Here is a 72,089-nt window from a genome sequence, read left to right as displayed (position 1 = left end):
CCAAATTAAATTACCATTTTCAAAATTCAAACCTTCCGTTTCATCCTTAAAAAGAAGCTATACCGTTGCATCAATCACTTCATAGCTGCATGCATCTTGTCGGCCGCATTGATTATCGTTCCTCACCCTTGGGATTATATCTCTCGTATGATCGCCCTTAGTGGAAAAAGAAATCCTCAACACAACTCTGTTCTCTGTCAACCATCTCTCAAATACCTCTGCCTAGGGTTTTACCTCACCCTTTCTTCCAAAAATCTAACAGATATGGCCGATGCAGTGAGAAACATAATGATCAAGTTGGGAAGGAAGAATCACTCACCAGAAAGTGCTCGGAAGCATGTGAATACTCTTCTCCAACTAGCGATGAAGAAGAAGCTCAAATTGGACCTTGTTCTTCGAGATGAAATCCATGTCATGGTGATATATGACTATCCTGAGTTCTATGAAAACTGGTCAGACGAGGATACAATCACTCTTTTAGTGATGGCTTCTGAAGCAGATAATGACATAAGCCCAGCCTCTATTGACGAACCAGAAGACGGAAATTGTGCAGGGGCATTCCTCAAATACTTTGCACAAAGGGCTCTGGAATGAGAGGAAATCTCTCAAAGACGGGCAGAAACACATCCTTTATATCTTCAAGCAGCCCAGGAGGAAGCTCAGCGATAGATGAACAGAGTTTCTACGAAACAGGTCAAACACTTCTGACACTCCTATTGAAATTTATCCTGATAAGCCTTCTGAGTTGTTATCTGTTGATGTTGAGTCTGATCTACCTACTGAGAAGTCTGATATTAGTCCAGAATCTCCAGAACTCTTATTGCCTGTTAAGCCTAATGTATTTGTTGTTCCACCCCAGTTGTCCACTTGAAACTACTGAGTCTGTAAAACCTGTTATTGTGGGTGAATCTGAGGAAATTGTTCCCAAGTCTGATGATATTGATAAGTCAAATCTAGATGCTTTACCCTCTGATGTTGATCGTCTTGTGGTTCCTGCTGACCCTGAATCCACTATATCTAATAAGCCTTCTGTTGAGAAGTGCTCGAGTGACAATCTTCAAAAGGAGTCTGTTGTTTCTCTATCTGAACAGTAAGAAAGCCCTCGCCCTTAGGAGTCAGTTGATGGTGTCCCTGTCTATACATCTTCCAGTCTGGCTGAGAGCCTAGATCACATTCGCCACTTTGCGGGATTACCCTCTGCTTCAGTACATGAGCCGTACAAAATAATACATCCAAAGCATGATCCTTCTATTCCAACAGACAGTGATGATGAAAGAATTCTGGTTGAAGTCTATGGTTCAAAGGATCCATCCTCTGATCCAACTGAGACTCTATCTGTAGCCGAGACAGCACACCCAGATTCCACATGCTTCAAAATCAGAGAAATCACCAAGCTTCTAGCATTCTCTACTGTCCATGAGTCTGTGACCAGCAATTCTGTATCTCCTAGTCCTACAAAGAGCTCACATGTCAGAGAAAGGCGAAAGTCCAAAAGGAAAGGCGTTTCAGATAAAGTTGCTGTGGATGCTGGTGATGAGCCTATAGAGTCCACTCAACCTGAGAAGAAAATAAGGTCGGCTGATTCTGAGAAAGCTGAAAGTGATCCGCCAATCAGACAAGTTTTTAAGACTCTGAGGTCTTCTGTTAAAAGTAAAGCTCCTACGGTTGTCCCATCAATAACAAGCAGAAAGATGAAAGTTGCTTCAAAGCCAAGAGGGAGGAGTGTTAGTTGAGATGTTTCATCTTTAGTTGAGTTGTTTTGCCAAATAATAGTCAAAGGGGGAGTTTGTTAGTGTTTTGTTTCTGTAAGAAAAACCCCAACATATAATTAGCAATATTATTATGGCAAATTAAGATAGGGTTTAGCTTGGTGTCTGTTTGTCCTTGAAGAAGACTGACTGATTAGTACAATCAACAGACGCACTGGTAGATCAAGCCACTGAAGATCTGATAAAGGAAAGTTTTCTAAAAAGCTGGGACGCGGTTATGAGATGACAGTTTTGGAAAGAATATCAGCGGCTCAGCGTGAAAGGTATGGACCAAATCTTAAAGATTTCTTTCTTCACAAAAAGTCCTACCATCTACAATCAGAGATATATTTCGATAGTGTCCAAATCAAAGAAGTATATATATATCCTTGCTAGCTCAGAAGTTAGGGTTGCACCGATTGAAGCCGCAACACTCTATACTAAACAAAATACACATCTCTGGTTGTCATGCCTCTTCTCAAGACAATAAGTTCTTGGTGATTATGAAGAAGAACTTGAGAAGTATCAACGTTGCTTAAACGATAGAACGCGAAGATCACTCAGTTGTGGGAACAACGTGGGACTGCGTCATTGAAGTGGACTGCATCAGAGTTAGCTCTCCAATTGAAGTGATTTCATTGGACTTCTGCATGTGTGGCTCTCCGACTTCAACAATCCACTAAACCTTTGTAGACTAGGTACTGACCTTGTGTGGGGCACTTGGGTGAGATTGTTTTTTCTCTACCTTTGTACATTGGATTATGAGTTAGTGGACTGGACGCCTCGGTGATCGTCCCCCAAATGTAGATACACACTGTATCGAACTGGATAAACAAACATATGTGTTGATTTACTTTATGTCTTAGTCTTCCACTTTTCAATTTATCTGCTATTCTATCCGGATGATTGATCAATCGAGAATCTGAGTCAGTCAGTCCAGTATTCAGTTGCAAGAAACTAAATCAATATCCATATTAAGAGAATATGTAAAATTACATTTTGCTTTTAAAAAAAGAGTTATACGAACTTTAAATATTTGGAAATAATATTTAATTAAATAAAATCATTTTGGAAGTGTTTACAAATATATTGTAAAATTGATTGAATAAAATTAATTTTTAAAAATATTTAATTAAATAAAATAAATGGCATATTCATTAGTTTATGATGTTTGTAAAGTCAACTTATTACCACATTGACAGTAACAAATTAGGATGAAATCACTGTAATAATATCGTTGCCTTAATGAACTACAAAATTAGGAATACAGTGATTTCGTTGAAATTTTATCAAAAAAAATAATTAAAATTTCGTAAATATAAAAATATTTCGCTCTTCAATTATGAATTTTTTCAAAAAATAAACATAAAATATATAACACCAGGACTATGTGGTCTAATGATACTCGGGTTGGACTTCCATTTGGAAGATTGTGACTTCAAGCCTCAGTGGAGGCGTTATTGGCTCTTTGTGTTTCAGTAGGTTGAGAAAGTATATGAACAGATACTACAATGTAATAGAGCTAGTAGCATTCAAAAAACATAAAATATATAACAGGTCAACACACTTTGTATTAAAATGATCAAAATGTCTTTCTATTTAACGAAATTTCAATGATTTTATTCATAGAGGACCAAAATTGGTAATGTCACAATAATACTAAGACCAGAAGGGGATGTTCTAATAAAAAAGGGAGTTAATTTCACTTTTGATCCCATGATTATTGGAGTGTTATCAATTTCAGTCCACGACTTTCAAAACTAACAATTTAGTACCATAACTATTCAATTTGTATCAATTTTAGTCAATCCAGTCAAATTGTTGGCCAATTGTCATCGAAATTTTTTAATTCAGTGTTAAAATGGAAGCTAATTTGTGAACTATTGTTTGAATTAATACTAAGGCAAGTGGGATGTGGATAAAAATCGGCGACAATTGGCTAACAATTGACTGAACATTTGGCCGTACTAACTAAAATTGATAAAAATTGAATAGTTAGGGTACTAAATTGTTAATTTTGAAAGTTGTGGACTGAAATTGACAACACCCCAATAATCATAAGACCAAAAGTGAAATTAACTCATAAAAAAGGACTAAAAGTGAACTGTTGCCTATAAATGTAGGACAAAAAATGAAATTAACTCTTATACATAAACTTGAAGGATTTTTGTTTGTTTTTCCACTACGAACTATTTATAGTTTTGTATTGGGAATCTTCTTGGCGCCATTGTGCTGAAACTGTATTAATAGATGAATTTTCTGGTTAATTGTTGTGCCATATGCTTGTATTTAGCAAAAAATGCATTTGCTTAATGCTCATTTGACAGAACTTCTAATACAGGACTATTTTTTGTCAAAAATAAAAGTGAAGGTATTTGTTTTTGTCCAATTGAAAGTTCAGGAGTAAATAAAATATTAGCCCAATAGTCATATGACCAATATTATTGTGTGGAGCATGGTCTACACAAGTTGTGTGGACCATGGTCTACACAAGTTGTGTAGACCATATTTTATATACTGTAAAATAATGTACATTCAATACAAAAATAATGTACATTCACTACAAAAATAATGTACATTTAATATATTAAAAATGTACTTTTTGTTATGGTCCACACAATAATTTGCCTCAGATGACCATGTGTGGTATTAACTCTTATTATTATTATAAAATAAGTTTCTAATATACAACAAATATAGTCCAAGAAAATAAATTAGATATTACAAAAATAGGTTATTCGTTATTAAAAACATGAGAATAGCCTAATACTAGATCCCTTTTGAAATGACTATTCTCGAAAATATTATTTCCTAAAATAAAAAGACTTGTCAAATAATGTAATATATCCATTCTCGAAATTGTTATTACATTTTCAATCCATAGCATAAACCAATATGCTGTAATAATTGAGTTGAGGGATCAAATATGCTCTTACACATTAATAATTATACAAGGTCAATTACCAAGCTAGTCATAAGAATAAACCGAGTAGCTAATTTTCAATTTACATACAATCTTAATAAGAGCCAATAATGTTAGGCCCCTAACGGGAACTAAAAAAATTGTAGTATACCAATAAGTTATAAAAGATTGTACTTTGGATTCTTCTTATTGTGCAATGTCAAATTAAATTCCTAATATATCCTCATTCTTTTTAATTTTACCAATTTAAAACTGTTAAATTAAACAGCTTCGGTTAACTTGATGTGACGGTAACAATTTTGTAGTTTAGGTGAAATTGGATGGCAGTTGTCTTCTTCAAAGAAATAGGGCAGCAAAATTAAATCAAGATAGTTATGGGCGTACGTGTTCAATCCAATGCTTTGGGAAAGGTTGATAGATGATTTAGTTTAAACAAAATGGGTAATTATTCTTAGGTAAGAGGAATACTGAAACATTGATGCTGCACGTGGCTTGGAAGTGAAAGAGATCATGGATCTTTTCACTTCACATGCTGGACAATAGATTTAAAGAAGGGTAATGCCTTCTTAAGCTTGATGGCCAATAGATTTCCTGAAATCTCAATTAATTAAATGCTAAGTTGCATTGAATTTGATTTTCATCTTCGAACCGTGCAATTGGGGCTGCAGAAAAGAGTGGCGACATGGATGATGATATGACTAATCTGTGTTTGGAATAAGCAGCAGAAGAAGAGAGAGGAGCATCATTGCCATGAGTTTCTTATTCAGCTTGGTGTTTCCATAGTTCTTGATATATTATAAATAAATCTCACAAATTAGGATTTTACTTGTAGAATGTCTCTCAATATAAGTAATAAATGACTCAACTATAAATAAATCTCACAAATTAAAACATAATAAAACAATGCTAATCTAAAAAAACATAATATGTATAAACTGGACAAGAAAATTACTGATGGAAGTGGATGTCTTGTTGCATCCGTGTATGGGAATTGAAATGTGCTGAACAATTATTAATCAACGGAATTGAAATGTGCTGAACAATTATTAATCTTAATCAGCAAACAAGTTATGCAATTGGAACAACAGGTAGTGCCACTCTTCCAACCACAACCACTCATGTTTTACATTATAATTTATCTATTTCTAATTTCTTTATATTTTATTAAAATATAAGCACCAAGACTATTTATTTATTTATTTTTTTATTAATTTTGCATTTTTCGCTCTCATATATATTATATGAATACTTTAACCTTAAAACACTAATTTAAAAATACACATTGGACATTAATATAATTGCGCAAAGCGCGTGTTATAACTAGTCTTTATATAAAAGGGGAGGTGAGGAGAGTAGCAAATGTGATGGTAAAAATATAATAATGCAGTAATAATAAAAACGTGAATAATATAATTAAAAACGTGAATAATATAATGATCATAGAGATGATAAAGTTGATCAGGAGTATGTAGTGATAGATAAGATCTTGCCAATCAATTAGGCATAAAACCATTGTATCTATAAAATTTTCTACGCTATGATCATCCACGGTAAATCAACTACTTCACACAACTACAAGATAGAAAGACAATATTTTAAACTAAATATCCATATATATATATATATATATATATATATATATATATATATATATATAATATGCATGCATGAATGTAACTTGTATTAAATCAATTGATATGATGAAGCAAAATGGAGTACAAAAAAATTGTATAGCATTAGTATTATAGAGTTAATTCTATTTTTTGTTCTACATTTATAGGTGACAATCCACTTTTGAACATCATCTTTGGTCCTAATCTTTTTGTGGTATGACCATTTTTTGTCCTCCGTCAATAAAATCGTTGAAATGCCATTAAATACAAAAATCTGTTTCGGTTTTTTTTAATATAAAAATTAAAGTGGGCTCACCCATTATATTTTTATGTAATTTTTTTGAAAAAATATATAATTGAAGACAAAAATGCCCTTGTATTTAACGTCATTTACACTGTTTTGTTGATAGAGGTCCAAAAATTGTCATACCACAATAATACTAGAACCAAATGAGATGTTCTGAAAAAAAAAAAAAAAAGGAAAAAAAAAAACTAAAAATGGACTGGTACTTATAAATCTAAAACCAAAAGTGGAATTAACTATATTATACATATATCTAATTAATGAATTGTCTATCATACATACATATTTGTGGCTATGCTAATAAGGCTAAGGACAGATAACATAATCACCAGGAAAATTATTGTTCTGCACGAAATGATCCGTCTTGTAGTCATGGCAAGGAGATGGACCGGACGGCGGAACCGGCCCTCTCGGGAGCCTAGCGGCGAACAATCTCCCGAAATCTTTATTGTTCATCAACCGCGAACATGCAGCCTTGGAAGCCATTGTTGTGACCAAAATAGAGACAACAAAAGCAGCCATGAAAACTCTCTGAGTTAAGGTTGCCATTTTTCTTGAAAAAGAATGTATGGAAGAAGGGCATGGACTTGAATCATATATTGTGGAGGAGAGTGAGAGAACAATTAGAATGAATGAGTTGAAATTTATTTTATTTCAAAGATGAAGAAAACGGTGAAGTTAACTAAATTTGGGCAGCCATTATTGCTTTGTTGGAAGACTTTGAAATAGTGATCCATTGAGAGGGTGGGAAGTCATGGGGTTGAATCATGCAACGGCAGCCATTTTAGAAGCTGGACAAAAGCAATTATTAAATATAAGGTCTCATCTTTTTTACATAGAATAGTGTTTAATAGTCACCAAGTCAATAGTGTCATATAATGAATTATATTAATCATTATTATATTCCAATCTCTTAATACAGTATGATTTGAAAATTATTACATAAAAGTGAGATTTGTCTCATGCATACTCTTAAGTACTATGGGTGGTTGTGTAGTGGTAGTAGTGGTCGTGTTAGTGGTGGTCGCCGGTAGTGGTGTGGTGGTGATTGTACCGTGGTTGTAGTGGTTTGGTGGTGGTACTGGTAACAATAATTTGAAAAGTAGCTTGAAAATAGATGGAAGAAAAGATAAATACCGAAAAATATTTCCGAAAATGTCTTTCTACTACTAAAAAATCTAGGAAGGTATTTTCTGCCAAATTAGACATTTTTTTCATTGATTAGAATGAATATTTTTGTTTGACCTTATTTTTCTTGAATATCAAATATGGAGAAATCCAGAAAATAACTTTAATTTCTCCAAGTTTCAAAAGAGACCGTAAGTGAAGGTTTGTTGAACATGTAGGTTATAGAAAATAGGATATAAGGAGTACTATTTTGTTTTTGTTAATTATGTATTTCTTTTTAGAATACTTTGTTTAATAAATTGTGAATTTTCAGTTGGACGGAATCAGCATGTCACAAACGTGACATTTGTAGCGCTAAAATCTTGAATAATTTGGCTGGCTGGACGGCTAAATATCTACGCCGTCCCGTTCCATCTTTGGCCTTGACTGCTTTATTCCTTAAATAAAAATCAAAAATAACTCATGATACTTAATTATTAGGTGTGCCGTATTAATAATATTTTTTGTCGTATGTATATGACATTGTGGCATTGCCTTATATTTTGAGAAGGAAATTATTATACCTGAGCAATTTATCTTTTTAAAATATTATTGTCATTTCACACACTTTTCTTTCCCAAAGGTTAAATCTCCAACCCTAAGGGCCCCCCACATCCCAGCGCGACAAAGCATTTGGGAGAATGTAAATCACGGTAACTCAATGGTTCAACAGACATGACTAAATGTCGGTGCACACAAGGAATCTGCCCACTTTGGACATAATTCACACACTGTCGCCACTGAGGTTCGAACGTTGGTCTCTTCTCCCACACACTTTTCTAGAATACCTTTTGTTGGTTTCAAACAAGTTGGGGGGTGTTTGGTTGGCATGAATTGCAATTCAATGAAATGATAAACTACATTGTTTGGTTGGAGGGAATTGCAATTCACTCAATTCATTGAATTGTAATTCATAAGTCCTCCTACGAATTGCAATTCAATGAATTCATCCATACAATGAAAAGGGAAAAGGAAGGAAATTACATATTTGTCCTTGAATATTATTATTATTATTATTATTATTACATAAGAGTATTTTAGTCTTTATATCACTTCTCTCATTTCCATTATTCCTCCCTACCAAACAATGTAATTGTAATTCCTACTTTATTCTCACCTTATTCTTTTCTCACCGAATTACAATTCCTTTCCTCCTTAATTTCTTCATTCCAACCAAACGCAGTGGCGGAGCCACATTGGGGGCAGTGGGGTCAGCTGCCCCCCCCCCCCCCCCCCCCCCCCCACCTCTTTCCTTTAATATATATACACATGTATAAGTCACTAAGTAGTTTAGTTGCTCAGGTGGTTGAGCTTTGAATTTGACATTAAATAAATGTCATGGGTTCAAACCCTATCTTCAACAATTTTGTATATTGTGTGTCTATTTTAGCTTCTTTTATTTATTTAAACCATTCTCACCCTTCAATAAATTAAGAATTTTGTATACTATTTTTGTGTGTATATTTTAGCTTCATTTCTTTATTTAAACCCTTCTCACCCTTCAATAAATTAAATATTTCTTAAGTCTATTTTTTTTATGTGAATCATTTAGTTAATATAGTCAACAAATTTATATTATACTCCATCGTATTCAAATTAAATTAGAAAAGTTTAAGTTGATCTAATTAAAAGGAAATTAAAATTAAAGTATTTATGAATATAATGTATTTTCTATTCAAACTATTTTATCTAATCGATTATGTTTCATATTTTGTTATAAATATTTTTATAACATTTCAATGTGTTTTTTAAATTTCACCCTACCTAAGTATAGTTTTGGCTCCGACCTTAACTATTATGTAATCTATCATAAATATTGTATTATAATTTATAATGCATTTGAACCATATTATAGGTGTTTGATATTTTATCATTGACAATTCTAAAATCATTTCAAGTACACCCCCACTCACGTCATTTTCTAGCTCCGCCACTGACCAAACGCCTTATAATTGGAATTACTTGTCTTGTATTGTCATTTTAAAGACACATCTTAAGATTTTGAAAATTGTTTGTGAAACGGGTACATGTGTATTTGATATGAACCGATATGGAAACACAACTTAACTTTTCTTCCATTATGTCTTTCTCTAACTTATAATAACCTCCATGAAGCAATCAATGCTTGTAAATATTTTTAGATTGTAATTCTTGACGTTGTGCCATTAATTCTTACATTAAAAAAATTATTAATCTAAAACAAAATTAATATACTTGATTCAATAATTGATTGATACACATTCACTTTAATTTATTATCTAAAGTTACCCTATTTCTAAAAAAAAAAAAAAAAAAATCCTATTTCTCTATGTCGAGAAATGAGTATTTATCACACAGGATCATCTTACTTTTATGAACTCAATTTTGATTTAAAATCTCTCCCCCAAGTACCCACATAACTCAACTAACATTTTCTTATCTCGGATGTGTTGGGATGTCAAATATATTATAATGTAATGTAATATGCAAACACATGTATTTAGTTAATTAGCAAATAATACATTGATGTGTGTATTGAAATATAAATTGCAAATAAATACACCAAGCTATAAGGTATCCTGCCAAATAAGATCCACAGTTTGTTCTGGAACATCATTCCATGTATATGTCTATCAAGTTGCTTACTTTGTTGTGTCCCATACAAGTGAGATAGCTCAAAATTTCACTCTTACTTTCCACAATTGCTTGATTGTCTACAAAATCAACCACCTTCCTCCCTGTTTTAGAACAAGCACGATTAAGATCTGTTACGAAATATTGCCACGAAAATCATATTTCTAGAAAATTAACAAACACAAAAATGAAATGTTAAAGGTAAGTTTGAGTCGTGTAATACCCACACTATCCTTAAAGCCGTAATTGCTAGCTACTTCCCTTTGGTGCCAAAAGCGTTGTAACTTATGTTTCCAGGATAAAACAAGTTTCGCCTCTATGTTTGAGCACTCAAACAAAAGAGCTTGTCGAACTAGAACTTGGCTTAGCTTAGAACACATATATAAATGGGTCTACTTTGAGAATTAATTTCTCATTCACCCATTATCCGTTTTGAGCGTACAATATATAGATATCTTCGTCTAACTACGAAGAACATGTATCCACTTTGATCCGACCCAAATCGAAAGTGGACTCCACATATATTTATACCACAAAATTGTCACTTACAATGTCATTTTAGCTATTTTTCAAACAATCCCCCACAAGAATGAAAAATTGATTTTCCGGGCTGTTTAAACGAAACGACTATATTCAACGGTCGATCCCTGCATAGGATAGGTAGGTCTTACCCTTTGAACCTTCCCTTGTGAAGATATGTTTACTCTACTAGTTGTCCGGTAGAACGCGATGTCTTTGAACCGTACTGTTGTTTGTGTAAACGATGACATATTCCACATAGGAGCCTTCCAACCAAGTTCTATTCTCATGAGTGTGCACATTTTAGTTATGGGTCACCGTTCCTGGTTCTGCAAGAGTTTCTAAAGAATAGAGCCCAATTAATTCTCCTTTGAAGCAACCTCACTTCTCTCTCACATAGGTGATTCTTTTCCGAGTATCCTACATATTCACGCATGTCAACCGACAATTCGAATCATTAAAGCATCAATGTGTTAACCTCGTGCGGGAGTCACTGTTCTAACAAGGAAGAGTACGACGTCCAAAATCCTACAATGACATGCTTCGTTCCATAATTTAGTTGTCCCATTGAACCTAGGTGCTGGCTAAGTTGGGTATCCACTATAGAACTTTATTCTAAAGGATTTAGATTCATTCTTCGTGTCAACTTCTCGATCAACTCTCTATTTAACCCTTTGGTTAACAGATTCGCTACGTTGTCTTTTGACTTCACATAGTGACACCAATTGTGAGAAGTTATTTAATGGTATTATATCTACGACATATATTTCTAGACTTACCATTATACATATTACTCCGTACTCTACCAATTGTGGCTCGACTATAGCAATGCACACATATTGGAGGCACCAGTTTTTCCCAATTAGGAATATCCTCGAGAAAATGGCATAGCTATTCAGCCTCTTTGCAACATTTGTCTAAGGCTATCAGCTCAGATTTCATCGTGGATCTGGTTATCACAATTTATTTCAGGTCCACAAAACGGCTGCACCTGCTAACGTATACAATAGCCACTCGTGGACTTAGAGTCCTGAATATCAAATATCTAATTACTGTCGCTATAACTTTCAAGTATAGTAGGATACCTTGTATATAGTGCAGTCCAAGGTCACGAGTACCCATTAGGTATCTTAACCCTCACAATTGCATTCCAGTGCATATCACTAGGGTTACTCGTATATCTACTGAGTTTGCTAACTGCAAAGACAATGTCTAGTATATAGTAAAACTCATTAGATACATTAAACTACCAATAATCTAAGCATATTCTATTTGAGAAATACATTCTTCGTGATTTTTGAATAGTAAAATGTTTGTATCAAATGTTGTCCTAGCCACTTGATTATCATCCTTGTTGAAGTTTTCAAGGATTTTTTTTTAATTTATCAACATTGTGAGATTGGTTCAACTCAAGACCTTCTAGTCTAATTATCTTAACCTCGAAGATTAGATCTGTCAATCTCATATCCTTCATGTCAAATCTCGAATTTAACACGACTTGATCATTCGGTCGTTACTACCAACAATGGGTATATCATATACGTTTAAACAGAGGATGACATAGTCGTCTATCGTTTCCTTAACGTAGACACATTTGTCACTCTCGTTTATTTTAAACTCATTGGTTAACATTAAATGGTCAAATTTCCCGTGCCATTGTTTAAGCATTTGTTTTAAACTATATAGCAATTTAACCGATTTACACACTTACTTTTCTTGGTTTGGGACCACAAACCCTTCGGGTTGTTCCATATAGATTTCTTCATCTAACTCGCCATTTAAGAAAGTGGTTTTCACATCCAATTGATGAACTTCCAAGTTTTGCAATGCCGCTATGGCAAGTATCATCCTAATGAAAATTTATTCTCGTCACAGGAGAATATGTGTCAAAGTAATCAAGTCCATAGCGTTGCTTGTAACCTTTAATTACAAGCCTAACCTTATACTTCTCAATGGAACCATCGGATTTCATCTTCCTTTTAAAGACCCACTTGGATCATAAGGGTTTACTACCCGGAGGAAAATCAGCAAGTTCCCAAGTGTGATCCTATAAAATAGAATCCACTTCATTTTTAATAGCATATTTCTACATTGGTCTTTCTACATACGTTCGAGGCTCATTTTCTAACAAACATGTTAGAAAATCCAGTTCATTTTTTTTTTAATAAACAAGTTTGAGTACTAGAATCATACTCTAACAAGTCAGTTTGAAAACCAGGACCAAATGATTTTTCAACTCTAGCCTGTTTACTACGTCTAGGCTTGAGCTCGGGTTCTTTTTTAGATTCCCCACTATCATTATCCATAGCAACGTCAAGCGTCCATTTTGACGTATTAGGTCCACGCTAGACCTACAAGAAAATACATTTTTAAAGAATGATGCATTCTCTGATTCTATTATTGTGTTCTTATGTACGTCCAGATTATGGGACTCGTGTACTAAGAATCAGTACACACTATTGTTATGTGCATAGCGAATAAAGACACGCTACATTATGCTTAATTCCCAGTGGGTCACCCATCTTGTGACTGTTGTAAGTCAAGCACGCTTAACCATAGAGTTCTTTGGTTATCTGGTAGCCATATCCTACTTAAAATCAACTGGTGATAAAGTAGGTGGACGTTAACCATTAACCACATCCCTCTATGGTAAGCCACAACGCTATGCCTCGAATCGAGCAGGGGTTGAACTCGGCCAACCCGGCCGACAACCAACAATCTCCCTCCAGCACCTGCCGTAACTTTTGAACACCAAGCCCAGTTTTGCAGCATACCTGGCTCGGTTCTTAGCCTCTACACGCGTCATCCCCCTCTTGGGACTGGACTTGGCCCGACCTACGCCCACATCCCATCTAGATTGGACTTGGAATTCGCCTCGCCATCGATTCAAACTCGTGACCTCGGCTCTAATACCAATTGATGGATCTCAGCGCTTCATTATGCTTACTTCCTAGTGGGTCACCCATCATGTGACTACTGTAAGTCAAGCACGCTTAACCACAGAGTTTTTTGCTATTTGGTCTTCATATCCTACTTAAAACCAATTGGTGATAAGTAGATGTACATTAACCATTTACCCACATCCCTCCATGGTAAGCCACAACGTTACGTCTCGAATCGAGTAGGGGCTCAACTCCGCCAACCCGGCCGACGTCTAACATATTCCTACCATTCCATAGCTCATAAGGAGTCTTATCCAACTTCTTGCGGGGTACTTTATTTAAAAGGTAATTACTTGTCAAAATCACATCACCCCACATATTTTGAGGTAGGCGCAAACTTATAAGCATCGCATTCATCATATCTTTCAATGTGCGATTCTTGCATTCGGGAACACCGTTCCATTTAGGTGCGTAAGGTGTCGTGCGCTCGTGTATGATACAAACACTAGCGCAGAAGTCACCTATAGGTGTTTTGTACTCACCACCTCTATCGCTTCTAACCTCCTTAATTTTACGATTAAGTTGGTTTTTAACTTCATTCTTATAAAGAATGAACTTTTCTAAGGCATCATCTTTGCTTTTCAGTAAATACACATAGCAATAATGTGTTCTATCATCGATAAACGTGATAAAATATTTATTAGAGTTAATACCACAAATGGTCCTCTGACTATTGGGGTAATACTCCTTTTAGTCCTTGACTTTCAATTCGACCAAAACACATACCTCGACTTTCATTTTTTACCACAAATAGTCCCCCGTTAGTCTTTTTGTTAAGTGAGTGTTAAATTTAAGGGTATTATCGTTAAATCAAATAAAAAATAAAATAGTTAACAACAAGTCCATTTGAAATACCATTCTTGATGCTGCAATTCAGAAATGCAAACAAGCAAATCAGAACCAAGATAATATTGTAGGGAAAATAAAAATAGACTTATCAGGGAATTGAAAGACACCATGCGGAACCCCAAAAGGTTTGAGACATTCAATAACAATTGCTAAAGCAGGTCACTGAGTATCTCTCAAGTATTTGGTCACCTACACTGGACAACAAAGCAAACTCGGAAAAAATTGCAAATAAATAAAATGAATGATTAAATAAAAAGAACAATGAAGAGGAGATTGAAAACATTTGCAGCTCTATACCATTTCATGTCCACAAATTCTTAATGGGAGTGAAACTTGGGCTTTCTAGAAAGCTTGAAATGGTTTCATGTTAACCTGTCCATTTGAGCCATATGCCCTGTATAAAAGAGCCCCTTTCTCATAATTTCCATTTGCATTTTCGAATTGCAGCATCAAGAAATGTAGCTCAAATGGACTTGTTGCTAAATATTTTATTTTTTCTTTGATTTGAAGATAATACCCTTAAATTTAACACTCACTTAACAGAACGACTAACGGAGCACTATTTGTGGTCAAAAATAAAAGTCGAGGTATGTGTTTTGGTCGAATTGAAAGTTGATGACTAAAAAGAGTACTACCCCAATAGTCAGATGACCATTTGTGGTATTAACTCTATTTATTACTACATCTTGTCTGTATCAATTTAAAATCGCACAAATCACTATGGATTAATTCAAGTGGTTCAATTTGCCTTTCAATCGATTTGAAAGGTGCCTTAATTAGTTTTGCTTCAACATAAATTTCACACTTGTAATTTGTGTTAGTTTGGAATGTAGGAATATGGCTCAAGCTAATTAATCTACAAATAGAATTAAAATTAACATGACCTACTCTACCATGCCATAAATTGGAAGTTTCAAACAAGTGAACAAAATTAAGTTTGCTTTTTATTGATAGTGGCAGTCATTACATTGAGCTTAAATTGCCCATCAGTTACATATCCCTTTCCTACAAACAAGCCTAACTTAGACAATACAACTTTATCTTACTCGAATACCATCTTGAACCCATGCTTGTTCAACAGCGATCCAGACACCATATTCTTCCGCAACTCCAAAACCTATTGCATGTTGTTCAACGTCAGTTCTTTATCGGAATTCATCTTCATAACCACCTTGCCCACGCCCTCCACAACGATTGACCAGAGTTTCCCATCCACACCTTCTCGCTCTCAACGGTCTGGAATGTGCTAAACAGCTCACGATTGCAACATAGATGCCTTGTTGCACTGGTGTTGATGAACTACTCGCGCTGGTTGGAACCCATGAGGTTCACCTTAGTTACCATGGTTGAAAGGTTGATTTCAGCCTCCTTCTGACTGCTTTCCCCAACAAAGTTGGATTTAAAACTCTTGTTCTTCTTCCTTGGTCCTTTAGTGTTTTTAGTGTTTTCTAAGGTGTCTTTTTCTAAAGATGAAATCTTTATGGTCTTTTGGTGTGTTCTTGAAGTTGGTGTTGAAGGAGAGCCTTGTTAGAAGCTTGTAAGGTGTAATAAGTGAAGGTTTAAGCTACAAGAGGTAACCCATACTTTACAAAATCTATTTTCTTACATATATATGTGATGATTTCTTGACTTCTACATGTGATTTTTGCTATGAAATGTGAGTGTTGATGCATTGTCTTGTGAAAATGCATATCTAGAGCTTGTTATTAGGGTTCTTGTATGTCATTGTTTGGCTATTCCTTTGATTCAAGTCATATTGTTGTATTTTGTGAGATTTTGGGTGTTTTGGACTTGAATTTGGACTTGGTGTTGAAAATCCTCGAACGGATCATTTTTGGTACAGTTGTATACCCGCGGGCGGAACGGCGGGTAGGGGTCCACCCGCCACACCACCCACGGGGTACGTGTGTTGTGGGAAGGTGGTTCCCGCAGGCGGAACCACAGGTGCGGGGTCCACCCGTGGCCCCACCCGCGGGGTACACAATGTTGGTTGTTGGGGATTTGTTCCCCGTGATTCTTTTGGCTCGGTAAATGATGTTTTGACTTCTCGATGTTCTTTTGTTGAACTATTTGAGTGTCTTCTTGATGTTTCGTACGTCTAGAACTATGTGGTAGGATTTCATGTAGGTTTTGGTGTCTTGAATCGTGCTAAGTGTTCAACCTTGTGTTTCGTTGAACCATGATGAGTCTTGTGTGTTCTTCAGAACTATGTTTTGTTTACCCGTTTGATAAGCATGCTAGTTCGGTGTTGAAATGCTAGCATGTGTGGTTTGCTCTTTCCTATTGTGGATGATGACTTGTGTTGATCATCGTTGTTGTCGGATTGTGATCCTTTCCTTGTTGAGTATGGTTTCATATCTTTGTTATGATCCATTGATTGATTCCTATGATGGTGTTGTGTGTGTGGTTGTACCTGGATTGCACGATTAATAGTATGGGACATTAGTCACCAAGGTACGATGTGATTATTGAGTTTGTGACCTGTGTGTCAGGTTCACATGTTTTGGGAGGGCTTCGGTCGTGTGTTGTGATTGGTACCCTCGTGTACTATGAATTGGTGGAAATTGTTGACGGTCGTTGGCGGATGGGAACGACGGTTCCCGGAGAGATAAGGTTGGACTTGGATGTACAGGGGTCCTGGAGGTAATGGTTGGAACTAGCTATAAGGTTGAGGGTAGCCATAAGGTTGGAACTGGGCATAAGGAAGGATTATTGAATTCGTGATGTGTGACGTCACGAAGGCATGTGTTGCCAATGTGTGTTTCTCTATTCGTGACGAGTGATGTCACGAAGGCATGTGTTGCCGATGTATGCTTCTTTATTCTCTTTTGTTGAGCATGTCGGTTAGTATTCTACTGGGTGATGGTAGATTACGCCTTGAGCCTTACTTGTGTTGTCGTTGTCACGTCTTGATGTGTTTTGGGATGTGTTTCCCCTTATCCTTGTTGTGAGTAATATAGAGTCTTGCAGTTGACTTCTATCTTGGGCTTTGAACTGATATATACAGTATTCCGTTTTGAAAATGATTTTGTATATACTATCTATGTATGATACTTAACGCGTATGAATGGGTTACCAGCATTATTCGCTGACCGGGCGTCGTCCCATTTATTTATGTGCTTTTCAGGTCCCGAGTAGTCGGCGAGCGCGTTAGAGATGGCTAGTTTAGTCTCCCAGACCGTTTTAGTTGTGTTTTGGGCCTGTGTGCCCCTTATGCTAGACTTATTAGATTGTTGTTGTTGGTTTTTGCTTGTGCGTTCACATTAGCGTGGACGTGGCATAACACTCTCCGTTTTCTGGCTTTATATATATAGACTTCCGCTGTGCTTTGCTTATGTTTTGTGGTTAGATTATCTTGCTTATTTAAGTTTAAATTGGCATGAAAATCGGGGGTGTTACACTTTTGCTATGTAGATTTTTCGATATACATCGTATAGCGCATCACACAACCCTTTGAGTATATAGTTTTTGCAAAGGAAGTCAGAATGCTTCTAAGCATCCACCGCACTCACGGATTATACATCCTATTCCTTTACCTTAGGAACCCTCTCGATCAAGAACTTTGCCAAGTTGAGAGTTGCCAAGTAAAATACCATCTTTTGCTGCTATTTGTTGAAGTTCGATCCATTGAACTTTTCTGACTTTTCAGTCAAGCCACTTGGCACCGAAATTGGTACTTGCATCGTAGGGATATATCCCTCTGTGCTCCCACTGATCTGTGAACCAACGTTCACCGGTGTTTGGGAATGAGCAACATTATTGCCGTTGCCACCATTGTTGTTACCAACATTTTCATCCCATTGTTGTTGATTGGCAATACGAGGTTCTTCAAATTTTTTTTTTTTAGAGAAAATCAAGGAAAATATGGTTTTACAGGCTTAAAAAATGAGAGGTTAATGGTAAGCTTAAGTCATGTGATACCAATATTATCCTTAAAACCTTATTTTCTACCTCCCTTTGGTACTAGGAGCGTTGTAGCCTAGGTTTCCCAAGATAAAACAAGTTTTGATTTTATGTTTGAGCACTCAAACAAAAAAGCCTGGCAAACTAGAGCTTGGTATAGAACACAGAAAGAAAAAGGAAGAGGAGTAGGGTTTCGAGAGAGAAAGGTTGCATTTTTTTAGTGTGTAAAATTAGGGGTGTGCAATTAGTTAACCGTTCGGTTAACGGAATCATTTTAACCAAACTGTTTTTTTCAAAATTTTTAAAGGTTTAACCATTCACTGAACTGAACTTTGTATTACCGAATTAATCGAACTGAAGTTTTTTTTGGTTAATCGGTCGGTTAACCGATGTTTTTTAAGGTAAAGTTTTAAAATTTTAAAATAATACCTATAATAATAAATCCATAACAAATTATACAAACACAACACCATAACAACACTACAAAAGCACAAATTATAAAGTCCAAACATCCATATATATATATATATATATATATATATATATATATATATATATATATATATATATATATATATATATATATATATATATATATATATATATATACATACATATATATGGTAGGGTTCCAGTGAGAACATGTGCTTAGGTGAGAGCATGAGAAAACATCATGTGCATCCATCTAATATTTTTTAATAGTATAGATTAGATTATGTGTGCGCGAACGCGCATTAAATGTGTGCAAACACACTTAATCGCGTTTGCACACATTTAATATGCGTTCGCACACACTTAATCTAATCTAGAGCATTAAAAAATATTAGATGGATGCACATAATTTGTTCTCACGTTCTCACCTAAGCAAGTGTTCTCATTGGAACCATATATATATATATATATATATATATATATATATATATATATATATATATATATATATATATATATATAGGGTGAATCAACGATTTGGTCCCTCACTTATTCGCGACTTGTCAATGTTTCCCCTGAATCACGTATTCATCGATTTAGTCCCCGAAAATAATTGTTTTTCGTCAAATCAGTCCCTATGGCCGTATTCCGTCAAGTCTCAGGCGAGAACTCCGATTTGCCCTGGGCATTTTGGTATTTTCACGCCTTCTTCTTCATTCCATCGTCGCCGACGTCAGCTTCACCTCCGATGATGAGTTGTTGACCCCAAACGTCACTCTCCGGCGAGTCATCCAGTCGTGGTGCCGGTTTGCTGCTTCGCCGGGAGGGATCAACTACCAGGGACCCACCACTACCGTCTCTGCCTTGCCGGGAAAAGGGGAGGTCGACGCCGCCATGTCTTGAGCAAGGGTCGCCGGAAAAACGAAGCTAAGCTTGCCACGCCGCCGCCGATCTATTTGCTTCGCTGGAAAAAAAAGAGGGGCGGAGGTCGCTGCTCCGATCTGCTGCTTCCGCCTCTTCGTGATTCCACCAGAGAGAGGGAGGGGAGATGTAGGTCCATTGACCTTGTCTCGCCGTCGGATGTTGTTGAAGCCGTACGTGAGTTAGCCAAGAGAAGAAGGGAGAGAGACGAGGTAGATAGGGATTTGTTTGGTTGTTGCTCAGCTTTTACCGAGAGAGAAGAGAGACGGAGCTAGCCGCCGCCTGTCGCCGCGATCTGCCGGGGGATCGCCGGCGCTCGCCGTCGGAGGAGAGGAACGAGAGAGAGAGCTAAGATGGAGAGATACGGTAGAAAAGGGTTGTTTGCTGAGATTCTCAAATTGCATGCTAAGGAATGGAAGAATTCTCCTTGTTTACCATTGGATTTGATTCATAACACCATAGGTGTTAATTAGGCAAGCCATTGGAGGTGCAGCTGACGTCGGCGGAAGAGATGGAGCTCCCTCCGGCGAGCTTGAGCTTCTCTGGCGAGTTTGGTCAGAGTTAATGAAGAAGAAGGCGTGAAAAGACCAAAATGCCCGGGGCAAATCGGAGCTCTCGCCTGAGACTTGACAGAATACGGCCATAGGGACTGATTTGACGAAAAACAATTATTTTCGGGGACTAAATCGATGAATACGTGATTCAGGGGCAACATTGACAAGTCGCGAATAAGTGAGGGACCAAATCGTTGATTCACCCTATATATATATATATATATATATATATATATATATATATATATATATATATGAGATCTTGACTATGATCAAAGGATTGTCGAGAGGAAGCAAATAGCATTATGTTGTGAAAGGGTTCGTGTCACTATGGCTGTGCAACCGGTTAACTGGATCGTTTTAAAACTTTAACCGTTAATCGAATCGAACTTTGTATTATTAAATTAATCGAACAGAATTTTTTTCAGTTAATCGGTTGCTTCACCGAATTTTTTTAAACAAAAATTTTAAATCTTAAAAATAATACCTATAATAATAAATCTAATTAAAATAATACATATAATATTAATTAAATCCATAAGAAAATATACAAAAATAATACCATAATAACATTATATTACAAATATATCGGGATTTTACCTATTAGATTATATATTTATTTATTTATATACACATTTAAAATTTCGGTTAACCGTTCGGTTAATTTGATTAAACGACAGTTTTGAACCGAATTAACCGTTAACCAAAATTTTAAAAAACCTTTAATCATTAACCGAATAAAAAAAAAAATCGGTTAAAAAACAACTAACCGAACTTTGTCAGTTCGATCAGTTAACCAAAAATTTACTGAAGTTTGCACACCCTTACGTGTCACTTGTACTTGTGTAATCAAAATACATAGTGAAATCCCTCATTGAGTTAACAAGAAAAGTAGTGTAAGAAAATTAACGAACCAAACCAAGCTAAAAACAAACTTGGCAAGTCAAAGAATTCCACTGTAAAACTAGCAAATTTACAAAAGTTCAATGTTTTAAAAGGTCAATGTTATTGACTTCCAGAAGTTGTAGCTTTGAAAGCTCATCAATGAAACGCTTGTTCGTTTGTTCAAAAAAAAAATAAAAATTATTCAACCTCACTCGCACCCCTTTCTCCCTAGAATTTTACTTCCTCGAGACCAAAATCAATTCTTAGCTTGATTGCCTCAATTCATATACTTCAACATATGAGTATCATTGTCAATAACTTAATTTTTATTTCCTCTTGAAATAAGCATCAACTCAAGATTATTAATACATAGTGTTATCAGATATAGGAATTTCAAAGTATGCACCACATCATTCTAAGTGAAGTTCCCATAATAGTATCTTGATTCTTACTTAATACATTGTCTTGACAGATATAGGAATTCTGACATTATGCACTCCATCATTCCAAGTTAAGCTCCCAAAATAGTATCCGGTGTTGGAGGGATAGCTCGTGGAAATTTTTACACTGAAGGAGATCTTCCTGACATTGGGACTAAAGTTTAATGTACTTGGCGTTACGGCTACTGCTATTCCCTTTGGAGGTTCAACCATAACTTTGTATAAAGAGTTTACAGGTCCAACATTTGTCACGGTTCTAGTGAGAGTGATTGATCCCCTTAGATTTGGTATGGTTATCGAAGGAAAATTCACATCAAAAATGGAAAGCCCATTATTGCAAGATATGTTTTGTCCTGCAAGTCCAGTAATGACGCTGCTGTCATATCCCATGGCACATAGAGACTGAAGATAATCTGTTGTGCTCATGTCGTAGATGAGGCCAGGATATCTTGCTTTGTTGGGGTTTATGATCCCTCCCCCATGGTCAAATGCATCTGCCAACTTACTAATTGTCTCTCCTTCATTGAATATAGGTTGTCCAGATGATGGGTCACTTGTCCATGCTGCAAATTAAACATATAATACATATATATTTGAAAGTATTTTAAAAAATGGGAATAGGATTACCATTTACTTATGAAAATGTAAGAATTGTACAAAACAAACCTGTTGTGACAATTGCGGATTTTATAGCTGCTGGAGACCAATTTGGGTTAGCAGCTTTGAGTAGTGCTACTATTCCTGCCACATGTGGTGTTGCCATAGATGTTCCACTGATCATCTTATATGTACTTACTGGGATAGCAGGATTTTTAGGAACATATGCTGCTAATATATTTGTTCCTGGTGCAGCAATATCTGGCTGCAAATTGTTGTAATATCAAAAGGTTATACCAATGTTGAGCATTTATGTCCTGAAAACTTGAACTTCAATTCCTTGAGTTAGCAAAATACTACATATCGAAATCATACCTTAAGTATAGCCGGGGCTATAGTATAAGGGCCACGCGATGAGTACTTGGCTATGACACTTGAGATTGGTTTACCAATTTGAGTTTTGGATGGACTTAGCTGCACCTTTGGGTATCTGAACTTATGGTTTCATTATTAGTCACTTAAATATGCAAGCTAAGGCACAATTTTATTGCAATTATAAAAGGATTTTTGTTACTAAATGTGCATATATACCTTCTAGATGTGATATAAAAGAGTATTTTAGTTCCAATCTCGTAATCAACTTGAACACTAGGAAAGTAATCATCATATACATCTAGTAATGTATATGGCTTTTGTGACACAATAATTCCAACACCATCAACTTCACTCACAATACCCCGAGCTTGCACTACAATACTTGCTACATCACGATCTGAGCGATGCGTTCCAGTAAAACACAACACCACTTTTCCAGTTATCCATGTATCATTTGTAGATAGGCTTTCACAATGCCTACACAATACAAAAAAAAAAAAAAAAAAAAAAAAAAAAAAAAAAAAATTACATAATATTCAAGTAGGCTAGCAATATATATAGTGCAGTACTAGGAATTGAAGTATCATACCTAGGGGCAGCAACCAAGTCGACAATGCCTGTGTCTTTCCCTATGAACAATGATTGACCCTACATATATAAAGCAATCTTTGTATTATTACTATGGTACGGTGTAAATTAAAATAGTAGAGTTTTTGTAATTGAATGAGAACCATATTGCTGACGGGCAAACTACACAATCAGGCATGCATATATTTAGGTGGTCGGAAATTTCATAATTTCCAGCAGTGACGGATCCTTATCTACATATATAATATATATTTACCATGAAGGTTTGACCATTTCCAAGTGTGATTGGGGTAGGGAATGCTCTATCAGGTGTATTAGCAGCAACGGTTATTATCCAGGGCTCCCCATTACACACAGTTTGAGCAGCAGGCCCATCGTTCCCTCCTGCAGCAACCACAGTGATTCCTTGTTCAACAGCGTGAAAAGAACCTAAGCTGGTTGCACCATCTTGAGGGTGCAGTTCAGTATATAAAGGCACCTCAGGCCCAAATGATGCAGATATCATATCAACTCCGTCATTAATGGCAGTGTCAAAGCCCATGAGAATATCGGCTTCTGTAAATGTGCCATCTTCCCAACCTATCTTGTAAATAGCAAGCCTAGCCCGAGGTGCACCGCCCCTAAATGTTCCTAATGACAGTCCATTGTAGCTCACATTGGGCACAGGTGAACCAGCTGCTGTACTAGAAGTGTGAGTGCCATGCCCATTTGAGTCCCTTGGAGAGATGTAGTCAAGAATTCCTGTATAATTTTTAGGCTGTTGTCCTTTCTCAGCCAGGTACCCTTCAATGAAGTACCGGGCTCCAATTAGTTTTTTATTGCAATGCTTCTTGGGGTCGAACATCTGTCCAGACTCACAGTAGCCCTTCCACTTTGAAGGAATTGGGCCTAATCCGTTATCATTGTAGGCTTCATTCTCCGGTGTCACTCCTGCATGCGGCCACGTAGTAGTATTTATGTACTAAGGCTAACAAGAATACACTAGGAGTACAAACCATTATTATTCCATGGACCATAAATAAAAAGTATATTTTTAATATATATTAAAAATACATTATTTTTTTTATATATTATCAAATAATGTACTTTTAACATATTAAAAATGTATATTGCATTCATTATACACACAGCTATGTGAATCATGGTCCACACGATAATGTGTCGAGTGCAAAGAAATGGCAATTTATATTGTGGACCAGGGTCTACATAGTATTGTGGACCCTGGATCAAAACAACATTGTTTTTATTTTGAGCTTTAACAGATCTTGTAGTTTCCCGTTTCTTATGTTTTGACACAAATTTTAATTTATTTTAGGTACAGAATCAATACTCTTAACATACAGAATTGTATAACATGAGACACTAAAATGCATAACACAAAGACATATACGTATGCTTTACAGTATATAAAACATGTAAAACAAACAGTCGTCGTCAAAATTAAAATTCAAAACTGTCTTTTGGGATCAGGAATCCTGGTCCACGGTATAATGATTGCAAAGAAATATGAGTACTGGCAAGGCCTAGGAGTGCACCTGTATCTAAAACAGCAACGATGATACCATCACCCATCTTACTATCGTGCAGCAGGTTAGTGGTAGAGTTTAAGAATAGGCCCAGATAATCCCAACTCCTGGTTGTTCGCAACTTGTAAAAGGAATTAGGAATGACTTTAACAACACCAGGAATATCTACAAAAGTCATCGTAGGTATTTTGCAAAAAAAAAAAAAAAAGAGAGTTAAAAAGTACTAAAACGTAATCGATTCAACATCTATCTATATATCCCCTTTTCAAATATGGATAAAAGTTTATGTATAACCTGCAACAGCTTGAGCTTGAGACTTGGTCATCATAGCTGCAAAACCAGAGAAGCCATGCCTGTAGCTGTAAATCATTGAAGCTGCTGCTTCTTCTGGGCTGCATTAATTAATTAATTAATTAAGGTGATCTGATAAAAACATATTGCTAAATGACTGCTGTCTAGGAATTTAACTCTACTGTGTAGAAACCAACTAATTAACAGAAGAACCTTCCGAGGACAGTAGCAAGCATATGATGGTGACTAGAAGTGGTGAGCTCCACATCATCGTGCTGCCTCGCTCCCATATACACAATGTAAACCTGTCACGTTGTTAGGGAAAATGAGAATATATGAAACATCATATAAGTGAAGATTTTAACAAAATTGACCAATTTTAAATAGATCATATCGAGTGTATGTGATTAGAATCACAGACTTTGGTTTCAAGCCCTGCCACGGCACACACTAGCACATTTAGGAAGAGAAGCACAGCGACGAAGAAAAGTTTGAATGGAACGAATACGCTTTGATTCGTATACATATTTTAGTAAAAAATAATAATTCAAGAAAGTGTTTGAGCTTGGTTTCTTCTCCTTCCCGGCACCAGTATTTATAGGAGAAATGGATAGAACAGGTCACATTTCAATTGGGAGAAGAAAACTAAAAGGATTTTTTTTTTTTTTTTTTTTTTTTTTAGAAAAATGACACTTTTTTCTTCTTGAATTATATGTTTATAGCACATTTTTCCTAATTATTCATGTAAGCATACCCCTGATATATTAAATTGACATTTCTACTCTTAAAGTAAATATTTTATTTATTTTTCTTTTCCAACAAATTATTGCTTATACGTAGGATGACCACGGTTCGGTTCGAACTGAAAAGGACACTATATATAGCAATCGAATTGAAAGTTTTCGATTATGATTCAGATCCAAAACCTAATATTTGGATTTCAGTTTATTAAATCATGAATCGAAAAAAGTGGATCCTGAACCGTGAACTGGCGGTTCGAATTGGAACAACTACTAGCATTAGTTTAAAATTAGAATTATAATATTTACAAATAGTATATGTTTTTTTTTTTTTTTACATTTACTCTTATTCTCACAACTATACTATACTAATAAGAGCCCAAGAGAGTTAGGCCTATAATGGACAGAAAAAATGACGGTAAAATTGTTTAATCAAATGAATTGATCAGATTTTAATTTTTACTTAAGATTTCCTAATTTATCCTTAATGAATATGATTATGCATTAACTTTTCCGTTAAATATTATCTTTTCCGTTAATTTCTGTTAGTTCACTGTTAACTCACTCATTGATTTCAATAAGAAAGGTCTTAGGTTCGAACCTCATCCCAATCAAAGTTAGCATAATTAGTACTCTATTTTACTCTTATTAAATTAAATAATAATTTAGTAGCTATAACAAAAAATAATACATATGCATTCCTTTAATTTAGAATTATGTGTCTACAATGTCTTTATTCAATTAAAAAAAAATTATTCATTATCAATAAATTAAATAAGAGAAATAATTTCATTAGTTATATTGTCTTTATTTTTCTCCAATATAAGAATTCTTTACATTCAAATTCATCAATTGATTATATTCACTATATTGTCCCTACAATGTCTTTATTAAAACAAAAAATTATTCATTATCAATAAATTAATTAAGAGAAATAATTTTATTAGTTATATTGTCTTTATTTTTCTCTCATGTAAAAATTCTTTACATTCAAATTCATCAATTGATTATATTCACTACATTGTCTATTATCTTTTTTGTGCACTATTTTTTTTAATTAAATATCAAAGTTATAATACAAAATAATGTTATATATTTATTTACCAAGTATTTTATTAATACCATTAAAAAAATTTTAAACATATAATTAATAAAGCCAATCATATTAACTACTTGAGAGATTTGTTGACAAAGAGAGTATTCAAATCATACAACAAATTGAAGTGAGAACTATCTCGCAATGTCCTTCTTTGACAATCAGCAGTTAGCGGTTAGCGTTAGCGGTTAGCGTTAGCGGATTTGACCAGGCGACCAGCGAATTATATCAATGGTTGGTAAAAAGATATTTGAAAAAATTAGCTGTTTAGATTAACATGTAAAATGACCTAAGGGTATAATAATAATAATAATAATAATAATAATAATAATAATAATAATAATAATAATAATAATAATAATAATAATAATAATAATAATAATAATAATAATAATAATAATAATAATAATAATAATAATAATAATAATAATAATAATTGTTTCTAAAAAATAAAAAAAATATATATAAAAATATAATTAAGCCAATCATATTAACTACTTGTGGTATTTATTGACAAAAAGAGTATTCAAATCACATAACAAATTAAAGTGGGAAACTACCTCGCAATGTCCTTGTTTGGCAATCTGCAGTTAGCTCTTCAATATTAGTATATATTTAATATTTTATGTCCTAATTTTTATTTGCTTTACCTTATGTCTCGTATTTGGTTTCAACCATACCTATACAATTATTTTATTGACAATTATAATCAATCTTGACTATATTATCTTGCATTTATAAACTTAGAATTACCTATTTAAATACACAAATTCAACATTCAACTATCTATACATGAACAATTCCAATATAATCTTGCATTGATATACTTTAAAGTACTTATTTAAAAAAAAAACAACAACAACATTGGGCATTATCCCAATCGCAATGCGCATAAAAAACTAGTATAAGTATATATGACCACAATTTGGTTTTGATTTTGAACCGTCGGTTCACGGTTCCGGATCCAGTTTGAACTACTGGTTCAAACTTTATTTTAAAATTTTTATTTTTATTTTTAAAATAGTCTAAATTCAACAATAAATGTATTTTATTTTTTTCAGTTCGGAACATGAACCAACCGTTCCGGTTCGTAATTTTAATAAACTCTAAATATCGGGTTTTGATTCTAAATTGTAATCGGAATATTTCGGTTTGATTGCTAAAGTGTCTGTTTGGTTTGAACCAAATCGTGGTCATAATTTGTTGGAGAAGACAAATAAATATATTTATTTTAAGGGTAAATATGTCCATTTAACATTTTAGAAGGAAAAAACTGTCACTTGAATAACTCAAGGAGAAAAAGTGCTATAAATATAAAACTGTTGGGAAAAAAAAAAGTGTTATTTTCCCTTTTTTTAACAAAAAAAAATTGCCATTTTGGAAGAATCATAAGCAAATAATCAATTCGATGCTCAATAATTAAGTCTTATCAGATTGTGGTTCGAGTTGTCATGACAGAATTAATCCCTAAAGTGATAGATGGAAATGTACGTAAATTTTAACTATAAAACGTTTAATGCTCTATTATTATTAATACTAGTATTTTCACCTGTGCGATGCATGGAATGAAATTGTTGTAATATATTAAAAAAATTTAAATCGATATATAATTATTTAAGAGTTAATTTCACCAGATGTCGTTATCTTTCCTGACAATTTCAAATTTAATCATCGACTATAGTTATTAATTATTACGATTTATTTTATGTTATAATTCTTACGTTAATATTCTTACTATTATTATTAACACTTAATTACTTTTAGATATTATTATTACCACTTATATTATTATTATTATTATTATTATTATTATTATTATTATTATTATTATTATTATTATTATTATTATTATTATTATTATTATTATTATTATCAGTTTCTTTTCAAGTTCTGTTGGTATATAATGGTCGTGAGGCACAATAATAATATAATCATAATTAATTATTATTGTATTGTATTTCGTGAGTTACAATAATAATATTTTGAAGAGAGATTTTTTAGGAATTAGACGGAAAGTTAAAAATTCAGGATTTTATTTTTATATATAGCAAAGTTGAAAAAATCGTTAGGCGCCCTCTAGACCCCTGGGGACCGCCTATAGCGATTAATCGGCGCCTAAAGTGCCTAGGCAGGCGCCTAGGTGGCCGACCGCCTAGCGCCTAGGCGCCGATTAATCGGTGCCTAGGCCCAATTTTTGCAACACTATTATATAGTATAAATTACAATAGGAATTGTATTACACTATTTTATAATATTAGAATAGAATTTTAACCCAGAATTATTGTTCGAATGGGAAAGTAAAAATCAATATATTCTATTAGGAAGAGAGATTTTTTAGGAATTGGGTGGAAACTTAAAAGTTCACGATTTTGTTTTTATATATAGTATAGATAGATTACAATAGGAATTGCATTACACTATTTTATAATATTATAATAGAATTTTAACCCAGAATTATTGTACGAATGGGAAATTAGAAATCAATATATTTTATTTGGAATAGAGATTTTTTAGGAATTGGGCGGAAAGTTAAAAGTTTAGGGTCTTGCTTTTAGAGATAGTATAGATTACAATAGGAATTGTATTAAATTATTTTATAATATTAGAATAGAATTTTAACCTAGAATTATTGTACGAATGGGAAAGTAGAAATCACTATATTTTATTAGGAAGAGAAATTTTTTAGGAATTGGGCGGGAAGTTAAAAGTTCAGGATTTTATTTTTATATATAGTATAGAAGTATAGATGTATAGATTACAATAAGAATTGTATTATACTATTTTATAATATTATAATAGAATTTTAACCCAGAATTATTATACGAATGCGAAAGTAGAAATCAATATATTTTATTAGGAAGAGAGATTTTTTAGGAATTGGGCGGGAAGTTAAATGTTCAGAATTTTGTTTTTATATATAGTTTATATTACAATACGAATTGTATTACACCATTTTATAACATTTGAATAGAATTTTAACCCAGAATTATTGTACGAATGGGAAAGTAGAAATCAATATAATTTATTAGGAATAGAAATTTTTTAGGAATTGGGCGTGAAATTAAAAGTTCAGGATTTTGTTTTTAAAGATAGTATAGATTACAATAGGAATTGTATTACACTATTTTATAATATGAGAATAGAATTTTAACCCAGAATTATTGTACGAATGGGAAAGTAGAAATCAATATATTTTTTTAGGAAGAGAGATTTTTAGAAATTGGGCGGGAAGTTAAAAGTTCAGGATTTTGTTTTTAGAGATAGTATAGATTACAATAGGAATTGTATTACACTATTTTATAATATTAAAATAGAATTTTAACCCAGAATTATTGTACGAATGAGAAAGTAGAAATCAATATATTTTATTAGGAAGAGAGATTTTTTAGGAATTGGGTGGGAAGTTAAAAGTTCAGGATTTTATTTTTATATATAGTATAGAGTATAGATGTATAGATTACAATAGGAATTGTATTACACTATTTTATAATATTAGAATAGAATTTTAACCCAGAATTATTGTACGAATGGGAAAGTAGAAATCAATATATTCTATTCGGAAGAGAGATTTTTTAGGAAATGGGTGGGAAGTTAAAAGTTCACGATTTTGTTTTTATATATAGTATAGATAGATTACGATAGGAATTGTATTACACTATTTTATAATATTATAATAGAATTTTAACCCAGAATTATTGTACGAATGGGAAAGTAGAAATTAATATATTTTATTAAGAAGAGAGATTTTTTAGGAATTGGGCGCGAATTTAAAAGTTCTGGATTTTGTTTTTAGAGATAGTATACATAACAATAGGAATTGTATTACACTATTTTATAATATTAGAATAGAATTTTAACCCAGAATTATTGTACGAATGCAAAAGTAGAAATCAATATATTTTATTAGGAAGAGAGATTTTTTAGGAATTGGATGGGAAGTATAAAGTTCAGGATTTTATTTTTATATATAGTATAGATGTATAGATTACAACAAGAATTGTATTACACTATTTTATCATATTATAATAGAATTTTAACCCAGAATTATTGTACAAATGGGAAAGTAGAAATCATTATATTTTATTACGAAGAGAGATTTTTTAAGAATTGGGCGGGAAGTTAAAAAGTTCAGGATTTTGTTTATATATATAGTATAGATGTATAGATTACAGTATGAATTGTATTACACTATTTTATAATATTATATAAGAATTTTAACCCAGAATTATTGTACGAATGGGAGAGTAGAAATCAATATATTTTATTAGGAAGAGAGATTTTTTAGGAACTGGACGGGAAGTTAAACGTTCAAAGAATGAGATAGTAGAAATCAATAAATTTTATTAGGAAGAGAGATTTTTAGGAATTGGGCGGAAATTAAAAGTTCAGGATTTTGTTTTTATATAGATAGATTATTATTATTATTATTATTATTATTATTATTATTATTATTATTATTATTATTATTATTATTATTATTATTATTATTATTATTATTATTATTATTATTATTATTATTATTATCACTAGTATTTGTCCCGTGCGATGCACGAAAAATATGTTATAAAAATATACCCTATATGAGGTTTATTCATATATAAAATTTTTGTTATTTAATAATTATTATGTGTAAATTCCTATGATAAAATTATGAACATAAATATATTTACAATTAAAATAATATTTAAGGTGGGTGATTACTACAAATCTTAAACTATATTAAAAATTTAGTACATAGTATTTAATATTATAAATTTTTAAGAACTTAGTAAACTACAATAGTAATTGAATTACAATTTTAAAGTCACCACGGATCAATATTTTTAGACCTTTGAGATTTCTAACTTTAGATGTAGCAACATACAATTGACCTTTAAAGACCAAACAATTATTTATAAATATAAATGACTATTAATCATCATCACCATTTTAAAAAATAATTGTAACAATAATTGCTCACCAAACCATATAGCTATATTATAGTTAAGATTATTATTATTATTATTATTATTATTATTATTATTATTATTATTATTATTATTATTATTATTTGAAGTGTTTTTCTCCATAATAAACCAATTTTGCAATTTAGAAAACATAGACTATTGAATATTTAGAAAAAGGATGCTAGGCTGTAAATCTTTTGCACTATTTAACTGTCAATGAGTCAAAACTATCAGTTTCATCACCTCAAAAGCCAAAAGGCAAAGTGAAGATAAAGAGTGTGAGGACTGAGGATGCAGAGGTTGATTTGGGTTAATGATGATATGGTTGAAATGCATGGGCACTGATTTAATTTTTAAGGTTTTCTTGAAGTAATTAAGGGTTGGTAAAAAAGATATTTAAAAAAATTAACTGTTTAGATTAACATGTAAAATGACCTAAGGGTATACATATATTTAATAATAATAATAATAATAATAATAATAATAATAATAATAATTGTTTTTAAAAATAGAAACGAGAAAATTTCAATTTTGGTCATATGACTATATGGGCTTTGTTAATTTCATCACCCGACTTTTAAAAGTGTTAATTTAGTACCTTGACCATGCAATTTTTATCAATTTTGGTCACTCCGGTCAAATTACCCGTCAAATTTCGCCGAAAAATTTTAACAGTTAAAATAATGAGGGTATTTTAGTAATTTCACATCTCTTCAATCATTTTTCCCGACTAAGCTTCTTCCCGACGACAACCACTCCACCGCCGCCGCCCAAAATCCCATCTTTGAGCGCAGTTTCCAGTTAAAATAATGAGGGTATTTTGAGGTGTGCTGCTGCGACGGATTCGCCGAAAATGATAAATTCGTCAGAGAAGAAGGAAGAAATGTGAAATGACTAAAATACCCTCATTATTTTAATTCTTAAAATTTTTCGGCGAAATTTGGCCGCCAATTTAACCGGAGTGACCAAAGTTGATAAAAATTGCATAGTCAAAGTACTAAATTGACGCTTTTGAAAGTTAGGTGCTGAAATTAACAAAGCCCTTATAGTCATATGACCAAAATTAAAATTTTCTCAAATAAAAAATAAAAAAAATATAATTAAGCCAATCATATTAACTACTTGGGGGATTTATTGACAAAAAGAGTATTCAAATCACACAACAAATTGAAGTGTGAAACTATCTTGCAATGTCTTGTTTGGCAATCAGCAGTTAGCTATTCAGTATTAGTATATATTTAATATTTTATGCCCTAATTTTTATTTGCTCTCCCTTAACTTATGTCCCGTATTTGGTTTCAACCATACCTATACAATTATTTTAGAGTAAAAGACATTTTTGGTCTTAGACTTATAGTGGCTTGGACAATTTTAGTCCTTTATAAAAAAATTTGTCATTTTATGGACAGAGTTATTGTGGCGAGGACATTTTTGGTCCTCCGTCTATATTTCTGTTAGATAACCGTATGAGAGAGGGGCAATTACGTCAATTTAGGCTATCTCCTTCTATCTATTATATCTATGTGTGTTTGGCGGCTTCGATTCTCCTTCTATCTATTTGATTAGTAACCTGTTTGGCGGCTTCGATTCTCGGGCAATTTCTTCGTACAACTGCAACTTGGACTCTCCGACTCCTTCGAATTATGACCGAGAAGAAAACAAAACACACATAGATATAATAGATAGAAGGAGATAGCCTAAATTGACGTGATTACCCCTCTCTCAGACTGTTATCTAACAGAAATATAGACGGAGGACCAAAAATGTCCTCGCCACAATAACTCTGTCCATAAAATGGCAAATTTTTTTATAAATGACTAAAATTGTCCAAGCCACTATAAATTTAGGACTAAAAATGTCTTTTACTCATTATTTTATTGACAATTATAATCAATCTTGACTATATTATCTTGCATTTGTAAACTTAGAATTGCCTATTTAAATACGCAAATTTAACATTCAATTATCTATACATGAACAATTCCAATATAATTTTGTATTGATATATTTTAAAGTAATTATATTTTTAAAAAAAAAATATTGAGCATTATCCTAATCGCGCAATGCGCATAAAAAACTAGTGTTAAAAGAAAAGGTAAAACAATGGGGATTTATTATTATTATTATTATTATTATTATTATTATTATTATTATTATTATTATTAAACATACCGCACTATTATCTGTATACCGTGAGCTACAACTAATCAAAAAAAAAAAAAAACCCTTTATTTGATCTCATTGAAAGATTAACTATATATGTATGTATTTTAAAAATATTATTGTATACATATAAGTTTTTAATTTTAGTTATACTAGTTCAAGTTGCTTTTCAGAAGTTATTGAATGGTATGTTGCTTTTCTGAAGTGGTCTTCATTTAGCCTGGCCAGTTAATTAACTCAGAACAACTACGTACTACTTGCTAGATATGCGTTTTTGTTATATTAATTTCACTCTTTAATCACACAATATTATAACCACAATTTTACATTAATTATTGATTTGATTAAATTAAGTCCATATGCTTTTAAAAATTGGCTAAACTAACTTTCAAACATAGACTAAGTTTGGTCGTTGGTTTTCAAAATTTTAAAAACTAACATCCTTTTACTTCCATTTTTTTTTTTTAGATTAACATCATAAAATTAACATAAGTCTAATTTTGATTGATTTTTTAGACCTTATATTTAAAATTATTTTTAGATGTGCATTGCTTAAATATAATAAATATAATTTTTGCTTTTCAGTCTAATATATGTAAGATTTTAATATTCGATATCCGAACCAAATTTACATTAAGATATACAGAGTAACATAACAAAAAATATATGAACCAATAACCTATTGAGTTCACCTTAAATTTAGTTTAGATAATATAAATATTATTTTTACATAATATTTAAAATATTTTTGGATATGTTTGTTGGAGTGAAACATGTATATAATTTTTATTTTAAAGTCTAATATATTTAATATTTTAATATCCGATATCCAGAATCTAGATCAAACTTAGAATATAACATAACAAAAAATATTTGAGCCAACAATCTATTGACTTCACCAAAATCTAAAAATCAGTTTGGATTTTGAGTTTTCATTATATATGATAATGTGAATAATTTCTATCTTTATGCATAAGCAAATAAATTATGTTTATATAAGTAATGGGTAAAAATAATAAAAGATGGTAATAAATAAATTTAAAAAAAAAAGATAATGAATGTAGTCATAATAATAGAGCAAATACCAATTTCGGTCCCACAAGTATTAGCAAAATGACGGTTTTGGTCCACATGTTTAATTTTTACCAATTTTTATCCACGACTATTGTTTTAGTACCAATTTTCATCCACGACCATTATTTTAGTATCGAAATTCATCACGCCGGTCACCCCTCAATCTAAGACATGTCGAAATCTAAAAATTTTAAGGGCATTTTCATCATTTTCAACTTAAGACTCTAATTTGAGCATGAATAAAGAGATGTAAGCCCTAAGATCAATCTCAATTGGCAGTTCTCCTCCTCATCCTACTTTAATTTCAGGAGAAAAACTATGAATCGAGATAGATCTTAGGGCTTAAATCTTTTTATTCATGCTCAAATTGATATCTTAATTTTAAAAAGACGAAAATACCCTTAATAATTTCATATTTCGACATGTCTTAAACAAATGTGTGACCGGCGTGATAAATTTTGGCACTAAAACAATAGTTGTGGATGAAAATTGGTACTAAAGTAATAGTCGTGGATGAAAATTGGCATGAATTAAACATGTGGACTAAAACTGTCATTTTGCTAATACTCGTAGGATCAAAATTGGTATTTACTCCATAATAATAGATAAACATGTAAGTAAATAAATGTGAGAATGTATTTTAAAAAAATGTGAGAATGTTGTAGAAATGTGATTTTATTGGTAGATATATATAGTCAATCAATAGGTAATAAATGTGAGAATGTATTTTAAAAAAATGTGAGAATGTTGTAGAAATGTGATTTTATTGGTAGATATATATAGTCAATCAATAGGTAATAGTTAACTGAATTATTATTTTGGGTAATTGAATACCCGGCCCGGCCCCTACTTGACGATGAGTTCACATTATGTAAAATAATAATAATAATAATAATAATAATAATAATAATAATTGTTGGGCGTAAGGCCGAGTTCAGCTTCTGTTCGATTCAAGATGCGGCACAATGACTTTTCATGGAGGGATGTGGTTAAATGGTTAATGCCCACCCTTTTATCATCAATTGATTTTAAATAGAATATGACAATCAGATAATCCAAGAACTCTGTGGTTAAACGAGCTTGATTTACAACCGCCACAAAATGGGTGATCCATTGGGAAGTAAGCATAATGCAGTGGACTGAGTCTGGGATTGTTGGGCGATGTCGGCCTGGTCGGGCCGAGTTCAGCCCATGCTCGATTCGAGATGCGGTTAAATGGTTAATGTTCACCTACTTATTACCAATTGAGAGTTCAGCACATGCTCGATTCGAGACGTGGTGATGTGGTATACTATGGAGGGATGTGGTTAAATGATTAATGTTCATTTACATATAACCGATTCGTTTTGAGTAGGATATGACAACCAGATAGTCAAAGAATAAAGAACTTTATGACCGGGGATCGAGTCTCACCAGTGGCTGGGAGCAACTTCTCAAAGTGAGGGGGGTTCCTTGTGCGTAGTGAGCACCGGTCTAGCCTCTGAGGTTCATGTTCAGTTGAGTCACCATGATTTACATCCTCCCAAATGCTCTGTCGGGCCGGGGTGTGGGAGGCCCTTAGGGTTGGGGTTCAGCCTTTTTGGAATAATAATAAAGAACTTTATAGTTAAGCATGTTTGACTTACCATAGTTACAAGATGACTCTAAACAGTTTAAATGAAATATAAATTTATCACATTAATTAAAGGCTGAAAATGAAACTAACTTTATATTATACATGCAACACCGCCAACACGTACACTGCAAACAAAATGGGAGGAGAATGTTTGCTTCCTAAGTTCCTAGAAGGGGTGGACCATCTTCGGTGTTTGGAAATTTTTGAACTATAGAATTTTCAACTTCCAATATTATCTTGAAAAAGTTAAAAATATTTTCCCCAAAGTCCACACGGTTGATTGTTTCAAAGTTTGTGTATACAGATATTCCTTACACCAGTTATGATTTGGCAATTCCAGTTCCACCTGCGTGCTCGCTGACTTGATGAGTGTGTACGTCACTGCTTTACGCCCCTTTGTATTAATTAAGATTTGATATGTTAAAAATCATATACTCGTTTTGATTAAGAAAATTGACTATAATAGAGGTTACGATGTTCAAAATTCTCTCTCGTCTGAATATGGTATCGACTTAAAGATGCTTCTTCCTATATAATTGATTATAAGAGATTTAGTATTTTTTACACGGTTGCTAAAATCGGTTTAGGTGTCCGCCTAGGCACTAGGCACCCCTAAACTGTGGTGATTTTCCTCTTAGGCGGCGCTCGCCTAGCGCCTAACTCGGCCGAGTTAACTCGTCCGTTTCGATCGAGTTAGCCGAGTTAACTCAGTAGGCTCAGACTGAATTCAGCCGAGTTAACTCGGCTCATTTTTTTTTTTTTGAATGCTACTGACTCTATTAGAATGTAGTATCTGTTCATATATATATATATATATATATATATATATATATATATATATATATATATATATATATATATATGGAAGTGATCAGGTGCATTTGTGACTTCCCGTGCGGTTGTGCGGTAGATTAATGTGCGTGAGTCGCGTGCTTAATGTGTGTGAGTGTGTAATGTTAATGTGCGTGAGTTTTGTATTTAATGTGCCTGAGTATTATGCTTAATGTGTGTGAAGTTTGTGCTTAATGTGCGTGACTTGAGTTCAGAATTACAAGCTCAGAAGGAAGCAGAACAGAAAGAGAAGGTGGGTGGAGCTTTTCTGAGTGAATGGATGGATATTTGTAAACGCATATATGACTGTTTTGATTTTATGTTAAAAACAAGACAAAACCCATTCCTCCACCACTTCGAAACAAAAAACAAGAAGAAAATGTAGCAGTAGATGCGCATAATTTTCACAACAGTGGATGAAGAACACACTCACGCACATTAAGCACACAACTCACGCATCTTAGGCACAAGACTAACACACCTTAAGTACAAAACTCACGCACATTAACATTACACACCCACGCACATTAAGTACAAATCTCAGGCACAAGGCCACAAGTAACGATTCCCTTTCTGCCAGCTCGTGTGCCTCAGCTCGTAGTGAACCAACCGGATGGACCTGAACTGTTAAACAGATAGAGAAAGACCCGGACCACATTGTGATTTACATAAAAAAAAAAATATATCACAACTCAAAAGTTACGTTCAATCAGTTTTTCAGTTTCCAATTATACTAAATGTCTAAATCACGAATAATACTTTGCATTTTGTATTTAATGATTAGAGCATTTTTCTTTGGAATATTTCTCTATTATGGTTGGGTCAAAGAAACAAAGAGGGAATAGGGTGGTAGTGAAGCCCAAAACCAACCAATCATCGGCTGGTGGCCACTTTAATCAATCATTATAGTGTAGACCATGATCTACATAAGTTATGTGGCCACTTTAAAAAATATTAATACCATAACGACTTGAATCATTCCAATAATGTAAAAGTATAATTAAAATATTAAGTTTTGTTTTAAATAATCAAAATAAGATTAATTAAACGAAAAAAAAAACTTAACCTAATTTTTTTTAAATGCATAAAAATCAAATCATTTTTAAAGTTCCTCATTTATAATCTTTAAATACTATGTATTTAGTCAGACTAATTATTTTACAAAAATTTATATTAAATTATATATATATATATATATATATATATATATATATATATATATATATATATATATATATATATATATATATATATATATATATATATATATAGAAGAGCGCTCATATGCGGCGGGGTCTTACGGTGCGGCGGTGCGGTCAAATTCCAGAATACACCAACAGTGTTAACAATATGCACCAACAGTGTAATAAAAACACACCCCAATGAAATGTAATAAAACATCACAAAATACACCACAGACTCAAAAAAACACACCATATAACTCACCACCCCCAATGGTGTATTTCCGAACAGTGTATGGTGTTTTTACTCACACCTAATGGTGTGTGTTTGGTGATGCAGGGCTCTGTTTACTCTGTTTTGTGTGGTGTATTTCCTAACGTTGATGGTGCATATTTGGTGAACTATTGGTGTTGCCGCACCGTAAGAAATAACCGCACCGTAAGACACTGCCGCACCTGAACCCGCCTCTCTCTCTCTCTCTCTCTCTCTCTCTCTCTCTCTCTCTCTCTCTCTCTACATATATATATATATATATATATATATATATATATATATATATATATATATATATATATATATATATATATTAATACATTTTAACATATTCGTAGTATATGTTTAACAATTATCCCAACTCTAATTGAGATGGGGCTCGAACCTAAGACCTTTCTTATAGAAATTAATGAGTAAGTTACAAATAATAAATAGTTAAACGGAATATTCCGTTACTAAATTTTATACTAACGGAATTTAAGTTATTTAAGGGAAGAAAATAATATAATAGAGTGTAAATAAGGAAAATCATTAAAAAATATTAAAATTAAAATAATATTAACCATTTTTCTCAAAAAAAAAAATAAAAACATTAACCATTCATTTTAAGAAACAATTATACCGACATTTTTTTGTTCCAGATAAGGGCCTAACATAATTGGCTCTTATTAAAATTGTAGATAATACTTTAGTAGCTACAACAAAAAATAATAGATATGCATTTCTTTAATTTAGAATTATGTGTCTACAATGCCTTTATTCAAATAAAAATAAAAATTATTCATTATTAATAAATTAAATAAGAAAAATAATTTTATTAGTTATGTTGGTTTTAGGGTTTTTGGGGCACAAGGAGGTCCAACACAACCGTTGGTTGGTGGATTCACCGTAAGATAGGCTTATGAAAGAATCTCTTGAAAAGCAGGAAGATAACTAGCAAATTAGACTATTCTTGGCTATAGTTTCTGGATGTTTTCTTTGCGTATCTGAGCTATGCTGCCCATTACACTCGGGGAGGGGTCCCTTTTATAGCTGACTATCCCTTACCGATTAAATACAGGTTTTAAATGCACAATAATGAGAAATAAGGAGCTAAGAGCCGTTGGGTTGCCATTACGCGATCCTCCCAACGGCGGGATTGACCCGTATTAACGACAGGCTCGTTAAGCAGCAACGGTCAGTAGCTAGGCTGACTCCTATCAGTGCCAACTCCTGCTGGTGCCGAGTCCTTGGACTCGGCCCCCACTCATCCAAGCTTTCTTCAGGGCCCTCTTTGAAAGCCCATAGCGTAGATCTCTTTTATCCCTTTGGGCCTATTGCAGCAAGCCCATTCTTTCTTCTTTCTTTGGGCATCAAGCCCGTTGGGTTCATATCCCATCAACTAGTCCCTCACTTTCCAGCACTGAGCCCACTCGCGCTAGTGCTGGAAAGTACCCGAATTTGATGGCCTGAATACCCTTTTTCCCAACTGTTTCGATTTGCAGTGATCTCCTCCTGATTGCCTGCATTCAATTTCTCTCATTTCCTCTACTTATATATTGGACAAGCGCTCTGCCTTCTTCCATCACTCCCCATTCCTGTTTTTCTACTAACCATAGGTCGCTCAAGCCTAAGCGCTAAGAAGATCGACTTCGACTCCGCGACGAGTTCTCCGACCCCTCCCGCGAAGCGAGCAAAACTTAACAAGAAGAAAGAGAAGAAGGCTAAAAGAGTAGCCTCCCGCAAGCGCTTCACAGATCCCTCTTATTCGGGTTCTCGCATGGCTGGGGATGCACCTCCTCCCGGAACAAGCTTGCCTCGTTCGACTACCATGAAGGTCACCACGAAGGATGGAACGTAAGTGGAGGTGGCTGTGCCCGAGTAGATGTCGTTCGAGATGACCTTCACCATTCCCCTATACAACTCGGCTGAAACTGCAACCGAGCGCATGCCTGATGCTCACTACGCTCGCTTTCTGGAGACCTACATCGGAGCTGAGCCAAGTGTGGCACCGCCGATGATGCCGGCATTCTGGGAGTCGGTCTGCCCTTCCCCTACCGACTCGAAGTCTCCAAATGATCTGTCATTTCTGGACGATCTTTCTTCCCTAGAAAAGTGAGAGTGCGAATTGTTGGTGCATGTCTGACTTTGGAAAAAGCACTTAGGGTTTTTTAAATAAAGCTTTTCCCGAGTGTTGTCATGTTTATAAAGCCCTTTCTATTTTGAATAAAATTTTATCCCGTTTTCTGCTTTGCCGTTATCTTTTTACTATCGCTTTTCGAATGTCTTTTCCTTGGGTGGATGCGCCTTTATGCTTTGCACGGGTACAGTATATCGTGTGTCGTCTCCCTCTCTTAAGGTGCGGCTGACCACATACGACGACTCCTTGAGGGTTTTCTACTTATTACTCGTTTGATCCCAGAAGATCCCATATTTTGACAACTTACTTAATCACGATACCTTTCCATATCTATAGGAGATATTGTCTTCCCCCAAGGCGAGAATATTCCTCACAAAGATTTGATTAATGGCAACCCTTTTTACTGATGAAGATTCTTGCCTTGATTTGCCTTCTCAATGCCCTTCCGCGTGCCTGCCTTAGAATGGCAAGCCCCAACTTTCGCTCCCCTGATTTTCTCCTCGAAATCTGATCCATTCAACCTATAAATGGGGCCTTTGTCTTATCTTCTAGCTGCACCTCTTTCCTTCATTCTTTCCTCTTTGATCGCCCTCCGTTCTATCATTATGAGTACAAGAGATGGTGGCCGGCGCTCATCCAAGCATTTAGCGGAGAAGTCTCGGCTTAAAATGCTGAGACAGCGAAAGTTGGCCCATGGGCCATGAGGTAGGAGACTCCCCTTCAGATCCCATCATACTTACACCGGACATGTTAGACGTCATATCTGTTTCCCCTGTCGATCAACAAGTCGAGCCGTTCATGGAGGAACTTCCTTTAGGCGAGTAGGCCGAATGGGTTGCCACCCCCCCCCTCTCTATTTGGTGTGGCGTTGTCTCCGAGTGCCCTTGAGACTCCTCTCTAAATGATTGACGATGGGGTGCCGCCGGTTTATGTGATTGAGGTACCGGACACCGTTCCAACTCCGGCTCCGCCTTCCCCTATACTTCTACTTGAGGGACCTCTACCTCCAATGCCTACTCCATCCGGCCCTTCGTCTAAGAAGAAGGTCGACTCCTAAGTGTTACCTTGTGATTTCTTGCTTTTGTTTAACGGCAGTGTACCTGCTGTCCCCCCAGGATAAATAAAATAACCATCTTCTTATGTGTTTGTGATTTCCTCCTTTTTTTTTCCATCTTTCATCCGTATAACTATATGGGTCAAGTGCCCAAGGTCCGAACGCTAAGTGATCGGTCCAAACAGATAAGTGAGTTGACCTCCTTGGTTAGACACATGGTGTTGGTCTCAAGGCGGGCTGACCGCCCAAGGTCCAACGCTAAGTGGTCAGCCCAAACAGATAAGTGAGCTGACCTCCTTGGTTAGACACATGGTGTTGGCGTAAAATCTAGGCGGGCTGACCGCCCAAGGTCCAACGCTAAGTGGTCGGCGCAAACAGATAAGTGGGTTGACCTCCTCGGTTAGACACATGGTGCCGGCCTCAAATCTAGGTGGGCTGACCGCCTCGTAGGCCGGGTCACAGTGCCCCGAGGCCACTCGTCGTGGCTCATTCAGATTCCAAACCCTACGCCCTACTTTTCGCCATTTGGGTAAACCCTAAACGCCTCTTCCCAGTTGTCGTTCCGCCTTCCGGGGCGCATTAAATGCCTTGGTACCATCATCTCACTTCACATCAACCATCACCACACCCCCACTATCTTTATCTAATGCTTCCTTCTCCTTTTTACAAAAACTCTCTCTTTTTCCTTCCTTCCTATTTCACTAAAACCCTCTTTCTCTTCAAATCTTCTTGTTTGGCAACTCCATCCCTCGGCGTACCTCAAGGATTTTCCTCCGTTCATATTTCTGGTGGACTTTTCAGGTTGGTGCCTCCCTTCATTTTGCTATATCTTCGTCTTCTCCTTCTTTTTCGCGTCGCACAGAGGCTTCAGCCATCCCCAGTTCTCTTTCTTCTTCTCATCCGGTCCTCGTACTACGGAGGTCGCCGCTCCACTAAGTCCGGCTCCGGTTACGACGGGTGCCGCTCTTCCCGACGATGTCCTTCGGGCTTCCGGTGCTTTCGAGCCTTTGGACTTACCCGTCAAATGTTCCTCTCGAATGGAGTGTTAGTAATATAATAATGTTTGTAGTTAGTTTATATTATATAGTTTATACTAGTGGTAGAGATTTAGTCTAACTAAATGTAGCCTATAGAATATGAGTGTATTGTATAGGACTCTCACTCTCTCACTGTGTAATCGTTTCAGTTTTCAGATTATCGTAATCTCATCTGGTATCAGTTGCGATAAGTTAGATCCTTTGTTTATACCTTCCCCGCAAAATACGATGTCAACCAATTCCTCTGAACGCACCATCACCACCACCTTCGGCGTACCGCCGGCGACCACAAATTCCGTCACGGCAGCGCATCACTTCGTCTCTACGAAGCTGACGATGAGGAATTACTTGTTTTGGCGCACCCAATTGGTGCCGTTCCTCCGCGGACAGGGCTTGCTGGGCTACATCGATGGGAAGACTCCGTGTCCACCGGCGATCGTCGTTGTTTCCTCCCAAACCGGTGACTCTACCACGACGACAACCACCACTGCCGAGAATCCGACTTATGAAGCGTGGATCCAGCAGGACTAGGCGATCCTATCCACGATCATCTCGTCGTTATCCGACGAGGTGATGCACCTTGCCATCGACCGACAGACATCCCGAGAAGTCTGGGACTCGATCGCATCGACGCTCGCTTCCTCCTCCCGTGCTCGTTGCTTAAGCCTGCTCGGACAGTTAGAGACCCTGCGCCAAGGCCATGGATCTCCGACCGAGTACCTTGGGCGTTGTCAGATGATCGTGGAAGCCCTATCCCTCGCCGGACAAGCAGATTCTGTACGTTCTCCGTGGGCTCAGACCGGAGTTTCGTACGATGGCCAACTCCCTCACCGCCTCTGGAGCACCGGTCTCTCTGTCGTAGCTCTCCGATTTCCTCCAGGCGTAGGAATTCATCCACGAGGATGATTTTGCCGTTGTGGACTCCTCAGGTGGCGGCAGTTCTCCGGCGGTGTTCTTCGTTGGCCGCGGCAGACACGGCGGTGACCAGTCGCAGTCTGGGCGTAACTCCGGTGGACATGGTGGCTGATAGAATCGCGGTAGGGGAAATCAGGGCCAAGGCTGGCAAGGCCGTGGTGGCGGTCCAAGATGTCAGATCTGTAAATCACACGTCCACACGGCCGTGTACTGCTAGTCTGCTACATGCGGTACAATGACCGTCCAGCCGGTCACGCCAATATGGCGGTTTCCAGCGAGAATGCGGCGCATGTGGCAGCAGATGTGTGGTACCCGGATACCGGGGCTACGTCTCACGCGACTCCAGACAATCAAATGTTAAGCCACTCTGAGGCCTACACCGGCGGGGATGTTCTTAAAATCGGAAATGGCACAGGTTTGGATGTTTCACGTGTGGGGCATACGGTTATCCCATCCGGGTCTAAAAGTTTGTCAATGTCTAAAATTCTCTATGTTCCAAATTTAACTTTACCATTATTGTCAGGCTATCGTTTTACTAACGAAAATGACGTTTATTTTGAGTTTCACAAAAATTTGTTTCTTGTGAAGGATTGCAACACTCGGGCGGTTCTTCTTAAGGGTTTCACTTCTGGCGGCCTATACAAGTTATTGGTCCCGCAATCTCCATGTGCCTTTCTTACCGCTCGTGCGTCTTCCGAAGTGTGGCATCAACGTTTAGGCCACCCCCATAATCAAGCTCTACAACGTGCCTTAAAACACTGTCCCGTCACTACAAATAAAGCCAGTTTGTCAAAGTTGTGTACCGCGTGTCAACTCGAGAAATCAGCTCGTTTTCCTTTAGATAGGGTTTCAAGCACTAGTGATAATATTTTAGATTTGTTGTACACGGACATCTGGGGTCCGTCTCCTGTAATTACTACTGGCTTTCTTTATTTCGTGCTTTTTGTAGATGACCATTCGCGTTATTGCTGGTTTTACCCATTACGGTTAAAATCAGATATATATAAAATATTTGATGTGTTCCGGGTGATGGTAGAATGACGTTTTTCACGTTCTATCAAAGCCATACAGTCTGATTTAGGGGGTGAGTACCGCCGTCTTCATAAAGTCTTCGAAAATCTAGGCATTACACAGAGACAATCGTGTGCCTATACCCACGAACAAAACGGGCGTGTCGAACGTCGGAATAGACACATCGTCGAAACCGGCTAGGCATTGTTGGCTGAAAGTTCAACCCCACAAATATATTGGGATTATTCTTTTGAAACAGCTACGTATTTAATCAATTACCTACCTTCTTCCGCTATAAACAATGAGAGTCCTCATTATCGTGTCTATAAAACACAAACTCCGTATACCTTTTTTCGTGTATTAGGATGTCGCTGTTACCCTTATCTTCGGCTTTATAACCGACACAAGATAGAGTATCGGTCAACACCCTGCGTCTTCCTAGGTTACCCAGTTTCTTTTAGGGGATATCGGTTTATGGACCCTACCACGGGAAAGATCTTTATATGCCGTCATGTTCGGTTTGATGAAACTACTTTCCCTTTTGCTTTGCAGTCTCCTGTTCAGACTACTGAGAGTCCTACTATAGCGCCCTGGTGGGCCGAGCTAATTGTTGTCGCTACTCAGTTTGCACCACTAGCTGTGAAATTACCTATGGCACAGGAACCAAGCCCTTTGGCCATAGCAGCTCCAACGGATACTCATGTTACATCGGGTCCACCTGCTGGGACTCGTAAGGCACCCTGGGGCCGGGGCAAGCCCCAAGTCCCACATACCATGCGTACTCGGCACAAAACACGTGGCACAGATGAAGAGTTCTATGTTCTTACTGCGTCCGCTGATCCCACCTGCTACTCCCAGGCCGTTGGGCACCCACAGTGGCGGGATGCCATGGACCAGGAGTTCAATGCCCTGTTACACAACAACACCTGGGAACTCACCCCAGCTACACCGCATATGAACATCATCGGCTGCAAATGGGTTTTTCGCACCAAGCGCAAAGTCGATGGTTCAGTTGAACGCTATAAGGCGCAGCTGGTCGCCAAAGGGTTCAACCAAGTTGCTGGTGAAGATTTTTTTTGACACCTTTAGCCCCGTGGTCAAGCCGACCACTGTTCACATATTGTTTTCTCTTGCTATTTCAAACAGGTGGACACTATGGCAACTGGATGTCCACAACACCTTTCTAAACGGGCATCTAGCTGAAACCGTCTATGTGAAGCAGCCACCCGGCTACGAGGATTTGGCTCGGCTCAATCATGTCTGTCATTTGCAATGGTCTCTGTACGGGCTAAAGCAAGCACCACGTGCCTGGTTCAAGCGGTTGCATGACTTCTTGACTCCCACTGGGTTTTTGGCGTCCAAAACGGATGTCTCTCTCTTTCACTACACTTTTGGTGATTCTCGGGTCTTTCTGTTGGTCTACGTCGACGACATTATCATGATGGGTAATGATCCAGGCTTGGTTACCACCTTACTGCATCGTTTGTCCACGACGTTCAAGATTAAGAATCTGGGTCCACCGAGCTTCTTCTTAGGGATTGAGACCCTCACGATTGGCGACAGTTTTCTTTTCTCTCAACGCCGGTATATGCAAGACATTCTAAAAACTCACTCTAGGATGACGGATTGCAAGGCCTTGGCTACACCGGCCTCGGTTACACAACCGACAACTCCGTCTACCGATCCGTTCGAGAATCCCACACAATACCGTCGGATTGTCGGGGCTCTTCAGTACCTCACTATCACCCGTCCTGATCTATTAACAGGTTATGTCAGTTCATGCATTCTCCCACAGATGATCATTGGAGTCTACTAAAGCGGGTCCTACGGTATATCAAGGGGACTCAAGATTACGGCCTTCAACTCCGCCCGTCAGCATCGTCTGATCTGCATGCGTTCTCTGACTCTGAATGGGCAGGTTGTCCGGTTGATCGAAAGTCCACCAGTGGGTACGTAGTCTTCCTCGGGGAAAACCTAGTTTCTTGGGTTTCTCGCAAGCAGCACACAGTGGCGAGGTCTTCAACAGAAGCAGAGTACAAGGGTCTGGCAGATGTTGCAGCCGAGGTCACTTGGGTAGTCTCTTTGCTATGTGAACTTGGGCTCTACTCGGGCAAGCTGGCTACGCTATCTTGGTGCCACATATTTAGCTGCAAATCCAGTGTTCCACACTCGTACGAAGCATGTTGAGATCAACTATCACTTCGTTCGGAACAAGGTCGCGTCTGGGGACTTTATTGTCAGTTTTGTTTCTACGAAGGAGCAGCTTGCAGATATCTTCACCAAACCTCTACCAGGACCACGTTTTCAACTACTACGAGACAAGCTCAATGTTGTCACCCTCCAACCTTGTGCTTGAGGGTGTGTGTTAGTAATATAGTAATGTTTGTAGTTAGTTTATATTATATAGTTTATACTAGTGGTAGAGATTTAGTCTAACTAAATGTAGCCTATAGAATAGGAGTGTATTTTATAGGACTCTCACTCTCTCACTGTGTAATCGTTTCAGTTTTCAGATTATCGTAATCTCATTTGGAGGAACAAAATTATGAGACCGCCCGTTTCCTCTTGGGTTCGTCGGCGGAGATTATGCATCCCGAGGATCGTGAGCTTTTGTGTAACACCCCGTGTTACGATCTTCAAGCCCGGATTAATTATGTAATTAATCCCGCTAAGAATAGTTAAAAAGGATTTAATTTAGTTAGAATCCTCTTAATTAATTAATGTGGTCCACAATGGACCGTGGACCCTTGTCTATATTAATGACCTTAAACCTGTTAGGAATAAAGAGAGTAGACCTTTTACTATTTAGATTCTAATTAGGAATCCCAAACCTATATATCTGTTAGGAATAAAGAAAGTGGGCCCTTACTATCTAGATTTTGATTAGGATTCCTGATTCTATAAATAGGGGATTAGAAAGCAATTAGAACCTTACCACCCATAGTTATATTACACGAAAATATTCCCAAGAGATTCCCCACCACCAAGCCTAGGGAGATCAATCAGAGTTAAATCTTAGAGAAGAACCTTAATAGCCAAGGGAGGATTAATTAAGGCTAAGAGGTAACCCATGTCTTAGAAAACCTATTTTCCTTGCTATTGTTTATTGATTGGCTCCGTTGGTTGATTGAATGTGTGATTTTGCATGTATATCTTGTTAGAGCTTGCCTTTAGGTTTATATGGTGAATTATTGCTATTCTTGATATTCTTGATGGCCCTATGTGGTTATTGATATGATCTTGTATTTAATTAAGTCTAGAGTTGTCCCTAGGGTTTATATCGTGAATCTCGTGTTGTGATGTTCTTGGTATTCTTGGGTGGGTTTATGCATGCTCGGGTGTTGATTCTAGCCTAGGACTTGTCTTTAGAGCTTTGCATATAGATTTCTTGATGTTCATGAGGTTCTGGAAGCTCCTGAACCATTATGTGATTGATGTTGAATCTTGGTATGTTTAGGAATCGTGTTGGAATGTAATTGGAATCATCCATGGTTCAATCTTTGTTAATCGAATCCGTGTTGTTGTTGATACGTGTTGGAATGCGTTTGGACATGGTTTTGGGTTCCACGAACGAACACTGAACCAAATAATTGCCTTCGTGGCAGTGGGGGTAGGTGGGGGAAACGAGTCCCCGCCACCTACCCGCGGGTACGTTGCCCGATTCCAGCGGGTAGTCGACTGCCCACCGGCGGGTGGTCCTCCACCCACCGCCCACCCGCTGGAATGGGGTGGCGCGGCGGGTCGTTTTCCCCCGTTTGTTGTTTTCCCATGTCCCGTTGTGCCCCGTTGTACCCCGTTTGATGTTTATGAGTCTCGTATGATGTTTTGAGTTTCGTTCTAGGAATTTATGTGTAGAGCGTATCATTGCTATTATACCTTGATTGTTATTGTTGATTATATGTTGATTGATTGAATGATGGTAGGTATTGTGATCATTGTGCAATGATGGTTGAGATCGATGATAATGAGATTGTGATTGGTGGAAATGAATTATTAGCGGATAGCACAACGAGTGCTCGGTTATCGTGCTAAAGGCACGAACCACCTCTTAGACTTGCTGGCTAAAGGCTTGGGTCATGGTATAAGCGCCGCGGTGCCATGTCAGAGTTATATACGCTAACCCCTTAATTATAGTGCTATAGACACGAATCATACGAATGGCACTTCGGTGCTACCATGTTGGTGGACTTGTTGGTGGTTTCGGTGTGGGGCATGTAGTTGCCCGGAGGAATAAGAGAGGCGATATAAGGATGGCCTGGAGGCACAGGTTGGAAGTGATATAAGGAAGGAGAGGAGTAAAGGTTGGAACTTGGTATAAGGTTGGAAGATGGATTGTGTGCTTTGATGATAACTTGCTAATTGTGTGTCATTGGATCTCATTGCTGCATTTAATTGCTATTTATGAGCTTACTTGTCTATTATGCCTTGCAAACGTAGGATGCATGCTAGTATCTCTATAATATTCGAAATATTGCCTTATTGATGGTGTCTCGAGTCTTGATATGGTTTTAAAGCTAGAGTTTGCTTAGGTTTAAATATGTACTCCAGTCTCAAAATCATTTTCTTATATCTACCAATATTGTACTTAACGCGTGGGAGTGTGTTACCAGCATTATTCGCTGACAGTTGTTACACCGTTGGTTTTTCAGGTGCAGATCAGTAGCTCCAGAGTGCGCTAGATGGATACGAGGACCTAACTAGTTTAACATTAGTTAGATGGCATGTGAGCCTTGGCTTGTACTATGAATACTGATTACAGTTTATGCTTGTTTAGTTAGTTTAGCTTGTGCGTCTAGGTTCTCAAACCTAGACGTGACATAGAACCCAGATACTTATGTTGTTAGTTCCGCTTTGTTGAGTATTAATGATAGTTTCGCCTTTATTTCATAAGCTTTAAATGTTTTAAAAATTAGGGGTGTTACAATTGGTATCAGAGCCTAAGTTCGATCCTAGGAAGATGGCTTTAAGATAAGACTTTAAGATATTAAGCTCGAACTCTAGGCGTTTAAGTACTTAGGACATAGGAATCTTAGGATGCGCGGTGAGATTGTGAGTTTATTCATCGCTTTTGATAAGTTTCCTATGCTTGTTCTTCGTTTCCTATACTTGCTCTGAAGTTGTGATATTCTTGCATACTTTTACATGCTTTGTCGCATATCATTCTTTGATTAATAATGATTTACCTTGACATGCTAAAACATGATAGACTATTGATTTTGTTTAAATGTCGTACTTGGTTATTTTCCTAAGCATGAAAGTTGGATTATGTTCCTAATTGATTTATTTATAGATCATGTAAGGAATTGCATATTGTTGCTTAATTATTTGACCTAACGTGCGTTATTCAGATATCTGTTATTTGACAAAGTATTTTGGAACTTACAATTGATGATTTTATTTGGCCAGGAATTGCTCACTTTTCCTGATTTTAATTATTGGATTATTTTGATAGTTAACTTACTTATAGCTTAATAAGTACTTGCATGAGTTTGCATGAAAGTTGTGGGAATGTAGCTTTATTTAGGAAGGGGGAATGTGATGTGTGATCCTTATGATGTCTTGAACTTTCATTTAAGTCTCCCGTGTTGATATCATAATAATGTTATTCCTTGAGGTTTTCCATGTGTTCAAGCCCCTTTTGTTTTTCATATGAGTATGGAATTGTTTGGACGTGGATTTGTGCATTCTTGGGACTTTTTCCGAAACGATTCCTTCTTCACAGTCATGTTCCAGTGGGACCTTGGCAGGAGGTCGACCTCCCACCTACTGCCCACTGGTACGTTGTGTTGATTTCTTGACTTTTTGTTTTAGTGATCCATTGTGCACGTGTGTGTCTTCCTTGATGTTCCTTATATGTTTAACATGTAAATAACAACCTATACTTGAACATGAAAGTTGATTTATTTTCCCTAATTATATATAGACAATAAATAGACAAATGCATAGGTACATAGGAACATATACATGTACGTACGTAGTAATCCTCGTTCCCCAATTTTATTACCTAATATCATCATGGACCCTATTACATGTTGAGCGTAATATTATATTCATAATTATAAATATACATGTACGGAGTTATACATATAGGCTTTCCTTAAAACATAAACCTAATCTTCCCTAATTATAGATGCCTGTACGTCATACCTAAGCTAAACCTACTGTACTAATATGAATATCTATAAATATGTGTGTGTATTTTAGTCCTTATCCCCATATATTCCTTCATAACCTATATGAATATACCTTATACGGCAGCGTGTATATGTACATCTAGTTAATTAGTTACTTGCTTAAATATATGTAATATTCCTAGTCCTACCCGATGGAATGATAACATACATACATACATACATACATACATACGTACATATATATATATATATATATATATATATATATATATATATATATATATATATATATATATATATATATAAACACACACACACACACACACACACACACACACACACACATACTAGCATGGTACCCGTGAGATGCACGATCAATAAATTATATTTTAATTTTATATGTTGTTATTGTATTAAAGTAAATGATTGTGCAATATGTTATGTAATAAAATATACATATTACATGTTAAACACTGATTCAAGTATATTGCAATTTACACATAAAGAAATGATTAAATTGCAAATTGGTATTTTATTTACATAAATTATTGAAAACTTCATGGTACACAACATTAGTTGTTGAAGTACAACAGATATAGCATGGTGACTCACAAAAGCTATCGATCCTTACTACGTTGACTCACTCAGTCACTCGAAATGAACATTGTCTGGTATTTGCTTATTCTATTTCAGCTTAATACATTCATTTTTTTTTAGAGATTTAATTTACAAAACAATGATTAAGTCTGGTATTTGTAAGCTTTTATATAGTTTCGTGATGCCTAACAGTCAGTAAACATGTTATAGAACTCAGATTTATATTGTTATATACAGTAACAGTAATCTAAAAGACTAAGTTTAGATGACTCTAATTTTAATGCTTATAATCATAATTTCTGGGTGTGTGTAGATTTAACAGTAAGTGTAATAGTTCTCAGTGAATGCCTTTACACGTGATTTATTATGCAAATGATGGTAAGGAAATCTAATGCTTTATGCAGTTAAGAAAGTTCTAATACTTGAATTTGGGGTAAACTGTGGCTTCCTCTTTCTTACTATGACCGATGAAGTTGTTAGCTTCTTCATGCTTCCAGAGTTGTGTTCTGGGAAGATATTAGAGAGGGTTATTATAATATAATGTATTCAATGGATTCTTTGGCTATTTAATGTGGCCATAACATTGGAATAGTAAAAGTTTTCTGCACATAATTTATGTTTCCCTAGATAGCATAGAAAACATGCTTTTGTCCGTATAATAATTAGAACAATATCATTATTTATGCTTACTTTTACCTTTATGGCAGTATGTACATATTGTCACTTGATCTAAATTTTATGCTATTATATACTGATAACACTACTTATATCCAGAACTGTCTACTGGTATGGTAAAGTGTTGATTTAAGTGGTACTATCATACAGCACTCATAGTTTAATTGCTTCAAACTTCGTTTTTGAATCAAGTGATACAATTTTGATTAGTGTCTTATGACTCCTCCATATATTTGCCTTGTAGACTGTTGGGTTAATATATATGACTTTTTACCACAAAAATATGTGAATTTTGTTTTAGTCTGAATTGTATATGAAATATTCCAGATATCTATTAAGCTCTTTTATGTTGTTGTCTGATCTTTTAATTCCTTTTAGTGCTGCTAATTCTTCCTAAAAAGAATGATTTATGATTTGCTATTGTAGGTGGATACATTTATGTGCAGTTGCTATTGTAGGTGGAAATGATTCCAGAAATTCTCTTGAAAAAGAAACCAAAGTAGTAATTTTAAATCCATGAACTCATTAATTTTGACTGTGAGACTCAACTTTAAGTTATACAGACTATGAGTTAGGAATAATTTTTAAACAGGATTGGAATTAGAAGTGAGCACTTAAAGAACAATGTTTGAGAAATCAGATTAGGGTAGTGGCACTGATCTTTCATCTCCCAGACTTGTTATACTGGCAGCATGCAATATATGGATTATGGTAGTTATGGCATAATTTTGCACATGATATTGTTGGCTCTACATTTATAAGCTTTAGTCTAATATGTTTTCATTTCTATTTTAGGTTCACGGGAAGCTGCACTGTGAAGTTCAATCCTTATTATGTAAGCCGATTTGCACAGTTTGGTACGTGGATGTAGGTCTTTGTTACTCTAAGTAGATTAGTATATTAGACTTTAGACTTGGCAAATTGTTTGGTCCATATGATATCTCATTTGATATCTATCTTAGTACCTGGACTATAGAAACCAATAAGATATACCATTTTCAAGTGAAATGACAATTGTTTGCCCATATTTGTGTGCCACCAGACACAACACTTGTCCAAAAAACATAATGTAGTTTAATACATTGCCACCAGTTTAAATTGTCCAAAAACCACATTTAACAATTGTCACCAGCCAAGTTTAGTTTACAGAGCAAATCAGTCCAATTTTTCCATCTTCACCATGCACTCTTTAGTCTTCTTAGAGCTTTGCGTAGAGGAGAACTCATCAAGCAAGGACCTCTTGACTGCTCCACAATCACTTGCATCACCTTCCCTCACTTCCTTGATAGGTAGTCCTGGACTCTCTGCAACATCCTCATAATCCAAATCCTGAAAATTTGTAATATTAACACACAAATTTAGAGCATTCCTGTTCCATCACAACTCAACTATTAAACTAATAGGATATGATTATCTCTTCAGAAAACCCATCATCCAGTGCCTACGATTTTAGCCGCAACCCAAAAGTCACCATACTACAAAGTTAAGATGAGCTAATAATGTTATTAATTTTTTGCACATATATCATAAAAAATTCTGGGTCTACTTACTTCTCTCTTTTCATATATCTCTGAAATGGTGAATACATTCATTTGTCCGAATAAGAAGTCCTCAAATGCACTGCCATAGCTCATGCTTGACATGGAAACTATGCTACGCATTGGTGTCTGCTCTCCTTTAAGCCTGTCAGTAATTTTTTTTTTTTTTTTTTACATACAGAATCATATGTTTATGTCTATAATCCTACAAATTGTGTGCTGAAAGTGTGTTACCTACCTCTCTCTAAATTCTTGAAACTCTGGAAAATAAGAATTAACCCAAATTTGGGTAACATCATAGCTGCTGCAAATCTTTATATCACCAGTTATTAAAAGTATAATTTTTTATGAATAAGAATCATAGTATGTAATATTAAATATTAGTTGAATCAAAGGGTGTCAAGAGGAATTTTAGATCTTACTGTTAAGGACAACCTTGACTGTGCCTTGTTTAATGGTTATAAATTACATATATTAGCTGTAACACCCCAGATTTTCAAGACTTTTTAAACTTATAATAAAGGTAGAATCTCATTAAATCCCAAGAAATAAATACAAGCGTACGGGGTGCTATGTCACACCTGGGCTAGAGAACCCAAGTGCACAGGCTAACTAACTAATATCCTCAAAGCGTAATTACGTAAACGTGGCACGCAGGCCTAAAGGGAAAACTATCTACTTCTATACTCCAAGTTCTAGCGCGCTCCAGTGACTTAATCTTCTATGCCTGAAAGCCAAATATATCTGTTCAGCGAGAGATGCTGGTAACCCACTCCAACGCGTTGAAATACAATACATATAGAGATATATATACGAAAACCATTTTGAGCATGAAGATATATCCTACGAACTCTAGCTTTAAAACCGGGAATGACTCGACAGATAAGGCCAGACACAAGCAACAGTTATAACGAGCATATGCAGTTCACAACAGATAAGGCAGATAAGGCAAAGCATAAACAATGATCATAACCCAACATGAACAATCCCCAATATAAATCCCATAGTCACATCCCCCAAGACACTCGTAATCACAACTCGTCCATGTCACAACACATAACACACTTTGTTGGCGCCACAGGACCAATCGCATGCCCATACATGAGGGTCAGCGCATATAGCTCTGACACGGCCCCGCAGCACCCTGCCCCGTATCGCAACACGGAGGGATCGATCGCAACCGACCGATGAACCGCAGCTCATCATAGTGTTTGATCGCAACCAAACAGTGGACCGCAGCCCAAGAGAATGTCATCTGACCGCAGCCAGGAAAGAGGACGAACCGCAGCTCGTATAGAAACGTTTGATCGCAACCAAACGGTGGACCGCAGCCCAAGATTATCAATCTGACCGCAGCCAGCTTCTGAACCGCAGCTCAGGATAACCAATCCGATCGCAACCGAATTGGGGTAACACCCACACATAACACATAGCAAGCACATGCAACCCATATTACACATTGGGAAGGGGGAGAAAGCGCATAACAAAACCTATGCGTGATCCATCACATACTAAGAATAGTCCTAAGGGGTTCATACTCCTTCCACCTAGGTCAACGGGATACCAATTCAACTAGCATGCAATATAATAGACTCATAAACCTACGAATGGTACCCGAAACATCAAACTAGACATAGGCACGATAAACGGAGTCCGTTGGGACACCACGGGGAACAGGGGAACATCAAACGGGGAAGCCGGGAACCCAAGGTGGGGGAAATTCCAGCGGGTAGCCGGTGGGTGGGGGCCACCCGCCGGCTGCTCGCCGAAAAGTACTGCTCCGGGCAGCGGGTCGCCGGCGAGCAGCTGCCCGCCCGCCGGCTACCCGCTGCCGGGCGGTGTTTCACGACCGTGGGTAGGTGGCGGGTCCCCTACCCCCCCACCTACCCCCCACTGACTCTTTTCATCACTTTTGCGCCCCGAGAACCATTGTGGAACCCGAAACCATGCTTAGACACCTTACAACGCAATTAACGACAACACGTAGACAATTAACGGATCAAATACGAGAAACGAATGGCACATAACCTATCATGCTTTTCTAGACATAATCAACACCCAAACATGCGATTTCCCCACCCCACAATCCAAGAATCATAACATACGATACAACCTAGGGTTCTAATCACTTTTATATCAACAAGGATACGATTTGTCTTCTAATTGCAAGATTCGGTAAGAATAACACATAACCATCAAGAGCATCACACAATTATCAAGAACAACACATAATCATCAAGAACTCCATATAATCATCAAGAACTCCATAATTATCAAGAATCTCCCAATATCAAGATTATCAAGATCCCTCATGGGATCATCACATCAAACATCAATAATCATCATCGTATCTCGCCAATCACAATAATATGGGGGAAACCCTAAGGGAGAATCATAGCTATGAAAATAGGTTTTGTTGAGACATGGGTTACCTCTTAGCCTTAATTAATTCCTTGGCAATGAAGGATCTTTCTTTAAGCTTTCTTGATTTCTTGATTTCTCCTAGGGGAATTCTTGGAGCTCTTTGGGTGGTGAGAGATTATTGTGGTGGGGATTCTAGGTGCCTCCTAATTTCCCTATTTATAGATCTAGGGATCTTATTTAGAGTCTAATCCTATTGGGATTAGGGGTTGGGTTTATATACGAGGGCCCACGGACTATGGTGGGCCTTTTTCCCTAATTAATCATTATAATTTATTCTTTCTCTTGGGCTATTGATTAATTAACTAATTGGTTTTAGGACTCGTAACACGGGGTGTTACACTCTCCTCCCCTTAACAGGAAGCTTCGTCCCCGAAGCTTGGCACTTGGTGAAAGGTTTTCTTTTAGTTACCTGGTGTGAAAAGCTCGGGATACCGCTCCTTCATTGTGTCCTTAAGTTCCCATGTTGCTTCCTTGGTCCCGTGGTTGGTCCAGAGGACTTTCACCATTTCTATGACTCGGTTCTGGGTGTTTCTTGTCTTGGTGTCCAGGATTCTTACGGGTTTCTCTTCGTATACTAGTGACTCGTCGAGGTCTACGACCTCGGGTTGGAGTACGTGGCTTGGGTCGTGTATGTATTTCTTTAGCTGAGATACGTGGAACACGTTGTGTACTCGTTCTAGTTCGATGGGTAAGGCGAGGCGGTAGGCCAAGTCCCCCATTTTCTCTACGATTTCGTAAGGGCCGATGAATCGGGGGCTGAGTTTTCCTTTTCTTCCGAACCTCATTACTCTTCGTGTGGGCGAGATCCTTAGCCAGACCTTGTCACCGAGGTTGAATTCGGCTTGTTTCCTCTTTAGGTCGGCGTAAGACTTCTGGCGGTCTTGGGCGGCCTTCATCCTTTCCTGGATGTGTTTGACCTTAGCTATGGTGTCTTGTAGGTATTGGGGGCCCAGTGTTACCGGGTTGACCATATCTTCCCAACATAAGGGGGTTCTACATTTCTGACCATATAGTGCTTCGTAGGGTGCCATGCGAATGCTCTCGTGGTAGCTGTTGTTGTATGAGAACTCGATGAGGTCTAGGTGTTCTTCCCATGTCCCTCGGAAGTCTAGCGTGTAGGCTCTTAGCATGTCCTCGAGGGTTTGGATGGTTCTCTCGGTTTGGCCGTCTGTGGTGGGGTGAAAGGCTGTGCTTAGTTTTAGTTGCGTCCCCAACGCCGATTGTAGCGATTTCCAGAATTGCGAGAGGAATCTGGAATCTCTATCGGACACAATGTTTCGGGGGACTCCGTGGTATTTCACTACCCGGTTTATGTAGGCTTGGGCTAGTTGCGTCATTGTCCATGTTTCCTTCATGGCAATGAATCGTGCTGTTTTGGTCAGCCGATCCACTATGACCCAGATTTTGTCCTTGCCGGTTCTTGTTGGGGGTAATCCTCCGACGAAGTCCATGGATATGGAATCCCATTTTCCTTGTGGTATTTCAAGGGGTTGCACGAGCCCCTTGGGCTTGCATCGTTCAGCCTTTACTCTTTGGCAATTCAGGCACCTGGCCACGAAATCTGCGATTTCCTTCTTCATGTTTGGCCACCAAAACGCCCTCCTTACGTCTTGGTATAACTTGTCACCTCCTGGGTGAACTGAGTACGGGGAGTTGTGCCCTTCCTCCAAGATCCGTTGTTTCAAGTGAGGGTGCGTTGAGGGTACACACCACCTTCCTTTGTAAAGGAGGCTGCCGTCCGGGCGTGCTTCGAAGGGGCCTTCCTTCCCTTGGGTTAGGGTCGTGGCGAATCTTATCTAGTTCCGGGTCCTGATGTTGCCCTGCCTTGATTTCCTCGAAGAGGGCGGGTATGGCTTGCGTGTTGAGTAGGTAGGCATTGGGGCGGGTTTGTCCTTGCTCTATTATTTCTCAGTGTAGTTTTTGGAAGTCCCTGTACAGTTGGTCCGGTAGGACCCACGTGGTGTTGAGGGAATGGTTCGTCTTTCGGCTTAGGGCGTCCGCAACGACGTTGGCTTTTCCCTCGTGGTATTGGATGTCTAGGTCGTAGTCTTTTATGAGTTCTAGCCACCTTCGTTGTCTCATGTTTAGGTCCTTTTGGGTGAAGATGTACTTTAAGCTTTTATGGTCGGTGTAGATTTTGCATTGTACCCCATACAGGTAGTGCCTCCAGATTTTTAGTGCGAATACGATATCGGCTAGTTCGAGGTCATGGGTGGGGTAATTCTCTTCGTGGGTTTTGAGTTGCCTGGATGCGTATGCTATTACCTTGCCCTTTTGCATCAGCACGCATCCCAACCCTTTCTTGGATGCGTCGCTGTAGACCTCGAATCCTTCCGTTCCGGAGGGGATGGCTAGCACGGGTGCCGTGGTTAGCTTGTCCTTTAATTCTTGGAAGGCTGAGATGCAGTCGTTGTCCCATCGGAAGGGGGTTTCCTTTTTCATGAGCTTAATGAGGGGTTGGGCTATCTTGGTGAAGTCGGGTACAAACCTCCTGTAGTAACCAGCCAGGCCCAGGAAGCTTCGGACTTCCGAGAGTGAGCTCGGCGTGGTCCATTCTCTAACGGTGCGAATCTTAGCGGGGTCCACCCTGATCCCCTCTTTGGTTATCACGTGGCCCAAGAAGGCTACGCTGTCTTGCCAGAATTCGCACTTGGAGAATTTAGCGTAAAGTTGGTTTTCTCTGAGGGTTTGCAGTGATATGCGAAGGTGCTTCTCATGTTCTTCTTTATTTCGGGAGTAGACTAGGATGTCGTCAATGAACACAATGACGAAGTCATCCAGGTGAGGTCGGAATACTCGATTCATGAGGTCCATGAATATGGCGGGCGCGTTAGTGAGGTCGAAGGGCATTACGGTAAACTCGTAGTGGCCGTAACGTGTCCGGAAGGCCGTTTTCTGGATGTCCGGTTTGGCCACTTGGATTTGATGATACCCGGATCTTAGGTCGATCTTTGAGAATACCCCTGCCCCTTTAAGTTGGTCGAATAAGTCATCTATTCGGGGAAGGGGGTACCTATTCTTTATTGTAACTTGGTTGAGTTCCCTGTAGTCGATGCACAGGCGCATGCTTCCATCCTTTTTCTTAACGAATAGTACCGGTGCTCCCCATGGGGAGGTGCTGGGTCGGATGTAACCCTTATCTAGCAGTTCTTGGAGTTGCGTTTTCAGTTCCTTCATTTCCTTTGGTGCTAGTCTGTAGGGTGGTTTAGAGATCGGGGCGGCGCCCGGTATGAGGTCTATGGTGAACTCGACCTCTCTGGCCGGGGGTGCCCCGGGAATTTCGTCTGGGAAGACGTTGGTGAACTCGTTTACCACTGGGATGGCTCGTGGTTCGAGTATTTTGGCGTTGAGGTCTTCAACTGAGCACAAGAAGGCCTCGTTTCCTTGGCCCAGATACTTCTTAATTTTCATCACGTTTACAAGCTTGATCCCCGGATCCTGGCGGGTACCGCGGTACGACACCCTCTTACCGTTTGGTCCTCGTAGGACCACTTTCTGCTCTCCGCACAGGATTTGCGCTTGGAATTTCCCTAGCCAGTCCATGCCCAAGATTACTTGCATCCCATCCAGTTGGAACTGGATTAGGTTGCTGGGAAATTCCACTCCTTGAATGGTGATCATTACATGCTCGTACATGCGATCACATTTTATGATCTCGCCCGAGGCCACCTTGACTTGGAGTCGGACCTTGGTGCTGGCGTTAAGGCCGAGCTGGGCGGCGAACTCGGTTGCTATAAACGAGTTGGTAGCCCCCGAGTCAAATAGTATGGTGGCTGGGGTGGCGTGCACTAGGAAAGTCCCGGAGACTATGTTGCTATCTCCGATCCTGGCCTTGCTTAGGGTAAGGATCCTTCCCCGGGCAGTCGGCGTGATGGCCTGGTCAAGTGAGGTGGTTTTGGGGTTCATAGGCTCTTTGGTGGGAATCGGGTGACTTCTTTCGGGCTTCCTTTTATACCCCAGTTGCGTCCCTTGTGGCGGGTTCGTTACCTGTTGTAGTTGACATGCCTTGGCGTAGGCTTCTCCGAGGGTCTTTGGTTCTTGAGCGGCCAAGGCCCTCTGGTGTTCGGGGTTAAGGCCTGCTAAGAATTTCCTGACTTTGATCCCCTCGGTGGATACTAGTTCGAGGGTGAGGCGAGCCAGTTGGCAGAATCGTTGGTAGTATTCTGAGACTGGGGCTGCCCCTTGTCTTAGATGGAGGAATTCCTCGCATGTGGCGGCTTTCAGGTGGTTGGGGTAGAACTGTTCTCGTAACCGTGTTTTTAGGCCTTCCCAGTTGAATCTGGGGTCTTGTTTGTACGTAGGTCCCTCATGGGCCCACCAGATGTCGGCCTCGTGTCTGAAGTAGAAGGAGGCTATCCCGACTTGGTGGTGTTCGGGGCATTGGGTTGCCCTGAATACCCTGTCGAAGGTCTCAATCCATTCTTCGAGGGTCGTGGGGTCTTCGTCTCCCGAGAAGGTGGGTGGTTGGTGTGCCGAGACTTGGTGGTGGATTTCCAAGTTCTCGTTCGTTGGTAGAGGTTGGGGAATGACAGTACTTAGTGTCTGGGCGATTTGGGCCAGGCGTTGTAGATTCTGGGTCAGGAATTCCTGAGTAGGGCGTCTCGGTGTTCCTGTCTATTTCTTCTTGGGTGCCATCCTGGTGGTTAAAGGTTGATATTATTTTGTGTTTTCACCTTGATGTAATAAGCGGAGGAGAGTTTCTTAATATTAGAGAGGGATGAAGTGGGGGGGAGGTGATGTGTAGGTTTCTCAATCTCACCGTGCGTCCTAAGATTCCTAAGACCTATGTTCCTAAGTACCTAGAGTTCAAGCCTAATGTCCTAAGGTCCGGTCTTAAGAGTCTTTTCCTAGGGTCAAACTTAGGCTCTGATACCAACTGTAACACCCCAGATTTTCAAGACTTTTTAAACTTATAATAAAGGTAGAATCTCATTAAATCCCAAGAAATAAATACAAGCGTACGGGGTGCTATGCCACACCTGGGCTAGAGAACCCAAGTGCACAGGCTAACTAACTAATATCCTCAAAGCGTAATTACGTAAACGTGGCACGCAGGCCAAAAGGGAAAACTATCTACTTCTATACTCCAAGTTCTAGCGCGCTCCAATGACTTAATCTTCTGTGCCTGAAAGCCAAATATATCTGTTCAGTGAGAGATGCTGGTAATCCACTCCAACGCGTTGAAATACAATACATATAGAGATATATATACGAAAACCATTTTGAGCATGAAGATATATCCTACGAACTCTAGCTTTAAAACCGGGAATGACTCGACAGATAAGGCCAGACACAAGCAATAGTTATAACGAGCATATGCAGTTCACAACAGATAAGACAGATAAGGCAAAGCATAAACAATAATCATAACCCAATATGAACAATCCCCAATATAAATCCCATAGTCACATCCCCCAAGACACTCGTAATCACAACTCGTCAATGTCACAACACATAACACACTTTGTTGGCACCACAGGACCAATCGCATGCCCATACATGAGGATCAGCGGCTCTGACACGGCCCCGCAGCACCCTGCCCCGTATCGCAACACGGAGGGGTCGATAGCAACCGACCGATGAACTGCAGCTCATCATAGTGTTTGATCGCAACCAAACAGTGGACCGCAGCCCAAGAGAATGTCATCTGACCGCAGCCAGGAAAAAGGACGAACCGCAGCTCGTATAGAAACGTTTGATCGCAACCAAACGGTAGACCGCAGCCCAAGAGTATCAATCTGACCGCAGCCAGCTTCTGAACCGCAGCTCAGGATAACCAATCCGATCGCAACCGAATTGGGGTAACACCCACACATAACACATAGCAAGCACATGCAACCCATATTACACATTGGGAAGGGGGAGAAAGCGCATAACAAAACCTATGCGTGATCCATCACATACTAAGAATAGTCCTAAGGGGTTCATACTCCTTCCACCTAGGTCAACGGGATACCAATTCAACTAGCATGCAATATAATAGACTCATAAACCTACGAACGGTACCCGAAACTTCAAACTAGACATAGGCACGATAAACGGAGTCCGTTGGGAAACCACGGGGAACAGGGGAACATCAAACGGGGAAGCCGGGAACCCAAGGTGGGGGAAATTCCAGCGGGTAGCCGGTGGGTGGGGGCCAGCTGTTCCGGGCAGCGGGTCGCCGGCGGGCAGCTGCCCGCCCGCCAGCTACCCGCTGCCGGGCGGTGTTTCACGGTCGTGGGTAGGTGGCGGGTCCTCTACCCCCCCACCTACCCCCCACTGACTCTTTTCATCACTTTTGTGCCCCGGGAACCATTGTGGAACCCGAAACCATGCTTAGACACCTTACAACGCAATTAACGACAACACGTAGGCAATTAACAGATCAAATACGAGAAACGAACGGCACATAACCTATCATGCTTTTCTAGACATTATCAACACCCAAACATGCGATTTCCCCACCCCACAATCCAAGAATCATAACATACGATACAACCCAGGGTTCTAATCACTTTTATATCAACAAGGATACGATTCGTCTTCTAATTGCAAGATTCGGTAAGAATAACACATAACCATCAAGAGCATCACACAATTATCAAGAACAACACATAATCATCAAGAACTCCATATAATCATCAAGAACTCCATAATTATCAAGAATCTCCCAATATCAAGATTATCAAGATCCCTCATGGGATCATCACATCAAACATCAATAATCATCATCATATCTCGCCAATCACAATAATATGGGGGAAACCATAAGGGGGAATCATAGCTATGAAAATAGGTTTTGTTGAGACATGGGTTACCTGTTAGCCTTAATTAATTCCTTGGCTATGAAGGATCTTTCTTTAAGCTTTCTTGATTTCTTGATTTCTCCTAGGGGAATTCTTGGAGCTCTTTGGGTGGTGAGAGATTATTGTGGTGGGGATTCTAGGTGCCTCCTAAGTTCCCTATTTATAGATCTAGGGATCTTATTTAGAGTCTAATCCTATTGGGATTAGGGGTTGGGTTTATATACGAGGGCCCACGGACTATGGTGTGCCTTTTTCCCTAATTAATCATTATAATTTATTCTTTCTCTTGGGCTATTGATTAATTAACTAATTGGTTTTAGGACTCGTAACACGGGGTGTTACATTAGCCTTAAACTGTAAAAAATTTACTCACATTAACAAACATGATTACCTCTTTATCATGAAAGATACACTTTTGGCACTTGATGTTTGTTGCTCCTCTTCTTTCAGGAACTTCATAGGAACGTACAAGCCTAACTTTGATAGCAGAAGGGGTGTTCATACGAGCAATATCGCGACCCAGAATATATAACAGAGTCATTGATATGTGAAATTATTTGCTGAATTGCTCTCTGAAATTATTTGATGAATTGCTCTCTGAATGTGTAGTGACCCATGAAGAAGTGCAGAGACATATAGAAGACTAATAAGGATTTAGGCTGCAAATCATCATCATCATGATTCTCAAACGAAAAGACGCTAAACCCTTCAATTTGTATTTGTAATTACTGTTCATTGGAACTACCATGTATGATTTATATCTGTGTTGCCTTTTAATTATATATAACACAAATAAGAATGATATTTAGGTTACCAAAGTCGGCTTCACGCTTTTCAAAAGGTTCCCAATAGATCTGGCTATCTAATTGTTTACTAGAACAATGTATGTAGAACTCTAATTCTACCCAAGCACTAAACGACCCCGTATTGTTTAGGCGGGATTTTTGGCTCCAACGCGGTTCAATTCCCTAGTGGTGTGGCTATTTTATATTGTAAGATATATATATATATATATATATATATATATATATATATATATATATATATATATATATATATATATATATATATATATATATATATATATATATATATATACTCCCTAAGATAACCCTAATTTTACTTATTTCTCTCCTCTCATAATCTATGTCGCCATCCCCTCTAGCACCCTCCCAACCTAAATTTGTTTTAACCCCACAAGAAACAGAAACCTCTCCCTAGGCGCCTATGTGAAAATCATTTTCCTCAAAAAAATCTATTTTGTTATTTTTAAATAATTGCTATGTGATCCATGATATTCGTAGGTATTGTCTCTTATATGAAAGCTGTTTGATGTTGCCATGATATTAAGTATATAAATTGCATGTTCGTATTCGTGTTTATACAGGTGATTAGTGCAAATTTTGGGATATATATATATATATATATATATATATATATATATATATGGTAACTTGGGGCTGCATGTACATACAAATAACTCAGTGCGTATGAACTGGATATGTGTATTAATGTGCTAGAATGCGCTATATGTCCTTAGAATATCTATTTGGCCATTAGGCATAAAATATTTGTTTATGGAATTTGGTGAAATACTTCATATGTGCTAAATTGTAGTATTTAATACCTATATAAATACTTGTTATGTGATTGCCCATTACTGTAAGATTTGTAGTGTGCAATATGAAGATTTTGATTCTATTGTCTTCCCAAAATTTAGTTACCCCATAAAAAGCAAAAAACTTTTTCCTAATTGCTTACGTGAAAATCTTTCCCTCAAAATCTGACCTTTATGCTATTTGAATAATTGTTATATGATTTATGATCTTCCTGAATATATATGACAATTGTTTGGTTATGCCGCGATGTTGAGTACATAAACTTATTTGTTGCATATGCACTAGTTTAACATGTTGAGCAGTATGCATACGTGTTATGTGATATGACTAGTTATTGTTTGAAACTTGAAATGTGTTCACATGCCTTCATGCTCTATGCCTATAGACTCAAGAAATTGCATATTTAGCATACTTACAACTGTATACGTAGAGGCATGTCAATTTGCAGGTTCTGCATATAACATGATAGTTAAATATAAAAGATTATCATACGTGTTAGGCTTGTCATTGTCTAATTGTGAGTATCTGGTATGGTCTGTTTTAGCACAATGGTTAGGTTTAGATCTTGTATATATGCTATTTGGCTCACGACATGCTACACTACATATTAAATGTTTACATCCATTCGTAAATGTGGTTCGCCTGTGTTGATATATGTGCATATGTGCTTTATAATGATTATGTGGCTATTCGAATCTGCACCCGCGTGGTATTAGCCTCTTATTTAGTTACATAAATAATTATATTTAATTGCGTGTTTGGCGCAATTTGTGATCCCATATGTTAAATCATTATAAATTATCTAAACAATAAACATGCACTGGGTAAGATTTCTATGATATGTTATTATTCATTCATAAAATTAACATAATGTAAGTTGCATATTCATAACCTTATTATTTGATGCATTTTGCTAGCACGATAGTTAGGCTTAAACCCAGTATATTTATATATGCACATATACAAATATTTCCCATATAATATTTTCGCTATACACTACTATACTAATTTTGACTCGTTATCCCCAAAATGATTCTAAACTTCGGGGACGAAGCTTCTTGTAAGGGGGAGAGAATGTAACATCCGATCTTCAAGCTCGGATTAATTATGTAATTAGTCCCGGTAAGAATAGTTAAAAAGGATTTAATTTATTTAGAATCCCCTTAATTAATTAATGTGGTCTACAATGGACCATGGACCCTTGTCTATATTAAAGACCTTAAACCGGTTAGGAATAAAGAGAGTAGGACTTTTACTAGTAAGATCTAATTAGGAATCGCAGACCTATATATCTGTTAGGAATAAAGAAAGTGGGTCCTTACTATCCAAATTTTGATTAGGATTCCTAATTCTATAAATAGGGGATTAGAAAGCAATTAGAACCCTTACCACCATAGTTATATTACACGAAAATATTCCCAAGAGATTACCCACCACTTATGAGTGAAGTGGCTAGTTTGGTCCCTGATGCTAGTAGTGTGTTGACAAAGTTAATTTCCGGGGTAAAGAAGTAATTTCCTTAATAAAACTTGTAAACTTATCCAAAATACTTTCCCCATCCAAATCGACAAAAACCCTAAATTGCTTATGTAACACCCCAGATTTTCAAGACTTTTTGAAACTTATATCAAACGTGGAATTTCATTAAATCTCAAGAAATAAATACAAGCGTACGGGGTGCTATGCCACACATGGGCTAGAGAACCCAAGTGCACAGGCTAACTAACTAATATCCTCAAAGCATAATTACGTAAACGTGGCACGCAGGCCAAAAGGGGAAAACTATCTACTTCTATACTCCAAGTTCTAGCGCACTCCAGTGACTTAATCTTTTGTGCCTGAAAGCCAAATATATCTGTTCAGCGAGAGATGCTGGTAACCCACTCCAACGCGTTGAAATACAATACATATAGAGATATATATACGAAAACCATTTTGAGCATGAAGATATATCCTACGAACTCTAGCTTTGAAAACCGGGAATGACTCGACAGATAAGGCCAGACACAAGCAACAGTTATAACGAGCGTATGCAGTCCTCAACACATAAGGCAGATAAGGCAAGGCATAAACAATGATCATAACCCAACATGAACAATCCCCAATATAAATCCCATAGTCGCATCCCCCAAGACACTCGTAATCACAACTCGTCCATGTCACAACACATAACACACTTTGTTGGCGCCACAGGACCAATCGCATGCCCATACATGAGGGTCAGCGCATATAGCTCTGACACGGCCCCGCAGCATCGCAACACGGAGGGGTCGATCGCAACCGACCGATGAACCGCAGCTCATCATAGTGTTTGATCGCAACCAAACAGTGGACCGCAGCCCAAGAGAATGTCATCTGACCGCAGCCAGGAAAAAGGACGAACTGCAGCTCGTATAGAAACGTTTGATCGCAACCAAATGGTGGACCGCAGCCAGCTTCTGAACCGCAACTCAGGATAACCAATCCGATCGCAACCGAATTGGGGTAACACACACACATAACACATAGCAAGCACATGCAACCCACATTACACATTAGGAAGGGGGAGAAAACGTATAACAAAACCTATGCGTGATCCATCACATACTAAGAATAGTCCTAAGGGGTTCATACTTCTACCACCTAGGTCAACGGGATACCAATTCAACTAGCATGCAATATAATAGACTCGTAAACCTACGAACGGCACCCGAAATATCAAACTAAACATAGGCACGATGAACGGAGTCCGTTGGGACACCACGGGGATCGGGGGAACATCCAACAGGGAAGCCGGGATCCCGAATTGGGGAAATTTCCAGCGGGTAGCCGGTGGGTGGGGGGGCCACACACCGGCTGCCCGCCGGAATTACTGTTCTAGGCAGCGGGTCGCCGGCGGGCAGCTGCCCGCCCGCCGGCTACCCGCTGCCGGGCGGTGTTTCACGGCCGTGGGTAGGTGGCGGGTCCCCTACCCCCCACTGACTCTTTTCACACACTTTACGCCCCGGGAACCGTTGTGGAACCCGAAACCATGCTTAGACACTTTTCAACGCAATTAACGACAACACGTAGACAATTAACGAATCAAATACAAGAAACGAACGGCACATAACTTATCAAGCTTTTCTAAATATAATCAACACCCAAACATGCGATTTCCCCACCCGATAATCCAAGAGTAAGATCATACGATACAACCTAGGGTTCTAATCACTTTTATATCAACAAGAATACGGTTCGTCTTCTAATTGCAAGATTCGGTAAGAATAACACATAAACATCAAGAGCATCACACAATTATCAAGAACAACACATAATCATCAAGAACTCCATATAATCATAAAGAATCTCCCAATATCAAGATTATCAAGATCCCTCATGGGATCATCACGTCAAACATCAATAATCATCATCATATCTCGCCAATACACAATAATATGGGGGAAACCCTAAGGGGGAATCATAGCTATGAAAATAGGTTTTGTTGAGACATGGGTTACCTCTTAGCCTTAATTAATTCCTTGGCTATGAAGGATCTTTCTTTAAGCTTCCTTGCTTTCTTGATTTCTCCTAAGGGGATTCTTGGAGCTCTTTTGGGGTGGTGGGGCGTTAATCTTGTGGGGAGTTCTAGGTGCCTCTTAAGTCCTCCTATTTATATATTTAGGAGTCCTAATTAGGAACTAATATCATAGGCTTGCTAATTCTATTCCTTTTGGAACTAAGGATTGGGTTTAGGGGTTGGGTTTATATACGAGGGCCCATGGACTATGGCGGGCCTTTTTCCCTAATTAGTCATTATAATTTATTCTTTCTCTTGGGCTATTGATTAATTAATTAAATGGTTTTAGGGGTCGTAACACGGGGTGTTACACTCTCCCCCCCTTACAAGGGGCTTCGTCCCCGAAGCCCGGTGTTATAGTTCATCCTTTCACCCCTAGACACCTCGTAGCTCGGCCTCCTGGTTAGGGTTGCGGCCTTACGTTTGTCTTGGCTTGGGGTAGGCTGAACTTTTGATGGTGTTGTGATAGAGAAGTTTTCAGTTGTACCTCGGTTTCTTGCGCTGGAACTGGATGCACCGCGGGTGCCCAAGGTGGTCTCGATCGCTGCCACCCTTTGATCGAGTGCGCGTGTGGTGCGAATCAAGGATGAGAACCCTTCTTCCATGATTTGATTCTGCCGGTCAAGCTGTGCGAGTATGCGTTCGTTGACCGAACCCTCGTCTTGTCCCCTCGGGTTCCCTCCTGGCTGTGGGTGCACTGACGGGTTAGGCCCGTCTTCCTCCTCTTGTCCCTCATTTCCCTCCGTACCTCCGCAATCTTGCATGGTTCGCTTGAGCTTTTTGTTGGAGATGTCCAATCGATCAACCAATTCCCTACGTTCCTCCTCGGGTTTTTGGCAAATTTCCTCGAGGGTGAGATAGTGTCCTCCTTCGGTGTAGTAGATGTCGTTGCGGCGGAGGTTTTGGGCATTGAAAACCATGCCATTAGCGGTTTTGACCTCGGTGTGGCTTAGGTCTACCCCCTTTTTCTCCATGATCCAACTTAGGATCATCCCGTAGGGTAGGCTAAGCCGGTTGTTTGTCTTGCAGAACTCTGTGTGCTTTAGCATGAGTGCCGGCAGGTTGAACTTGATTTTATGTTTTAGGAGATACGCAAAGGTGCACTCCAAGCTCCCCACATCCTTGCTCTTGTTATTGGTGGGCAAGAGGCTATCGGTTACAATCATAACCAATATCTTTTGCTCCGCTGATAGCCACTTTCGGTTTGGTCGAGTGGCCGAGATGAACCCGTCCTCCTTCCCGAGTAAGTACCCGAGATAGTCTTTGTATCCCGTAGTTTGGGTATCAATCCACCCCTTTCGGTCATAGTTAGACACACCCGTGGTGGTCAATTTCAAGAGTTTGGCCAACCGGCCTTCGGAAAGCACAATTTCCTTGCCACGGACCTTGGTGGCGATTTCTATCTTGTCACCCCGTTTGGTGGCCACAAGGTGTTGATAGAACTCCTTCACCAACTCGGGGTATGTATCCCCTTTGATGGTGAGGTATGCATCTAGGAGCCCTTGGTGTTTAAGCATATCGACCAATTCCGGAGAGAATTGGTCGGGTTCAAGACTTTTACCTCCGATCACGGTGTAATGGGCGTTGTTCCATTTCGGGGTGCGGATTCCGAGGGGTTTTTTCAGCATCATGAATCTCTCTTTGGCGGTGAGAAATTCTGGCAAAATTTCCGGCAGCCTTCCGGTGAACCTCCGGCGAACTTTTCCGGCGAGACGGCGGGGCTCCGGCGTGTCCTTCCTGGTGGCCGAGCGTGCGGCGATTCGTGGTGCTCCGGTGGAGGATCGGTGATGGGAGGCGACGGCCTTGGCGAGGGAGAGAGGCGGCTTCGGGGTGGTGCGCAGTGAGACAGCGGGCGGTGGCCGGGCGGTCTTCGGGCGAGGGCGGCTGGGCACTGTTGCGGTGGTGCAGCGGCGCGGACTGGCGGGAGGCGGTCGGACGGCGGCGGCGTTCGTGCGGCGGTGGCGTCGAGTGGTTTGAGGGTGGTTGCTACGGTGGGACGGCGGGTTGTGTGGAAGAGAGAAAGAGAGGGAGTGGGGAAGAAGAAGGGGAGGAAGAAGGAGGAGAAGGGTTTTTTGATTTGGGGCTTTTGTGGGTTTTAGGAACTTGGGGGGGGGGGGGGGGGGGGTTTAACAAGGGAGTATCCCCTTAAGGTTTCAAGAAACACTCATGGGCTAGTGGTTGAGGCTTTAACTTGTAGAGGGGAGGTCTAAGGTTCCATTCCTAATGGTAACATTAAGTATTTCTTGATGGTGTGGTTTTTGTCTTTTTCCTTGTTTCGTCCTTTAGTGGAGGGAAGGTTGGGTTGATAGTATAACTTGTGTTTTACCTTTGTAGTGAAAATTGGAATTTGATCAAAAATATTTATTCATAATAATTCCGAAATAGCTAAGCTAAGTAAGTGGTCTTTATGACAAAAGAGGGGGGTGGTTACAAGGGGGTGTGACGGCTTATCCTAGACAGTATTCGTTTTCTTGGTTTTCTTCTGCGGAGTCCGTATGGTTCTCGTCTTCCGGGATTGGGTTTCCCTTCCCGAGGTCCTCCTCGTTCCCGAGGTTGGCTTGAGTGTGGCTCATGACAAATACTTTCCCGGGAGCGCCATAACTCCCTTGATGATCGGTGCCCCCGTGTTGACCCACGGTGGCGGGGCGTGGTCTTTGGGGTCGAGTGCACTGGAAGGCCTTGTGTCCTTCCTCTCCGCAGTTGAAGCATCGCCAGGGATTGCCCGCGCAATCCTTGCCCCTGTGGCTTTTGTTGCATCTCGGGCAAGGGAAGCTTCTTGGATTAGCTTCGTTGTTTCCCAGGGGCGGTCTTTGGCTGGTCGGGTTGTTCGTCCTTGTGCCGGTGTCGTTTCTCGTTCTTTTCACTGGCGGTGCCCCACTTCCGGTGTTTCTTCTTCGTATTTGTTCCTGAACTCCGCGTTGGAGTAGTTGGATTCGATAGAGGTTCGCGGCACTGGAGTAAGCTTCGTTGAGGGTCCGAGGTCTGCTTACCACTAGCGCCTTCCGAGCTTCGAAGTTGAGGCCCGACACGAATCTCTCTATCTTGGTTACCTCGGTGGGGACTAGCTCTGGTGCGAAGCGTGCCAGCTCGAGGAATCGTTTATGGTATTCTACGACGGTGGCCGTTCCTTGTTTTAGATGAAGGAACTCTTCGTACATGGATGCCTTTACGTGGGTTGGGTAGAATCTCTCTCGTAGTCGTGTCTTGAGGTTCTCCCAATTGAACCCCGGTTCTTGTTGATAAGTGGGTCCCTCGTGGATCCACCAGAGATCGGCTTCGTGCCCGAAGTAGAACGAGGCTATCTCTACGCGGCGTTCCTTCGGGCATTCTACTACCCCAAAAATCTTGTCAAGGGTTCGGATCCATTCTTCTAGGACCGCGGGATCCTCTTCTCCCGAAAACGTGGGTGGTCGGTGATTTGAAACTTGTCGGACGACGTCTGAGTTTGCGTTTGATGGAGGTGGTGGGGGCCTGTTATTGCGAAGGGCCGCGTCACTTAGTGCCTGTGCGACTTGTGTCAGCTGTCGAAG

General features: G+C 38.1%; 2 protein-coding genes and 1 long non-coding RNA gene across 3 annotated transcripts; 1 reads left to right on the top strand and 2 right to left on the bottom strand.

The window, feature by feature from the left end:
- Positions 1-21,676: 21,676 nt before the first annotated feature.
- On the bottom strand, positions 21,677-25,767 carry LOC109157491 (subtilisin-like protease SBT3.9). The gene is made up of 10 exons (XM_019305379.1): positions 25,612-25,767; positions 25,404-25,495; positions 25,194-25,291; positions 24,909-25,064; positions 23,630-24,303; positions 23,375-23,433; positions 22,962-23,262; positions 22,786-22,905; positions 22,480-22,675; positions 21,677-22,376 (listed from the first exon to the last, which is right to left on the bottom strand). Exons 1-10 carry the CDS (start codon positions 25,714-25,716, stop codon positions 21,826-21,828), a joined length of 2,352 nt encoding a protein of 783 aa, XP_019160924.1. The 5' UTR covers positions 25,717-25,767; the 3' UTR covers positions 21,677-21,825.
- An 18,729-nt stretch (positions 25,768-44,496) lies between these two features.
- On the top strand, positions 44,497-47,433 carry LOC109157475. Its single transcript, XM_019305378.1, has 4 exons — positions 44,497-44,679; positions 45,799-46,292; positions 46,393-46,830; positions 47,013-47,433. The coding sequence occupies exons 1-4, from the start codon at positions 44,497-44,499 to the stop codon at positions 47,431-47,433; spliced, it is 1,536 nt and encodes a 511-aa protein (XP_019160923.1).
- Positions 47,434-54,095: 6,662 nt separating this feature from the next.
- Positions 54,096-54,511, bottom strand: LOC109157597. The gene is made up of 3 exons (XR_002050256.1): positions 54,429-54,511; positions 54,203-54,335; positions 54,096-54,127 (listed from the first exon to the last, which is right to left on the bottom strand). It is a non-coding gene; the product is annotated as an uncharacterized LOC109157597 (long non-coding RNA).
- Positions 54,512-72,089: the final 17,578 nt, after the last annotated feature.

This window comes from Ipomoea nil, unplaced genomic scaffold (assembly GCF_001879475.1).
Source record: "Ipomoea nil cultivar Tokyo-kokei standard unplaced genomic scaffold, Asagao_1.1 scaffold0298, whole genome shotgun sequence".
NCBI lineage: Eukaryota > Viridiplantae > Streptophyta > Magnoliopsida > Solanales > Convolvulaceae > Ipomoea > Ipomoea nil.
This window is presented reverse-complemented; position numbering and strand designations above follow the sequence as displayed.

Excerpts from the sequence above, each read along its gene's own strand:
- LOC109157491 (XM_019305379.1), bottom strand. The coding sequence starts at position 25,716 with ATGTATACGAATCAAAGCGTATTCGTTCCATTCAAACTTTTCTTCGTC. Across the intron at positions 24,304-24,908 it reads CGTTGCTGTTTTAGATACAG|GAGTGACACCGGAGAATGAA; the intron begins GTGCACTCCTAG and ends GGCCGCATGCAG. Across the intron at positions 22,676-22,785 it reads TAGCCCCGGCTATACTTAAG|CCAGATATTGCTGCACCAGG; the intron begins GTATGATTTCGA and ends AACAATTTGCAG.
- LOC109157475 (XM_019305378.1), top strand. The coding sequence starts at position 44,497 with ATGGCGGTTTCCAGCGAGAATGCGGCGCATGTGGCAGCAGATGTGTGG. Across the intron at positions 46,293-46,392 it reads GCGCAGCTGGTCGCCAAAGG|GTGGACACTATGGCAACTGG; the intron begins GTTCAACCAAGT and ends TATTTCAAACAG. Across the intron at positions 46,831-47,012 it reads TTTCTTTTCTCTCAACGCCG|GTTATGTCAGTTCATGCATT; the intron begins GTATATGCAAGA and ends ATCTATTAACAG.